Source organism: Phocoena phocoena, chromosome 1 (genome assembly GCF_963924675.1).
Source record: "Phocoena phocoena chromosome 1, mPhoPho1.1, whole genome shotgun sequence".
Lineage (NCBI taxonomy): Eukaryota > Metazoa > Chordata > Mammalia > Artiodactyla > Phocoenidae > Phocoena > Phocoena phocoena.
In genome coordinates this window covers 91,559,443-91,631,531 of record NC_089219.1, presented here as the reverse complement: position 1 = coordinate 91,631,531, position 72,089 = coordinate 91,559,443, and the positions used below count along the sequence as shown (strand labels likewise).

The 72,089-nt window shown below is 34.8% G+C and overlaps 1 protein-coding gene across 2 annotated transcripts; it reads right to left on the bottom strand.

Moving 5' to 3' along the window:
• Nucleotides 1-19,119: 19,119 nt before the first annotated feature.
• Nucleotides 19,120-53,539, bottom strand: RNPC3 (RNA binding region (RNP1, RRM) containing 3). Of its 2 annotated transcripts, XM_065885195.1 has the most exons (15): nt 53,278-53,539; nt 52,113-52,160; nt 47,627-47,745; nt 46,674-46,757; nt 46,146-46,257; nt 44,974-45,042; nt 41,781-41,923; nt 38,832-38,957; nt 36,010-36,158; nt 33,896-34,057; nt 25,198-25,292; nt 25,051-25,109; nt 22,618-22,750; nt 21,844-21,915; nt 19,120-19,325 (listed from the first exon to the last, which is right to left on the bottom strand). In XM_065885195.1, the coding sequence occupies exons 1-14, from the start codon at nt 53,467-53,469 to the stop codon at nt 21,856-21,858; spliced, it is 1,551 nt and encodes a 516-aa protein (XP_065741267.1). In that variant the 5' UTR covers nt 53,470-53,539; the 3' UTR covers nt 19,120-19,325; nt 21,844-21,855. The 2 variants fall into 2 exon arrangements, with proteins under 2 accessions (XP_065741267.1, XP_065741258.1); XM_065885186.1 differs by lacking the exon at nt 19,120-19,325 and having other exon boundaries at nt 21,856-21,915; nt 36,010-36,161; nt 53,278-53,469.
• Between the last annotated feature and the right edge of the window lie 18,550 nt (nt 53,540-72,089).

The window sequence follows — 72,089 nt, the reverse complement described above, 5'->3', positions numbered from 1 at the left end:
AAAGTTTTCTAATTGCCAGCCTGATGAGCTGTAACAGCCAAAGCAAACAAATCCTTAACTAAGAAAAGTGCTTGCTACTTCAACTGCGAAAGTAGAGGCACATATCGTCAAACACTGTGAAAAATCAAGGGATATGGTATCACAAAAAGAAAATGATAATTCCCCAGGAACTCAAAGGCACAGTATACTGAGATCTGATAAAGAATTCAAAGTAGATGTTATGAAGAAATTCAATAAACTATAAGAAAACTCAGAAAGGCAAGTCAATGAACTCAGGAACAAAATTAATGACCATAAAGGATTCTTTACAAAAGAAACTGAATTTTTTAGGAACCAAACAGAAATTCTGAAGCTGAATAAATCAATGAATGAAATAAAGAATTCATCAGAGAGCAAAGGTAACAGAACAGATCAGATGGAAGAAAGAGTAAGTGACTGGGAGGATAAGAATTTAGAAATGATTCAGTTAGGAGAAAAGAACTAAGATTTTTTAAAAATGAAGAAGCCCTGTGAACCCTAAGAACTTGATCAGAAAAGCAAATATAAGAATAACTGGTGTACCAGATGGAGAAAAGAGGGAAAAGGGGAGTTTATTTAAAAAATTATAGCTGAGAACTTTCCAAACCTGGGGAAGGAATTAGACATAAAAGTCCATGAAGCTAATAGAACACCATGTTATCTCAATACAAAAAGTCTGTTTACAAGACACATTATAATGGAACTGTCAAAAAAATCAATGACAAAGAAAGAATCCAAAAGGCAGCCAGGGAAAACAATGAAAGTAATCTACAAAGGAATCCCCATTAGGCTATCAGGGGATTTCTCAGAAGAAACTCTACAGGGCAGGAGAGAGTGACATGACATATTCAAAGTGTTGAAAGATTGAAAATTACCAGCCAAGAATACTTTACCTGGCGAAGTTATCCTTCAGACATAAAGGAGATACAAACAAAAGGTGAAGGAGTTCACCACCACTAGACCTGACTTATAAGAAATGTTAAAAAAAACTCTTCAAGCTGACATGGAAGGATGCTAATTAGTGACACAAAAACGTATGAAAATACACAACAGTTTAGTAAAGGTGAAAAATAGACAATCACAATTAGAAAACTGTAACTCTATATTAGAATGGTGTGTTAGCCATTTAATTATAGTACAAATGTTAAAGGAAAGAATAATTTAAAATAACTATAACCACTACAATTTTGTAATGAATTCACAGTACAACAATAGGAAAATTTGGCATCAAAAATATAAAAGAAGTAAAAGGATGGAAACTTTATAGATGAAAAAAGAGAAGTTGTTATCAGGATAAAAGGGACTATTTTGTTCCTATGAGATGTTTTGTGTAAGCCTCATGGTAACCCAAAAGCAAAAATCTACCATAGGGACACAAAACATAAAAAGGAGGGATTGAAAAAATCACTAGGGAAAACCACCAATTTACAAAGGTAGGCAGAAACAGAAGAAAAAGAAAAATTGAGATGAAAAACAAGCAGAAGATGAATAATAAGATGACAGTAGTTAAGTCCTTACATACCAATAATCATTGTAAATGTAAACATACTGAATTCACCAATCAAAAGGCACAGAGAGGGATGGGAAAACCAAGACCCAACTATATGCTGCCTACAGGAGACTTATTTCGGGTCAAAGTGACATACATAGGCTCAAAGGATAGAAGAAAATATTCCAAATAAGTGAAAACCAAAAGAAAGTGGGGTTAGCTATACTTATATCAGACAAAATAGACTTAAAGCCCAAAACAGTAACAAGAGACAAAGAAGGTTATTAGATAATGACAAAGGGGTCAATACTTCAAGAAGATATAACAATTGTAAATATACGTGCACCCAACATGAGAGCACTAAAATATATTAAGCAAATACTAAAAGATCTAAAGTGAGAAACAGACAACACTACAATAATAGGAGACTTCAATATGCTACTGTCAGCAATGGATAGGTCATCCAGACAGAAAACCAATAAGAAAACATTGGATTGAACCATACTTTAGAACAAATGGACCTAACAGACATTTATAAAACATTCCACCCAACAGCAGCAGAATACACTTTCTTCTCAAATGTACATGGACAGTCTCCAGGATAGATCATATAATAGGACATAAAACAAATCTTAGCAAATTTAAAAACACTGAAATCATACCAACTATCTTTTTTGACCATGATGGTATGAAACTAGAAATCAACAAGAGAAAAGCTGTAAAGTCTACAAATATGTGGAAACTAAACAACACATTTCTGAACAACCAGTGAGCTGAAGAAGAAATCAAAAGGGAAATAAAAAATTATCTTGAAACAAATGAAAATGAAAATACAACATATCCAAATGTATGGTATGCAGCAAAAGCAGTTCTGAGAGCAAAGTTCATTGTGATAAATGCAGATATTAAGAAATTAGGAAAATCACAAATTAAAAAATCTAACTTTAATATCTCAAGGAACTAAGAAAAAAGAACAAAGTAAGCCCAAAGTTAGCATAAGGAAGGAAATAATAAGGCCAGCATTATCCTGACATCAAAGCCAGATAAGGACACACAAAAAAGAAAACTGTAGGCCAATATCCCTGGTGAATATAGATGTAAAAATTCTCAACAAAATATTAGCAAACTGAATTCAAGAACACATTAAAATGATTATACCTCATGACCAAGTGGGATTTATCCCTGGGATGCAAGAATGGTTCAACATATACAAATCAATAAATGTAACATATCACACTAATAAAATGAAAGATAAATATCACAGTCATCTCAATAGATGCAGAAAAAGCATTTGACAAAATACAACATCCTTTCACGATAAAAATACTCTACAGATTGGGCACAGAAGGAACATACCTCAACATAATAAAGGTCATACAGAAGAAACACACAACTAACATAATCAATGGAGAAAAATTGAAAGCTTTTCCTTTAAGATCAAGAACAAGACAAAGATGTCCACTCTTATCACTCTTATTCAAATAGTAGAAGTTCTAACTAGAGCAATTAGATAAGACAAAGAAATAAAAGACATAAAATCTGAAAAGAAAAAGCGAAACTGTAGCGATTAGCAAGTGATGTGACCTTGTATATTGAAAATCCCAGAGACTCAGCCAAAAAAAAATTGGAACTAGTCAATTTCAGTAAAGTTGCAGGATACAAAATTAACATACAGAAATCAGCTGTATTTCTATACACTAATGATGAACCATCTAACAAAGAAAGAAATCTATCCCATTCAAAATAGCATGAAAAACAACAAAATATTTAGGAGTAATTTTAACCAAGAAAGTGAAAGATCTGTACAACAAAAACTATAAGAATTTGCTGAAAGAAACTGAAGAAGACACAAACAAATGGAAAATATCCTGTGTTCATGGATCAAAATAATTAATAGTGTTAAAATATCCATACTACCCAAAGCCATCTATAGATTCATCACAATTCCCATCAAATACCAATGGCATTCTTCACAGAAATAGAAAAAAAAAAATCCTAAAATTTGTGTGGAACCACAAAAGACCCTAAATAGCAAAAACAATACTGAGGAAATAGAACAAAGCTAGAGATATCACACGTCCTGATTTTAAACTATACTATAAAGCTATAGTAATAAAAACAGTATGGGACTGGAACAAAAATAGACACTTGGACCAACGGAACAGAATAGAAAGCCCAGATTTAAACCCCCTAAATATACAGTCAACTACTATTTCAGAGGAGAGCAAAGAACACCCATGGGGAAAGGAGAGTCTCTTCAATAACTGGTGTTGGGAAAACTGGATAAACACATTCAGAACAATAAAATTATACCCCTATGTTACACCCCATGGGAGCTCAATAAAGATTTATTGAATTTTAAAAAAGATTACAATATGCAATATTTCTATCACATCTCAGAATCTCTTTGTAGTCAATTCATCTACCCAGACCTGGTCCCTTGGGCCTCATTCATCAGGTAGTTGTCTTATAGTTTTGTTTTTACATTACTTTATAAAAATGTAGTCACAAAGTATGTGACTTCCTGAGTCTGGCTTCTTTTATTGAACATGATACATCTGAGATAAAGCCATACTGTTCCATGTATCAGTCATCACTATTTTGTATACAGGTACTACAAAAGTTGAAGAACATTCGAGTTGTTTCCATTCTGGAGGATGATGTATAAAGCCACTGTAAATGTTTACATGCAGGGTTTTTTGTTCAAATTTTTGTACTGTTACACATACATCAAAATTTACCATCTTAATTTTCTAAGCATACAGTTCAATGGTATTAAATACAAACATAATATTGTACAACCATCACCACCATTGATCTCCATAGCTATTTTTGTCTTGCAAAAGTGAAATTCTGTTCCAGTTAAACTCCCCATTCCTCTCTCCACTCAGCCCCTGGCAATCACTGTTCTATTTTATGTCTCTATGATTTTTATTACTACAGGCACCTCATGTAAATGGAATCATATGGCACTTGCCTTTTTGTGACTGGCTTGTTTCATTTAGCATATTGTTTACCCTGCAAGGTTTATCTCTGTTGTAGTATATCACAGAATTTCCTCCCTTTTTAAGGCTGAATAATATTCCATGTATATACCATATGATTCTTATTCATTCATCTGTCAATTGACACTTGTGTTTCTTCCACCTTTTTTTTTTTTTTTTTTTTTTTTTGCAATATGCAGGCCTCTCACTGTTGTGGCCTCTCCCGTTGCAGAGCACAGGCTCTGGACATGCAGGCTCAGTGGCCATGGCTCACAGGCCCAGCCGCTTTGCAGCATGTGGGATCCTCCCGGACCGGGGCACGAACCCGTTTCCCCTGCATCGGCAGGTGGACTCTCAACCACTCCGCCACCAGGGAAGCCTTCTTCCACCTTTTGGCTGTTGTGAAGTTATATTGCTGCTATGAACATGGGTGTACAAATATCACTTTGAGATCCTGCTTTCAATTTTTTGGATATTCACACAGAAATGGAATTGCTGGATGGTATGATAATTCTACTTAAATTTTTTTTTAGGAACTGCCATACTGTTTTCCACAATGGCTATACCATTTTAGATTCCCACCAGCAGAGCACAAGGTTCAATTTCTCCACATCCTTATCGACACTTGCTGTTTTCTGTTTTTTTGATAGTAGCCGTCTTAGTGTGAGGTGGTATCTCATTCTTGTTTTGATTTGCATTTTCCTAATGATTAGTGATGTTAAGCATCATTCCACATGCATAAATTATGGGCTGTCTTCTTTGGAGAAAAGTCTATTTAATCCTTTACCCATCTTTCAATTGGGTTGCTGTTTGTTGTTGAGTTTTAGTAGTTCTCTATGTACTTTGGATATTAATCCTTTATTAGATACATGACTTGCAAATATTTTCTCCCATTATGTGGATGGATTTTTCCTCTATTGATAGTATCTTTTGATGTACAAATTTCAAACATTTTCATGAAGTCCAATTTGCCTGTTTTTTGTTACCTGTGCCTTTGGTGTCACATATAAGAAATCATTGCTAAAAAAAAACATTGTGAAGTTTTTGTCCTATATTTTCTTCTAAGGTTTCATTGTTTTAGCTCTTAAATTTAGGTCTTTGATCCATTTTGATATAATTTTTGTATATAGTGTTAGGTAGGTGTCCAAATTCATTCTTTTATGTGTGGCTATCCAGATTTTCCAGCATCATTTGTTAAAAAGAATATTTGCCCATTGAATGGTCTTGGCAACCTTGTCAAAAACCGTTTCACCATATATGTAACACGTTCATTTCTGGGCTCTCTATTTTATTTCATTGGTTTATATGTCTGTTTGTATGACATTACCACACTGTTTTGATTACTGTAGGTTTGTAGTAGGTTTTGAAATCAGGAAGTGTGGGTACTCCAGTTTTGTTCTTCTTTCAAAAGATTGTTTTGGCTATTTGAGGTCCCTTAAGATTCCATATGAATTTTAGGATGGGTTTTTCTATTTCTCAAAAAAAGTAATTGGGATTTTGATAGGAATTGCATTGAGTCTGTAGATCACTTTCCATAGAATTTACATTTCAACACCATTAAATCTTCCAATCCATGAACATGGGATGTGTTTCAATTTATTTATGTCTTTAATTTCTTTCAGCAACGTTTTGTAGTTATCATTGTACAAATCTCTCATCTCCTTTGTTAATTCCTAAGTATTTTATTCTTTTCATGCTACTTTAAATTAAATTGTTTTCATAATTTCCTTTTCAGATTGTTCGTTATTAGTGTATAGAAATGCAACTGAGCTGGTTCACTTTGTTGTATAGCAGAAACTAACACAACATTGTAAAGCAATTATACTCCAATAAAGATGTAAAAAAAAATGCAACTGATTTTTGTATGTTGATTATTTTATCCTGCTACTTTGCTAAATTTATTACTTCTGACAGTTTTGTGTGTGTGTGTGTGTGTGTGTGTGAAATCTTTAGGGTTTTCTAAGTAAGATCATATCTACAACTTAATAGAAAAAAACAGATAACCCAATTTCAAAATAGGCAAAAGACCTGAAGAGACATTTTTTCAAAGAAGACATACAAATGGGCAACAGGTACGTGAAAAGGCGCTCAATATCACTAATCACCAGAAAAATGCAAATCAAAACCACAATGAGATCACCCACTTTACACCTGTTAGAATGGCTATCATTAAAAAGACAAAAGATAATAAATGCTAGCAAGAATGTGAAGAAAAGAGAAGGCTCATACACTGTAGGTAGAAATGTAAACTGGTAGTCACTATGAAGAACAGTATGAAAGTTCCTCAAAAAATTAAATACATCTACTATATGGTCTACTAATCCCACTTCTGGCTATGTATTCAAAGTAAACAAAACCATTATCTAGAAGAGGTATCTCTACTCCTATGTTCATTGCAGTAGAACCAAAATGGCCATTAAAAAATTAATGGATCAAGAAAATGTGATATATGTATATATGTGCATAAACACACACACACATACATACACATACATAATATTCCATGGTGTGTGAATGAGCTTGGGGGTATTAAAGAAACCAGACAGAAAAAGACCAAATACTGCATGGTATCACCGTATATTTTCTATATCAAAAAAAAAAAAAAGTTGAACTCATATGCAGAAAGTAGGAAAAGTGGTTGCAGGGGCTGGATGGAGGGGGGGAAATAGAGAAACACTGGTAAGAAAAAGTACAGACTTTCAGTTATAAAATGAATAAGGACTGAGGACATAATGTATAACATGATGACTATAGTTGGTAACATCGTATTGTATAATTGAAATTTGCTAAGAGAGTAGTATGTAAATGTTCTCACCAAAACAAGATAAAACAAAAAAATGTGATATGATGGGTGTTAATTAAATCAATGTGGAAATTCCCTTCACAGTGTATATATATCAAATCACCATGTTGTATACATTATCTTAGAATTTTGTCAATTATATCTCAATAAAGCTGAAAAAAATCATATTATCTGTGAACAGAGATACTTTTACTTCTTCCTTTTCAATTTGAATGCTTTTTATTTTTTTCTTGCCTGATTGCTCTGGTTAGAACTTCCAGCACTGTGTTGAACAGAAGTGGCAAAAGTGGACATCCCTGAGTTGTTGCTGATCTTAGAGGAAATGCTTTCAGCCTTTCAGTATGGAGTATGATGTTCACTGTGAGTTTTTCATATAAGAATATTATATTGATGTAGTTTCCTTCTGTTCCCAATTTGTTGAATGTTTTTATCATGAAAGGATGTTGAATTATGTCAAGTGCTTTTCTGTGTCAATTAAGATGATTGTGTAGTCTTTGTCCTTCATTTAGATTTGATAGATTTTCATATGTTGAACCATCGTTGCATTCCAATATAGATCTCTCATGGTCGTGATGTATAATCCTTTTAATATGCTCCTGAATTTGGTTTGCTAGTGTTTTGTTGAGGAGTTTGGTATCAGTGTTGAACATAAGGGATATTGGCTTGTAGTCTTCTTTTCTTGCAGTGTCTTTGTCTGGCTTTGATATGAGGGTAATATTGGCCCCAAGGAATCAGTCAGGAAGTTTTCCTTCCTCTTCAACTTCTGTGAAAAGTTTAAGAAAAACTGGTTTTAATTCTTCCTTAAATGTTTGCTAGAAGTCAATAGTGAAGCTATCGGGTTCAGGACTTGTCTATTCTGATCACTGATTCAATCTCCTTACTAGTTACAGGTCTATTCAGAATTTCTATTTCTTTGTAGTTTAGTCTTTAGTAGGCTTGTGTTTCTAGGAATTTGTCCATTTTATCTCGTTATACAATTTGTTAATGGAGAACTGTTACAGTACTCTTATAATCCTTTTTATTTCTGTAGAGTCTGTAGTTTGTCCCCAACTTTATTTCTGATTTTAGTAATTTAAGTCTTTTTCTTAGTCCCTGTAGCTATAGGTTTGTCAGTTTTATTGGTCTTTCTGAGCAATCAACTTTTGATTTTACTGATTTTCTCTATTTTTTATTCTCTATTTCATTTATCTCTAATCTTTGTTATTTTCTTCCTCTGCTAGCTTTGGGTTTAGTTTGCTTTTCTTTTTTGAGTTCTTTAAAAGTTGTAAAGCTAGCTTGCTGGTTTGAAATCTTTGTTAATGTTAGTGATTGTAACTATAAATTCTCCTCTTAGACCACATTTGATGCATCCCATCATTTTGGTATGTTGTGTTTTTATTTTTTTTAAGTATTTTTTTTTTTCTAATTTCCCATGTAACTTCTTTGACCCACCGGTTGTTCAAGCGTGTCATTTAATTTCAACAATAGTGTGAATTTTCCACTTTTCCTTCTGTTATTCATTTCTAACTTAATCCCATTGTAGTTGGAGAAGATACTTTGTATATCTCTTTTCACTGAAACTTAATTTGTGGCCTGACATATGGTCCATTCTGGAAAATGTTTCTCGTGCACTTGAGATAAATATGTATGCCACTGTTGGCTACAGTGTTCTGCATATGTCTGTTAGATAGTTATTAAGTCCTCTATTTCCTTACTTCTGTTTGACTGAACTATCCATTATCGTTATTAGGGTCCTGAAGTTTCCAACTATTATTGTAGAATTGTCTATTTTTCCCTTGAACTCTGTCAGTTTTTGCTTCATATATTTTGATGATGTGTCATTAGGTTTGTAAATGTTTATAACTTTTATAACATTTTGCTCTATTGAAACTTTCATTAATATATTTTTCTTTGTCTCTTTTAACCTTTTTTTGATTTAGTGTATTATTTTATCTGATATTAGTATAGCCACCCCTGCTCTCTTTTGGTTATTATTTGCACTGAATATCTTTTTCAACACTTTCACTTTCAATCTGTTTGGTCTTTGGATCCAAAGTGACTCTTGCAGATAGCATACAGTTGGATCAAGTGTTTTAATGCATTTTCTCAATCTTGGTGTTTGGCCTGGAGGTTTAATTCATCTATACTCAAAGTAATTACTGAAAAGGAGGGACTTACTTCTGTCATTTTGCTTGTTTTTTATATCCCTTATAGGTTTTTGTTTTTGTTTTTTTTTTGGTCCCTCATTTCCACCTTAACTGTCTTTTATGTTTAGTTGATTTTTTTGGTAAAATGTTTAAAATACTTTCTCACTTTCTTTTGTGTATATTCTGTAGCTCTTTTCCTTGTGGTTACCATGGGGTTTACATTTACCATCCTAAAGTTATAACAGTCTAATTTGAATTCATACTAGCTTAACTTCAGTAACATATAAGAAGTGCCTTTACAGTTCTGTCTCCAGCCCTTTCTCCCCCAAATTACATCTTTATACATTGTATGCCCCTAAACGTAACTATTTTTAAATGCATTTGTCCCTTAAATTATGTTGAAAACAACATGTAGAATTAGACCACAGTTACAATAATATACTAGCTTATAGGCTAACAATTGTTTATTCAATGTATTAGTCTGTTAAATCATGTAGATAACAGTGTAGTAACAAACCACTGTTACAATAATATTAGCTTTTATAATTGTTCATGTATAAGATCTTTGTTAAGATCCGTATTTCTCCATATGGCTTCTAGTTATGGTCTAGTGTCCTTTCATTTGACTCTTCAAAGAGTCCCTTGAGTATTTCTCACAGGCAGGTCTAGTGGTAACAAACTCTACTGCTTTATTTAGGAATGTCAATTTCTCCCTCACTGTTGAAAAACGGTTTTGCCAGATACAGGATTCCTGGTTGAATTTTTCTTCCTTTAGCACTTTGTATATGTCAGTCCACTCCTTCTGGCCTCCAAAGATCCTAATGAAAAATCTGCTGATAATCTTATTGAGAATCCCTTGTATGTGAAAATTCACTTCTCTGTCTTTGTTTTTATAATAAGTTTTATTATGTCTTGATGTGGATCTTTGAGTCAATCTTACTTGGAATTCGTTGAACTTCTTGGATATTTATATTCACAACTTTCATCAGACATGGGAAGTTGTCAGCTATTATTTCTTCAAATATTCTGTCTCTTTCCTCCTCTCTTCTGGTACTCCCACAGTGTGTATGTTGGTCTGCTTGATGGTTTCCCATAGGACTCTTATGCTACGTTCATTTTTGTTCAGTCTTTTGTCTGTTCCTCAAACTTGATAATTTCCATTGTCCTATTTTCATTGTCCTATGTCCACTGATTCCTTCTGCATACTCAAGTCTTCCTTGGAATTCCTCTAGTGTATTTCTCATTTCAGTTATTGTACTTTCCCAGCTCCAGAAATTTTTGGTTTAATTTTAGATTTCCTATTAATTGATATTTCCATTTTATTCATAAGTTGTTTTGCTTTTACTTTCTCCACATCTTCTATTAGTCCCTCGAGCATCTTTAGAACAGTTATTTTAGTCTTTGTCTAAGTATAGCTTCCATCAGGTCTTCTTCAGGGATAGTTTCTGTCCATTTAGTTATTTCTCTTTGAACCACCCATATTTTCCTGTTCCTTTGTATGTCTTGTAAGTGTTTTCGTTGAAAACTAGACTTTTTTTTTTTTTTTTTCCAGCATGCAGGCCTCTCACTGTTGTGGCCTCTCCTGTTGCGGAGCACAGGCTCCGGACACGCAGGCTCAGCGGCCATGGCTCATGGGCCCAGCCGCTCCGCGGCATGTGGGATCCTCTTGGACTGGGGCATGAACCCGTGTCCCCTGCATCGGCAGGCTCTCAACCACTGCACCACCAGGGAAGCCCAGAAACTAGACATTTGAACTTAACATTACAGTAACTGAAATCCATATTCTCCCCCTTCCACATGGTTTGCTCTTTTTTTATTGTTTTTGGTTTTTTGATTATTGTATGGTGTATCTGTGTTAAGGACCAGCCTGAGGTGTAAAACCCAAGGTCTTCTCAGACTTTTGAGCCTTTCCCTGGGATTAGTGGGCAATTTCTAATTTTCCCCATATGTGCAGCTGTTTTTGAATATCCTAGTCTTTAAGCATGTCTGGCTCCCCAAAGGGGAAAAGGAAAAATAAAGAGGGAGGGGCAAAGGGGGTGCCTGCCTTACTATTCCCCTGTAAGTCACTTCAATGGGGCAGCAGATAGAAGGGATAGCTTACAAAAATGGGAGGAGGTACAACAACCATGGCTGCCAACCTCTTTGTACCTCTGTGATCAAAAGCAGCAATTAACAATTAGAGCATAGATTCCCCAGTATTTAGAGTTCAGGGTCCTTTTGCCTACCCTGACTCCTACCAGCTGCATGCAAGGTGTTCCAGGATACATACATGGCTGCTTGCCACATGGTTGGGGTTGGGGGATTGGTAGCTGCTACTATGGGCTGAAATTAACCTAAATTAACTACAATTTATTGTCCAAGGCTTCCCCTGGAAGTTGCAAGCTTTTAATAGACTCCAGAGTTCCAAAATAGTGACATCAGGCAGATTCTGCTGGTGTAGCTGTCTACGTGGGGAGATGGAATCCTGGTACTTCCCACTCCACCATCTTCCCAGAAACCTCTTAGGTATAGATTTTCATGTGAACACAGGTTTGGTTTTTTTTTTGTTCTTCTTGGATAAATACTTAGAAGTGTTGTGGATATGTCACATGTAAGTGTATGTTAACTTTATTACAAACTTCCCTAAACTGTTTTGCAAAGCAGGTGTACCATTTTGTACTTCCACCAGCAATGTATGAGAGCTGTAGTTGCTCCACATTCTTGACTGCTCTTAGTACTATCAGAATTTATCTTAAGCCTTTCTAATAGGTGCGTGGTCCCATCTTATTATGGTTGTATTTTGCATTTGTCTAATGGCTAATCATGTTTAGCATCATTTCATGTGCTTGCCATCTGCAAATCTTTGGTGAAGTGTCTTCAAATTTATTGTTCATTTTTGTTTTTGTTTTGTTCTTACTGAGCTTTTAAAGTTCTTTATATATTTTGGATACACTCCTTTGTCAAATATGTGTTTCCCAAAGACTTTTCCTAGTTTGTGCCTGCCTTTTCATTCTTCATAGTGTCTTCTAAACAAACAAGATTTTTATTGGACAAAGTCCTATTTAGTTTTTTAATGGATCAAATTTCTGGTGTTGTATTTAAGAACTCCTTGTGTAAGCAAAGTCACACAGATGATTTTGCTAGAAGTTTTATAGTTTTATATTTTGGTCTATGATTTATTTTGAATAAATTTTTGTGTGAAAGAAATGTATTAAGGTTCAACTTTTTTCGGGGTGGGGGCACATACAGGTGTCCAATTATTCTAGCACCTTATATTTAAATGACTACCTTTCTCCACTGAACTGCCTTCTCATTTTTGTCTAAAATTAATTTACTATACATGTGGGTCTACTTCTGGACTTTTCTGTTCCAGTGATCTATGTGTCTATCCTTCTGCCAAATACTATGTTACTTATTCTAGCTTTATAATAAGTCTTAGAAGTATGTAATCTAAGTCATACAACTGTTTTTCAAAATTGTGCTGGCTATTCTAGTTGTTGCTTTTCCAAAGAAATTTGAAAGTCAGCTTAGCCATATCAACACAAATATCCTGCTAGAATTTTCAATCTGAAATGAATCTATGTATCTGAGAAGAGGTGACAAAATAATCGTGAGTCTTACGAAACATGTACACAGTGTATCTCTCTGTTTATTTAGGTCTTCTTTATTTTTTTATCAAAATTTGGAGGAGGGTCTTCAGCATACAGGTCTTGTACACATTTTGGTAGATTTATACCTAATTATTTCATTCTGAAACTATTGCAAATGGTAATTGTAGAAAAAAATTTCAATGTCTAACTGCTCATTGCTAGTGTACAGAAGTATAACTGATTTCTACATAATTACTTTTAATCTTACAATCTTATTTAACTTGACTATAGGAGCTTTTTGATTCTTTGGGATTTTCTATATAAACAATCATATCATCTCTGTATAGGAATAATTTAATTTCCAATCTGCATAGCTCTTCTCTTTCTCATTTTAAGCACTGGCTGTCAGTGAGATTTTGAATAGGAGTAGTGAGGGTGCCCTTCCTTGCCTTGCTTCCCCTTTCCTTAGGGAAAAAACATTTAGGCTTTAACCATGGAGTATCAGGATAGCTGGAGGCTGTGCAAACACTTTTCAGCTTAAGGAAGCTCTTTTCCTAGTTTACTGAGTTTTTATTAAGAATGGATATTTAATTTTGTCAAATGCTTTTCTTTCACTTATTAAGATGATCATATGCTTTTTCTTCTTTAGTCTATTGATAGGATAAATTACATTTACTGATTTCCAAAGGTTCAATAGCCTGCATTTTCTAAGATAAACTTCTCTTGGTCATGATTTAAATCCTTTTAATGTATATCTTGATTCAACTTGCTCATATTTTGTTGAGGACTTGTGCATCTATATGAGAAATAGGAATATGTAGTTTTCCTGTAACTTTTTTTACCACCAGGATAATGCAGGCCTCTTAATATGAATTTGGAAGTGTTCTGTTGTATAGTATTGTTGGCTTTTTCATTTAATGTTTGGCAGAATTCACCAGTGAAGCTATTCAGCCCTCCAGGGAGATTTTTAACTACAAAGTAAATTTACTAGATATAGAATTGTTCAGGTTACCTACTTAAAAAAGGTTTGGTAGTTTAACACTTTCATTGGCCCATTTCATCAAAGTTGTCAAATTTATGGAAATAAATTTGTTAAAAATATTCCAATATCATCTTCTTACAATTTGAGGGCGAGGAGGGGTTGTTTTCCTTGGCAGTAAGGCTAGAACTTTTTCCACTTTATTCATCTTCTCAAGAACTAGTTCTGTTTCCAATGATATTTTCAACTGTTTTCTGTCTATAAGTTCATTGATTTATGATTATTTTTATTATTTCCTTGTTCTGCATGCTATGTTCTTACTCTTTTTTCTAGTTCCTTAAGGTAGAAGGTTAAACCTATTATTTTTCTTCTTTTCTAATATATCTAATATAGGCAAGTTCTCTTTAAACCCTCCTCTTAGCTGTATCCCCCAAATTCTGATGTTGTATTTTCATTTACATTCAAATATTTCCTAATTCCTCTTATAAAAAAGTCTGCTTTGATCCATATATAATTTAGAAATGTTATTTAATATCTAGGAACTTGAACATTTTTTCAGGTATTTCTTTTACCAATATCTGGTTTTACTCAGCTAAAATTAGAGAATGTACATTGTATGATTTAAAGTTCTGAACTTATTAATGTTTTGATATACTGAATCATTTGTCTTCTAAAGTATTCACTGTTGTTTAGTTCTTGGGGTTGGGTAGGAAGAAAAATCTTACTTTTTTTAAACAAAAGGATGGATACACACAGCTCAAAAAGAGACATAACATCATATTGTGGTATTACAATTTCATAAATGATGATTAGGAAAAAAAAAAGTCTAAAAATCCTCCTGGATGGGGGGAGGGCAAAAAATGGCTAAGAAACACTAGATTAGAGGTGTTTGACTATTTTATTTTTCATTTAAGATGTGATGTATTTATCATACAGAAAAGTAAAAAAATATAACAGACCCCATAGCCCAAGCCCCAGATTTAACAGATGTTAACATTTAGACAAAATAGTCTTCAGATATCTTTTTTAAAGAAAAATCCAATATATACAGAACTACCCAAACTTCAATCTCTTTCCCTTCCACCTTTTTCTTCCATAGCAAGATAGTCTTCATAAATAATATATAATATTTTGTGTATCTTATTAAGCTCTGAAAAGGTTTAAACAATAAAGAAATTAATCAGTTGCTCAAATTTTCTTCTGGAATTCTTAGATTTTCAAAGATCCTGGTATATAAGTAGTATAGAAGTGGTATACTGATACTATACCATAACTTAAAAAAATAAAATTTCCTGTGTAGTCAAATACCTTTTACTCATTTCTGATATGTATAAATATACACATATATTTTTAAAAGAATATAATCGCTTTAAATCTTTGTGTATTAAATCATAGATACCTCATTTGATCTCCCAGTTTTTCCCCATGGCATTAAAGCTTATGCTTAGTATGTAAAGGATCTCTCTTTCCTGGTACTTTTTCCGTATTCGGTGAGTCTTTGTTGTTTATTTTAGATTCCCTATACTGGCCTTTGTGTGACTGCTGTATCTCTACTACAGTTTGCTTTCAGGAAATGCCAGAGTAGAATATATAGTAGTTTAAGTTCTTGGGGTGGGAATTCTATTTCTGAGAATCATCAATTCTATCTTTTATGTGCCTAACACATGTAGTTAGCTCTCATCTACCGAAGAGTCCTACTGAAGTCTCTATTTTTCATTTTACATGCATTAGTAAAGGAAATTAAATGTAACAAAGTATCTTACTAATTTTATTAAACTTCTCCATTACTCACAAAGGCAAGTGTTCTCTTCTTATAGGGTAGTAAAGATCAAATTACTATACCTAAGCACTCAGTACTATGCTATTTGAATTTTGGATACTTAATAGGTATTGATTCCTTTCCCTTACTTCCTTTCAAAGACTTAATCTCTCGACATTGATTTTTGAAGGAGTCTCATTTGAACAGCAAATACATTCCAAATCATCTAAAACAGCAACTTGTATGCTACTACTTTTTATTTGGTGATTTACCTAATCAGGATTATGCTGATTCTGTTCATGACTAGGGTGAAGTTACTCTGAGAGCATATGCCTCCTTAAATTTTACACCCTAGGAGCCTCCCTCCCTATACACTAGTCCCTGCCCTTGTAAAAGGCATAAATGGAAAACAACCACATGGCAATAAGAGTTTTATATACTGTATATTGTAGTAAAACATTTGCTTTTGCCTGCCTAATACCTAAGTTTCTCTTTTGATTTCACAGTGCTTTGCTTTTCCTTTAGAGAGCAAGTCCATTCCCAAACTCTCCTTTCATGTGGTTTATATGAAACTTCACTTCTCACCTCAGAGGTGACATATTTGACCCACACTTGGCCAGTGTGCCAAATCCCTCCAGCAAAAAGAAAAAGGTACTTACTGTTTAAAGTAACTGAAAAATTCAATGACAGACTAGCTATTAGGGCTTTTGCTGTGGGATCAAATTATTAGTAATTCTCCATTTCCATGACGACTTTTTAAAAAACTCATGGGTTGGGGGCAGTTTCTGTACAAGTCCTAGAAATCTTTCTAATTTTACTTACTTGAGGCACATGCTCAGTTTATGAAGTAGTCATGGGGTTGGAATGTGCGTTATCCATAAAAAGGTTAATTCCTAGACGCCGAAGATCCTAAACTTATCAAAATAGTCTCATGCTCCCTAAGTGTGGCAAGGAAGAATCTGGGCATCTCAGTGATAATCATGGTGGAAAGATGACTAAAGTTTTATCTAAGACCTCGGAATTTTTACATCACCTTCAGGACCAGGTGAGTTGAAAACCACCACAACCACCACCATGACAGTTAATGTTTATTGAAAACTTGATTATATATATATAAAATATAAATACCAGATTTTATATATATATATATGAAATATAAATGCCAGATTTTATATATATATATAAATTATATATATAATACATATATATATAAATATATATATATATATATACCAGGTTTAAGTATTTTATATTCATCTGATCATCTTTACAACAACCCTGAGGTAGGTATTTTTACTATCCCCATGGAAACTGAAAAAAAGGTACAGAACTTGCCCAACGGCATAAAGCAATTAAGCTATACACACAAGATTTGAATTTAGAACCTATACCTGTAAAACCTGTAAAAACTATTTCTCAGTAAATTAGTTAGGCTGAAATTCCTGTCACTGTGAAAGGATAGGGACTCCAGAGTTTTATTTAGGTTGATTTTAAAAAATATTTTTTGGCATACCTGACAGATCTAAATGTCCTAAGGAATAATTTTTTTAGCTTTTGATTCACTACTCCTGTCGTAATTTTTGATAATTTCAAAATCCACTTAGGTGATCCTTTCAATACCTGAGTTTCTCAATTTCTTTATCTCTTTCCATGACCCCACTTGCATTCAACTACCATGTTCACGTTCTAGAATGTGAACTTAGTCACTAATTACTGTACTCTAATACTGTCAACTTCAGTCCCTTTCTCTTATTTCAAACTCCCAAATTTCCTACCTCTAGAAATTAACTACAACACATCCTCAACCACACTGCAATCTCAATGGATCATACCATTTCTCCACTGTGCTTCAAACTCCTTCCTTTTATTAATTTGCTCATTACCAGATTACTTTCCATGTCCCTCCTTCATCATCATTCTCTTGATTATAGCAACACCCTTCCCATTCTCCCTTTTTGTTGTATTCACCTGGGAAAATTCCAACTTTAATCATTTGACTCTGTGTCTACTCAATGATAGGACCAAGGCTAAACTTAACTGGAGAAAAACACAAAACCATGTTGACTGATCTCACTTAAATTAATAACCATGGACTTCAAGTATGCATTTTAAGTAACGTCTAGCAATTCTTCTTCTAACAGTCTATTCATTCTCTCACTTTCCTAAACATCTATTTTACATCTTCTTTTTTTTCCTCAATCCATTTTTCCCCAACACTTCTTCCCTCTACTTCATGACCTTGCTTCCTATTTCACTGACAAAATGTAACAAAACTTTTATATGCTCCCACTATATGTACTAAACTGCAAATACCTAGACATATATAATCTGTCCTTCCTTCTACTACTATTAATGAGCTGTTTACACACCCATCTTTAAAACTAACCCTTCTATTTGTACACCATATCTATGGCTCCAGCAATATTCCTCTCCTTCTTCCATCATGTTCTCTACTAGCTTAGTCCTATTAACACATAAATCTGCTATATCTTCAATCTTTATAAAATAAAATAAAAACAAAAACCTTGATACCATACCCCCCTATATTAACAGTCCCTTTCTCTACTTCCCTAGAGAGCAAGACTTAATAGAGTTGTCTTCAGAACTCATCTTTCTTGCATCATTAACAGACCTGACATGTTTAATCATTCCTTCCTAGTTGAGATTTTTTCTTCATTTGGCTCTACCTATTCTTAGTCATTCTTCTTTGATGTTTTCTTACCACTTGACATCTAAATAGTAATATGTTCCAGGGTTCACATTCTCATTCTTCTAATTCCTATCTTTAAGTTTCTCATTTGCCTTATTTCACAAAGCTTGAGTAAAAGGGAAGAAGCTATGATTCACAACATCATTCCAACAAAGACGTGACTCTAAGATAAAACTGTTATTACATACTCACAGGAGAGTATCAATCAGAGAAAATTAAATAAAACATATCAAAGTTTCATACTTAGCAGAGAGTTGAAATTAATTTCACTAAGGGAACAGAATAATTTTATATGAGAAACATTTACACCACTGAGTGACATTCTGATAGATTGGGGGACACAAAACTGGAAGACTAAGTTAGGGCAAGGATACAAATTCCCTAAACTGAAAAATCCCCCACAACTAAAAAAACACAAAAAAACAAAATCGACAACAACAAAAAAATCATCAAAACTCACAGCCAATCAAAACCACTCCTAGAATAATTACAAGAAATAAGATTACTATAAAAAAAATGTCAAGTGCATCAGTATCCTGGTAAGAATGAAAATGGGCAATATTTGTAATCATAAAAGAAAATTTATATTTAATATAAAGCCACTTAATAAAAAAGTTATGTAATTATCAAATTATACTTTCTTTGATGTATAAAACATAAAGAAAAATTAAGATCATTATTATATTGGAAAGAAAATAATTTATTATATATGAGGAAGATGATTAAAATACATGTGATATATCTCTAATAAACTGATTTAAATGCATATAGTTTTAATTTTTAAATACACTTTAAAAGCTGTTACGCACAGTTCCATAGTCCAGGTGGTCAATTTCATCTCCACAAAGTTGGAAAGCACTTGAGAGATATGAAAAATTCAAATGGAACCTAAAATACCATAGAAATTCATTAAAAATAATCATGATTATAAAACAGTTTAGTTTTAAAATAACTAAAAGCTAAAACATTTATATTTAGAAAATTAGTGAATCATGTCAGTACAAAATTTTAATTGTCTAAATAAACAGCTTACACAGAAACTGATTTATAACATTAAAAAATAAAACATTTTAACTGTGCCAGTAGAAAAAAGTAACAGCAATTTTAGTATCTCTTTTTGTACTCAGAATGACAATGATTAACAGAATTTTTCATTGGTTTCATAGTACTATTTATAGCAGGATTTGCAAGAAAGAAATGTAAAGACTCCAGTGCTTTATTTTCCTACTTATAAAAGTTTAGATGGTTAGGTTGGTATCTCGGATCCACCTTGCCATTTTAATCTAACAAGTAGAATCCAAACTGGTCAGTCCTTAGAACTACTAAGGGACCTTTTTAAATTAGATTCTTGGTCCCAATTCCAGAGATTCTGATTTATTAGCTCTAGGGCAGAGTCCAGGAATCTTTATGTGTAAAAATCCTTCCTCAGTAGTTCTCAACCTTGGTTGCACATTAGAACCAATACTTCGGGAAATCTGAAAATCCTAATATGTATGCTGCAATCCAGACCATTGAATCAAAACTCTGGGGGAGAGTTTCTTTTGTCAGTATTTTTTTAAAAAGTTCCACAAGTCATTCCAGTATGCAGCCAAAACTGAGAACCACTGTTCGGGTGGTTCTGGTTATCAACTAGTCTGGAAACCACTGCTCTTACATACCTACCAGAATTTTTCTTTCCACTTATTGAGCTACCCTGAGTCAACATTATGTATTCTCCTCTCTGTTACTCTTTTCTTATTCCTTTTGTTTTACTTTGCTTAGAAAAATAAAGAGGAAAAAAGATACTTCTACTTGCTATCTCGATAATAAAACCTCAGATGTAAGGTCTGCTACTCTTATTTGGAATTTACATTGAAATCCAGTTATTTAAATTTTTAACAAATGTACTTTTTAATAGGAAAAAAAACTCAATCAAATTTTACAACACATGATATATACAGAACACCTAAACCAGATACATCATAAAAAAGAAAACATATATGTTACTGAATTAGGTTTAGAAAATACAAAATAGAAGAAACAAGAATAAAATTTGTGTTAAAGCAAATGTATACATTGTCCAAGTAAAAAGCTGACCTGATTCACTAACTTTCCCTGGAAAAACTACATAACCTAAAGGACAGCACAGAAAATTAAGCAACAAATCTAAAAACCACATAAAAGATTTGTTCAATCAACACAGGTAATTTTTAAAATACTTCATTTCAATACATTGTAAAAAAATTACTGCTTAAACTGGATCAATGGGTTGGGGAGAGACAAAACACTTGCAGGAAAATCAAAAAAACACTGCCCCAAAAAGGATACGACAAGAAAGGATACACTTTGTATGACAGTATTACAGCAGTATTTACGCAGGAATGCTTCTAAAGAAGAACAGCAGAATGCAATTTAATTTTTTTCTTATTTTTCATGTTAGATTTACAAATAAAATGATTTTTTTAAACATACACTGAAAATGGTTTATTTTTATCTGTTCTTCTAAGGTATTTGTAAGACTTCTGGCTATACTAGTATAGACACTTTACAACAAAATTCAAATATTCAAGGTGCCTCCCAAAAGGAATAAACATTAGGCAAAATTTTCTTTATATAATTTTTTCAGCGTAACCATCAGTAATTCTGGCTCACTTACTTCATGTTCTTCCAGTATACTAAGGCAGAAAGATTTAAAATAATAAAAAACAAAAGGAATATATTTCTACTCATCTTTCTTAAATCAATGTAATATAAAATGCTTAATTCTACCATTTTTAATCATTAAATTACTTAAGTATGAATTAAAATTACTTATTTGAAAGATGAAATACTTCATTCCAAAAAAATATGTACATATTTCTGTGAGGTGTACAATTAGTAATTAGCAATGCAAATTGTCAGGTCCCACCAAGGGTAACCAACTTGTCCTGGTGTGGCAGACACTTTCCCAGTGTTAGCATTAAAAAGTCCAGTATCCTGGAAAACCCCTTACTCACAGGAAAACTAGGGATGATTGACTACCTAAGGCCCAAACCCCTTGCAGACCGACTGAATCAGAAACTCTGGGTGGGGGTGAGGGGAAACCCAGTAATCTGTGTTTTATCAGGCCCTCTAGGTGATTATAATACATGTTAAAATTTAAGAACTACTGCTTTACTTTATGAAGAAAAAGTAAATAAAGACTAATATACAATGCCCTTATGAAATTCATTCCCCAAATTTAATTTTTACATACAAATAAGTTTTATTCCATAGTTTTAATTGTGAAGTTTAATGGAAATTAACTGCATAGACAGAAAGAATCAGAGGGAGGATCCTTTAAAAACGTTAGAAGGTACACAAATTACTATTCTCTCAGGCTTTTATCCTTCCTTAATTTTAATCTCAAGAAAGTCTTGTCCTTTTATTACGTTATCTCCACACTTACCTTTAATAATTTTTAACACTTTCTTTTTCCTTCTTTAGAATCTTGTTTTGGTCTAGCAGATCGAGCAAACTGCTAATATTTAAAAATTAAGGTTTTGTTCACAAACATGAAAGTAATCTTTTCTAAAGAATTGTCAAGAACTTCCTAATGTAGGGTAGGAGTACAGTTTTTAATTTATCTCTATATTTGTCTTCCTACTCAGTCATTCATCAAATATTTGTTGACTGCCTCCTAGCTGTCCATGATCTGGGGAAGAAGTAAAAAATGTATCTTTTCTTTTAGTCATTTTTTACACCTAGACCTTTGCTCCTTCATTTATCCCACTGATTTCTAGTTTGAAACTGCATTAACTACTGAAAGCAGGATGGTAAGTCAATGATATAATTTGTTATTAAAATTCTCAAACATAAATATGAATTATAATACAATAAAATATAAGATAATAAAACTACAACGAATCATATCTTTAACGATTCCAAATGTACTTCTGGATACCATAGTATCTTAGGCTTAGCGTGAGTATGTATATTTTAAGCTGTATTAAGTAAAATGTTTAGACGGCTGGATTTTAATAACCTCACGATGCTTATTTTCCAATAAAAATTTAAATAACATTGTCATTTGACTCAACTAAGTATATTTATAACTGAGTATGCTCAAGCTAGAATGCCAGCTGTTGAGATGAAGGATTATATAAAAATTGGTTTCAATTATACCCTTACTCCTAAAAACTATTGATCCATAAGTCTTGGAACAGACAGATTTGAAGGATACAACCACCATAGGTTTTCCAAAAAGAATGTATCCATTAGCTTCCTTTAATGCTTTTGTTGCTGCTTTTTCATTTGGAAGTCCAATGAAAGCTTGTCCTTTCATGCGACCTTCTTTCATCAAGCGTATATCAAACCTAGAAGTCACAGAAGAAAAAATGGTTTTGACTCAAAGAATTGTCAAAGAATTCTGATGAAGTCAATGGGAATGCGTTGAACAATTTAAAAATTTGCTTTCAGAATAAAAATGACTATACTATCTGATTAGCACATTACTCAGGCTTTCTAAAATTATATTTTATATTCTGTTCTAAAATTGATTCTGTAAGTAGGTAATACTTACAGAATTATTTTGATGATGTGTTTATCTTTTTTTAGCTGTTATAAATATATGTGATTTAAAAATCGTATTACTAGCAACTATAAAAGCAAAGTTTTTCTTTCATATCTCTATTTTTAAACAGTTTTATTCAGCCAATTTAATGCTACTGATATTTACTCAAGTAAAAAAAACAACTATACGACCAAGAATAAAAGGGCTGACAGGAACTATGGAAAAGTAACCCGGAATTTCAGAGTAGGAAGGGACTTCACTGATCGTGTAGTCAAAACCCACCATTTAACAGATGATGTGTAGAGACGGAGTGACTTCTTCAAGGTCATACCGATCGCTAAAGTTAAAGCCAAAAACACAAACCAGAATTCGTATTCCAAGTGTAGTCTTCTATTCTCCTACTGTATTCATTTTTCAACATTTTGGGGGAGGAAACTATACTCAAACTACTTAAAAAAACAGACTAACTTATAACTAAAGTACTGCCTACCATTTAGTCTATGGGACTAGCAAAAGCATATAAAGAATGTTTAAAGTATCAAAAAATGCAGGTAAATTCTTTTTTAACAAATTCACATGACTAGTCCAACAGGAGACAATTATTAATTTATCATTTTGATGTGTACAGCTTTCTCAATATAGAATTTTCTTTTCCCTTCAAATTCTAATGGCAGGCAATACTGGAAATAGAAAGTATATACATGATATATATATATATATATATATATATATGTGTGCACGTATATATATATATATATATACAGACACGATACATATATATATCTATGTGACACATACATATATTTATATATATATACACACACACATTATCTATTTAAAAAATTTTTCCCCTTACAATCATGATTCAAAGGCGGCAACAAGAAAAACGGCCAGTATTTTGCATGGCCAGCAACATAAACTTTTGGTATCCTGATAAGATATATCTGTCACTAATGAATATAATATGGACATGGTTTTTAAGACATGGTGCTCACTGTGCATGCCTATATAAAAAGGTACATAGCCCAGATAAGACTTTAAAAATATTAGTTTCGGGCTTCCCTGGTGGCGCAGTGGTTGGGAGTCCGCCTGCTGATGCAGGGGACACGGGTTCGTGCCCCGGTCCAGGAGGATCCCACATGCCGCGGAGCGGCTGGGCCTGTGAGCCATGGACTCTGGGCCTGTGCGTCCGGAACCTGTGCTCCACGATGGGAGAGGCCATGGCAGTGAGAGGCCCACGTACCGCCAAGAAAAAAAAAAAAATTTAGTTTCACATGAAGATTAAAGCAAAATTAACTAGTCATTTCTCTAATTTACCTCCATTCAAAAGTCTCTCTCCTTACCTCTTCTAATTTTCTTTACTTCTAATTTATATGGCCATGGTCTTACATACTTTAGAGTTAACCAATTATAAAATTTTAAAGAATGAAATTCTAACTCCAAACATTAGCTTTTATATCATTTACAAATCATATCCTCTCTTTTGCACTCATAAAACTGGAAGCCTTCCCAACTGAACGAAGAGAAGTTATTGCCATGGTAAGAATCTAAAAAACTCTGCCTGACTGCTATATATTCCTGGATGAGTCATTAAAATGCTAGTTTTCAAAATGTATTCTTTGGACCAGCAGCTTAGTCATCATCCATACACATTTTAGAAACACAAATTCATGGGCCCTATCTCAACCTGGAATATCAGACTGTCTAGGGATATATCAAGGACATGGTTTTAATAAGCTCTTACACAGGTTAAAGTTTGAGAACCACTGCTTTAGAGCTAGGGATTGAGGCCTGTTTCTATAAATAATGCTTTACTGGAACACAGCCATTAATATTCATTTATGTATTGTTTACAGCCGCTTTAATGCAACAAAGACAAAACTGAGTAGCTGCAACAGACATCGTAATATTTTAGTATAAAAATATTAAATTTTTACTGTCAATTTAAAAAGAAGTTTGTTGACTCTTGCTCTAGATGTCTAAAAGATAAGAGCAATTTCTTCATATAATTTTAATCTCTAAAGGGAAAATGATGTTTAAAAAAGGGCTAATTTCTAACAGATTAAAAACAAAACACAATTTGAGAATATACATGACACTTACATTATGCGTTGTGTTTCTGACGAAAAGTCAACGTATCTTCCAAAAATAAATTTAAGGTCCTAGAATTTTAAAAAGGAAAAGACTAATAAGGAAAGCCAGGGGAAACACATGTAAAATAATAAAACCAATTTATAAATTTCAACTTACCTTTTCTTGAACTTGTTTAGCTAAATTCTTTACATAAATTCTACAGTTTGGTTCACCAGGTTCATAACTTCTAAAAACTGAAAGTGTTTCCATTTCTTATATAAAAACAAAACAAGGATATAAAATTAAGACAGTTTCATCAATTTTTCAAAGAAAAAGTAAAATGACATTCAAATATATCTGTTAAGTAGACAAAATAAGCATTAAGAAAATGTTAAAACCATACAAATTAATGGCAATGTTACTAATGGGATAAAATACCCATTGAAAATCTAAAGTGGTAATATGAAGAAAAGTTTAAAACTTTCAGGCATCTAGAATAACTAAAATTTATCCAATAAGATATTTCTGTTAAAACTCTGTAAAGCTTAACTTTAAGATGAGTTACTTTATTAAAAAAACTAAAGCAAATAAAGATGCTACCAAATATTTGTGTAATTATTTTGCTTAAAGTCAATCTCCCAAACTACTAGCACCAATATATTCAAATGTAAAAATAAAGTACTCAAATGTAATAATAAAGTATTTCAGGGAAACTGTGGCTTCTGAATTTCTATACAGCTACTCCTATTTAGTGACAATAACCATCTTTCCTGACAACTAGATGTTCTAGGCAAAAATATGTCAGTTGGAAGCCTGTTTCCATTATGGGAAAAATTATAATATGTTACATGTCAATCTAAAACCCCTAAATATTTTCCTAAAATATACTAAAACAAGAAAACTCCGTTAAGAAGTAAAAAACTATCACATTAGGATATAAAATTCATAAACACAGGCTTTTAATCACCAAATAATTAAAATTATTTTTTTTTTTTTTTGACAAATAATTGCTCTGCATACATCTCAGATACAGTACTGTGTTGGTCTGTCAACTGTAACCAGAATACAGAATTCCAGACTGTGGGCCACACTGATTTAACATGTCATATAAGTTTCAGGAATGAAAATATTCTTACAAACAAATATAGACTGGAAACATTATACTGAGAGATACTTTTCCTCCCTATAAAGTATGAGTACTAAAACCCAAAAGTGGTGATTAAAAACATTAACTGGAGGGTGTTCTGAAGATGGCAGAAGAGTAAGACATGGTGATCATCTTCCTCCCCACAGATACACCAGAAATACATCTACACGTGGAACACTCCTACAGAACACCTACTGAATGCTGGCAGAAGACCTCAGACCTCCCAAAAGGCAAGAAACTCCCCACGTACCTGGGTAGGGCAAAAGAAAAAACAGAGACAAAAGAATAGGGACGGGACCTGCACCAGTGGGAGGGAGCTGTGAAGGAGGAAAGGTTTCCACACACTAGGAAGCCCCTTCACGGGCGGAGACTGTGGGTGGCGGACGGGAGAGGAGAGCACAGCAACAGAGGTGCGGAGGGCAAAGCGGGGAGATTCCCGCACAGAGGATCGGTGCCGACCAGCACTCACCAGCCTGAGAGGCTTGTCTGCTCACCCGCCGGGGCGGACGGGGCTGCGAGCTGAGGCTCGGGCTTTGGTCAGAGCACCAGGGGAGGACTGGGGTTGGCTGTGTGAACACAGCTTGAAGGAATTAGTGCACCACGGCTAGCTGGGGCTAGCTGGGAGGGAGTCCGGGAAAAGGTCTGGAGCTGCCGAAGAGGCAAGAAACTTTTTCTTCCTTCTTTGTTTCCTGGTGCACGAGGAGAGGGGATTACGAGTGCTGCTTAAAGGAACGCCACAGAGCCACGGCTAAAAGCACGGACTCCAGAGACGGGCGGGAGACGCTAAGGCTGCTGCTGCCGCCACCAAGGGGCCTGTGTGTGAGCACAGGTCACTATCCACACCCCTCTTCCAGGGAGCCTGTGCAGCCCGCCATGGCCAGGTTCCCAGGATCCAGGGACAACTTCCCCGGAAGAATGCACAGCAGGCCTCAGGTTGGTGCAACGTCATGCCGGCCTCTGGCGCCGCAGGTTCACCCCGCAATCCGCGCCCCTCCTTCCCCCTGGCCTGAGTGAGCCAGAGCCCCCGAATCAGCGGCTCCTTTAACCCCGTCATGTCTGAGCGAAGAACAGACGCCCTCCGGCGACCTACATGCAGGGGCGGGGCCAAATCCAAAGCTGAGCCCCTGGGAGCTGTGAGAACAAAGAAGAGAAAGGGAAATCTCTCCCAGCAGCCTCAGAAGCAGCGGATTAAAGCTCCACAATCAACTTGATGTACCCTGCATCTGTGGGATACATGAATAGACAGCGAATCATCCCAAATTGAGGAGGTGGACTTTGAGATTTATGATTTTTTCCCCTTTTCCTCTTTTTGTGAGTGTGTATCTGTATGCTTCTGTGTGAGATTTTTTCTGTATAGCTTTGCTTCCACCATTTGTCCTAGGGTTCTATCCATCTGTTGTTTTTTTTAAATTTTTTTCTTAATAATTAATTTTTATAACTTTATTTTAGTTTACTTTATCCTCTTTCTTTCCCTTCCTCCCTCCCTCCCTTCCTTCCTTCCGACAACGAATCATCCCAAATTGAGGAGGTGGACTTTAAGAGCAAGATTTATGATTCTTTCCTTTTCCTCTTTTTGTGAGTGTGTATGTGTATGCTTCTGTGTGAGATTTTGTCTGTATAGCTTTGCTTCCACCATTTGTCCTAAGGTTCTAGCCGTCCGTTTTTTTTTTTTTTACTTAATATTTTCTACTTTAATAACTATTATATTTTACTTTAATTTTATCTTCTTCCTTTTTTGCTTCCTTCCCTCCTTCCTTCCTTCCTCCCACTGTCCCTCCCTCCCTCCCTTTCTTTCTTTCCTTCCTCCCTCCCTACCTCTCTTTCTTTCCTTCCTCCCTCCCTCCCTCCCTCGCTCTCTCTCTCTTTTTCTTTCTTTCTTCCTACTACTACTAATTCTTTCTCTCTACTTTTTCTCCCTTTTATTCTGAGCCGTGTGGATAAAAGGCTCTTGGTGCTGCAGCCAGGAGTCAGTGCTGTGCCTCTGAGGTGGGAGAGCCAACTTGAGGACACTGGTCAACAAGAGACCTCCCAGCTCCACATAATATCAAAAGGCGAAAATCTCCCAGAGATCTCCATCTCAACACCAGCACCCAGCTTCACTCAACGACCAGCAAGCTACAGTGCTGGACACCCTATGCCAAACAACTAGCAAAACAGGAACACAACCCCACCCATTAGCAGAGAGGCTGCCTAAAATCATAATAAGTCCAAAGACACCCCAAAACACACCACCAGACATGGACCTGCCCACCAGAGAGACATGATCCAGCCTCATCCACCAGAACACAGGCACTAGTCCCCTCTTCCAGGAAGCCTACACAACCCACTGAACCAACCTTAGCCACTGGGGACAGACATCAAAAACAACGGGAACTACGAACATGCAGCCTGCAAAAAGTAGACCCCAAACACAGTAAGATAAGCAAAATGAGAAGTCAGAAGAACACACAGCAGATGAAGGAACAAGATTAAAAATGCACCAGACCTAACAAATGAAGAGGCAATAGGCAGTCTACCTGAAAAAAAGAATTCAGAAAAATGATAGTAAAGATGATCCAAAATCTTGGAAATAGAATAGACAAAATGCAAGAAACATTTAACAAGGACCTAGAAGAACTAAAGATGAAACAAACAATGATGAACACCACAATAAATGAAATGAAAAATACTCTAGATGGGATCAATAGCAGAATAACTGAGGCAGAAGAACGGATAAGTGACCTGGAAGATAAAATAGTGGAAATAACTACTGCAGAGCAGAAAAAAGAATGAAAAGAACTGAGGACAGTCTCAGAGACCTCTGGGACAACATTAAACGCACCAACATTCGAATTATAGGGGTTCCAGAAGAAGAAGAGAAAAAGAAAGGGACTGAGAAAATACTTGAAGAGATTATAGTTGAAAACTTCCCTAATATAGGAAAGGAAATAGTTAGTCAAGTCCAGGAAGCACACAGAGTCCCATACAGGATAAATCCAAGGAGAAATACGCCAAGACACATATTAATCAAACTGTCAAAAATTAAATATAAAGAAAGCATATTAAAAGCAGCAAGGGAAGAACAACAAATAACACACAAGGGAATCCCCATAAGGTTAACAGCTGATCTCTCAGCAGAAACTGCAAGCCAGAAGGGAGTGGCACGACATACTGAAAGTGATGAAGGAGAAAAACCTGTGACCAAGATTACTCTACCCAGCAAGGATCTCATTCAGATTTGATGGAGAAATTAACAGCATTACAGACAAGCAAAAGCTGAGAGAGTTCAGCACCACCAAACCAGATTTACAACAAATGCTAAAAGAACTTCTCTAGACAAGAAACACAAGAGAAGGAAAACACCTACAATAACGAACTCAAAACAATTTAGAAAATGGGAATAGAAACAAACATATCGATAATTACCTTAAATGTAAAGGGACTAAATGCTCCCACCAAAAGACACAGATTGGCTGAATGGATACAAAAACAAGACCCATATATATGCTGTCTACAAGAGACCCACTTCAGACCTAGAGACACATACAGACTGAAAGTAAGGGGATGGAAAAAGATATTCCATGCAAATGGAAACCAAAAGAAAGCTGGAGTAGCAATTCTCATACCAGAAAAAACAGACTTTAAAATAAAGATTATTAGAAGAGACAAAGAAGGACACTACATAATGATCAAGGGATCGATCCAAGAAGAAGATATAACAATTGTAAATACTTATGCACCCAACATAGGAGCACCTCAATACATAAGGCAAATACTAACAGCCATAAAACGGGAAATCGACAGTAACACATTTACAGTAGGGGACTTTCACACCCCACTTTCACCAATGGACAGATCATCCAAAATGAAAATAAATAAGGAAACACAAGCTTTAAATGATACAATAAACAAAATGGACTTAATTGATATTTATAGGACACTCCATCCAAAAACAACAGAATACACATTTTTCTCAAGTGCTCATGGAACATTCTCCAGGATAGATCATATCTTGGGTCACAAATCAAGCCTTGGCAAATTTAAGAAATCTGAAATTGTATCAAGTATCTTTCCCGACCACAATGCCATTAAACTAGATATCAATTACAGGAAAAGATCTGTAAAAAATACAAACACATGGAGGCTAAACAATACACTACTTAATAATGAAGTGATCACTTCATTATTCATATTATATTCATATTCATATTATATAAAAAGTACCTAGAAACAAATGACAATGGAGACACGATGACCCAAAACCTATGGGATGCAGCAAAAGCAGTTCTAAGAGGGAAGTTTATAGCAATACAAGCCCACCTTAAGAAACAGGAACCATCTCGAAAAAAACAACCTAGCCTTGCACCTAAAGCAATTAGAGAAAGAAGAACAAAAAAAACCCAAAGATAGCAGAAGGAGAAATCATAAAAATCAGATCAGAAATAAATGAAAAAGAAATGAAGGAAACAATAGCAAAGATCAATAAAACTAAAAGCTGGTTCTTTGAGAAGGTAAACAAAATAGATAAATCATTAGCCAGACTCATCAAGAAAAAAAGGGAGAAGAGTCAAATCAATAGAATTAGAAATGAAAAAGGAGAAGAAACAACAGACACTGCAGAAATACAAAAGGTCATGAGAGATTACTACAAGCAACTCCATGCCAATAAAATGGACAACCTGGAAGAAATGGACAAATTCTTAGAAATACACAACCTGCCAAGACTGAATCAGGAAGAAATAGAAAATATGAACAGATCAATCACAAGCACTGAAATTGAAACTGTGGTTAAAAATCTTCCAACAAACAAAAGCCCACGACCAGATGGCTTCACAGGCGAATTCTATCAAACATTTAGAGAAGAGCTAACACCTATCCTTCTCAAACTCTTGCAAAATATAGCAGAGGGAGGGACACTCCCAAATTCATTCTACGAGGTCACCATCACCTTGATGTCACAAAGAAAGAAAACTACAGGCCAATATCACTGATGAACATAGATGCAAAAATCCTCAACAAAATACTAGCAAACAGAATCCAACAGCACATTAAAAGGATCATACACCACGATCAAGTGGGGTTTATTCCAGGAATGCAAGGATTCTTCAATATACGCAAATCAATCAATGTGATAAACCATATTAACAAACTGAAGAATAAAAACCATATGATCATCTCAATAGATACAGAGAAAGCTTATGACAAAATTCAACACCCATTTATGATAAAAACCCTGCAGAAAGTAGGCATAGAGGGAACTTTCCTCAACATAATAAAGGCCATATATGACAAACCCACAGCCAACATCATCCTCAATGGTGAAAAACTGAAAGCATTTCCACTAAGATCAGGAACAAGACAATGTTGCCCAGTTTCACCACTCTTATTCAATATAGTTTTGGAAGTTTTAGCCACAGCAATCAGAGAAGAAAAGGAAATAAAAGGAATCCAAATCAGAAAAGAAGAAGTAAAGCTGTCACTGTTTGCAGATGACATGACAGTATACATAGAGAATCCTAAAGATGCTACCAGAAAACTACTAGACCCAATCAATGAATTTGGTAAAGTTGCAGGATACAAAATTAATGCATAGAAATCTCTTGCGTTCCTATACACTAATGATGAAAAATCTGAAAGTGAAACCAAGAAAACAGTCCCATTTACCATTGCAACAAAAAGAATAAAATATCTAGGAATAAACCTACCTAAGGAGACAAAAGACCTCTATGCAGAAAATTATACGACACTGATGAAAGAAATTAAAGATGATATAAATAGATGGAGAGATATACCATGTTCTTGGATTGGAAGAATCAACACTGTGAAAATGACTCTACTACCCACAGCAATCTACAGATTCAATGCAATCCCTATCAAACTACCACTGGCATTTTCCACAGAAGTAGAACAAAAACTTTCACAATTTGTATGGAAACACAAAAGACCCCGAATAGCCAAAGGAATCTTGAGAACGAAAAACGGAGCTGGAGGAATCAGGGTCCCTGACTTCAGACTATACTACAAAGCTACAATAATCAAGACAGTATGGTACTGGCACAAAAACAGAAAGATAGATCAATGGAACAGGATAGAAAGTCCAGAGATAAACCCATGTACATATGGTCACCTTATCTTTGATAAAGGAGGCAGGAATGTACACTGGAGAAAGGACAGCCTCTTTAATTAGTGGTGCTGGGAAAACTGGACAGGTACATGTAAAAGTATGAGATTAGATCACTCCCTAACACCATACACAAAAATAAGCTCAAAATGGATTAAAGACCTAAATATAAGGCCAGAAACTATCAAACTCTTAGAGGAAAACATAGGCAGAACACTCTATGACATAAATCACAGCAAGATCCTTTTTGACCCACCTCCTAGAGAAATGGAAATTAAAACAAAAATAAACAAATGGGACCTAATGAAACTTCAAAGCTTTTGCACAGCAAAGGAAACCATAAACAAGACCAAAAGACAACACTCAGAATGGGAGAAAATATTTGCAAATGAAGCAACTGACAAAGGATTTATTTCCAAAATTTACAAGCAGCTCATGCAGCTCAATAACAAACAAACAAACAACCCAATGCAAAAATGGGCAGAAGACCTACATAGACATTTCTCCAAAGAAGATATACAGACTTCCATCAAACACATGAAACAATGCTCAACATCATTAATCATTAGGGAAATGCAAATCAAAACTACCATGAGATATTATCTCACACCAGTCAGAATGGCCATCATCAAAAAATCTAGAAACAATAAATGCTGGAGAGGGTGTGGAGAAAAGGCAACACTCCTGCACTGCTGGTGGGAGTGTGAATTGGTACAGCCACTATGGAGAACAATATGGAGGTTCCTTAAAATACTACAAATAGAACTACCATATGACCCAGCAATCCCACTACTGGGTACATACCCTGAGAAAACCATAATTCAAAAAGAGTCATGTACCAAAATGTTCACTGCAGCTCTATTTACAATAGCCCAGAGATGGAAACAACCTAAGTGCCCATCATCGGATGAATGGATAAAGAAGATGTGGCACATATATACAATGGAATATTACTCAGCCATAAAAAGAAATGAAATTGAGCTATTTGTAATGAGGTGGATAGACCTAGAGTCTGTCATACAGAGTGAAGTAAGTCAGAAAGAGAAAGACAAATACCGTATGCTAACACATATATATGGAATTTAAGAAAAAAAGTGTCATGAAGAAGCTAGGGTAAAACAGGAATAAAGACACAGACCTACTGGAGAACGGACTTGAGGATATGGGGAGGGGGAAGGGTGAGCTGTGACAAAGCGAGAGAGAGGCATGGACATATATACACTACAAAACATAAGGTAGATGGCTAGTGGGAAGCAGCCGCATAGCACAGTGATATCAGCTCGGTGCTTTGTGACCATCTGGAGGGGTGGGATAGGGAAGGTGGGAGGGAGGAATATGCAAGAGGGAAGAGATATGGGAACATATGTATATGTATAACTGATGCACTTTGTTATAAAGCAGAAACTAACACACCATTGTAAAGCAATTATACCCCAATAAAGATGTTAAAAAAAAATAAAAAATACATGTATAGACAAAAAAACAAACAGAAAAAAATCATTAACTGGAGAGATGTTTTGAAGCATGTGCTTTGAATAAAGTAAACAACATGAAGAGATTTGTTTTGCTTCTGAAGGGCCAAATAAATGTAAAATGGAATAAATGCTCATTTATTTCATGAAAATTACCTTCTCTAGAAATTCTGCCCTTTTCCAACTCCCTTCTAGAAATACATTCTGATGGCATTTCATCAGAGTCTTCTTTAATCTCCTCTGCGATGCTCAAATTTGGTTTTGGGAAGATTTTTCCAAATCCTATATTGGATGCATCAACTTCAGAAGCAGGTAAGTCTAAGAGTTAACATTGACATCAGCCATTAAAAATCCCTCCCTTCAAAACAGTTTTTCTTTTCCATTTTTAATTTTTAAGATATATTCTAGCACTAAAACTCTTTGGTGTTTTTCTCAATACTCTGAAACAAGGATAAGCAAACTTTTTCTATAAAGGTTCAAACAGTAAATACTTTAGGCTTTGCAGGCCATATGGTTTCTATCATGACTACTCAACTCTGCCACTAGAACATGAAAATCATAAAAGAAGACACTTCCATTTGAGGGTACTAAAAAACATCCATTATACTTCCCACCAAAAAAAAAAAAAAAGAGCCAATCGTAATCAAAGTCAGGAAAAAGAATATTTGCACACCTAATTATTCAATTAGGAAAATTAAAAACCATTATACATTTTAAATTTACAACACAGCAACATAATGGATTGCATTCAGAAAACATGAATCTTAGCTTCAGCAAAAATTAAACTGACTTGGGGAGAAGGTTGGGAAGGACAGGATTAAACATTCAGTAGAAAAAATCTAGTTATACTACCTAAAAAAACAAACAAAACCCTAAAAAAGCTGTGAAAATGATGCAAATAACATGCCATATTTAGGATTATAAAAGTCTCCTCATAACATAGGAAAGCCATCGTACCAACAGACCTCCTGTGGCCTGAAGGCATTAGTAAGAAAAAAAACTTTTAAAACTGTTTTTACTGTTAATTCAGCATTACTCTACGTTGATGCAGAATGGGACAATTGTCCCCCCCTCACAAAGGTCTAAGTCCTTAAGTAAATTAAACTTAAAAAAATAAAAATTTGTGTCAAGGGGTGATTAGTCATGAGATAAGATAGAAAACCTTACAAAAATACAAATATAAATACTGAAACAAACAAAAAAGGAGCTATCTGAAAAGGCAATGCATTCTCACTAACCATCAGAGACAGGAATTAAAACCAGTTACAGTTTATCACTCAGTACATTTGCAATACTTACTAGAACTCTATCCTATATTCACACAAGTGCTCAAAGATATATGTACAAGAATGTATATTCCAGAATTTGCTGTAATAATAAAGAAAACGGAAACAACCTCAACTTCTATCAATAGAGTATAATTAAATAAAGATTGTTATAACTATACTATGGAGTGCTATGCAGCCATAAAAAAGTAATCCATGATGGCTACTTAAAAAAAGAAGTAAGGGAAAATAAAATGTTTATACACAAGTATAGGATACGATCTGGAAGGACTATTTTCATACCGAATTAACAATGGTTATCTCTAAGTATTGGGATAGGGAACAGTGCGGTTTGAGGTGTTAACTTTTTAAAACTTTATATGCTCCTGTTTTGATTATATTTTCTATAAGCTGGTATTATTCCTGAAATTTAAAAATTAAAGAACAAGGAAATGCCACTGTAGTATAACATCAAATTAATGTTTAAAATAAGCAGAAAAAAATCTGTAATTTCAATACATTATCTTCAAACTTAACAAATAGTATCTTGTAAACAATCTTCCATGTCTTTTGGATTAAAAAAAATTTTACATGAAATCTACAACTCAAAAAACAATCACACTGCTTGTTTTCCTAACCAATAATACAACTGTACTAATAAAACCAGAGCATCACATATAACAAGCAATGAAAAAACAGATCAATAAAAGAAACTCTTTTATCACATTTTTAGTGTAAACATCAGCAAAAATGAGACTAAACCTCACCCTAGAGTTCATTACTAGCAAAAGGTAACTGTGACAATCTTACCACTAAGCTCCAATTTTAGTTATATAAAAAAGCTTAAAATGGATTGTATTCTAAGACACTAACAAAGACCTAATTGCATATTTTAAATATATTCACAAATACTAAAAAAACAGAAACATATAAAATTTAATTCTAATACAAAAAAAACTGAGAAGAATTTTTACATAGCATGTTAAAGAACTAGAATACGCTTACCACAATTTTGTTCTTCATAATTTTGTTCTTTCTCTAAATCTTTCTTAAATGCAGTTGACATGTCGGTAGATATATGGAATTCAATTTTTTTATTACCTACAGGTTGTGGTTGGTCAAATACATCCGAAGGTAACAACACTGGATGTAAACTGCTGTTTACAAACAATCACAGCATTACTTTGTAATTGCAAATAAAATTTTGAGTAAAACATTTCATATTTACTTTAAAATTAAAAAGCTAACACTGATAAAACACACTATAGGCATTGAACAAAGTAACTTACATTTAACTTCAATAAATCCTAACAAATGTTCTCATATAGGTATTATTAAATTCCTAGTTTAGACAGATAAGGAGTTTGAGGCTAAAGGGTATTAAGAAATTGCATAAAGTCACTCAGTAAATGACAGAAATAGGACTTTAGGACTATTGATTCTAAACTTCAGGATATTTACCAATAAGCAAAAAAGTTCATTCTATGTTTAATGTAAGCATTTTATGCACTGTATTCTATATACTATATATAATAAACCTATGCAGGTCAATGCAGTAGCCACAAGCCACATGTGGCTAATAAGCATTTGAAATGTTGCTGTACTTATGCTCTAAGTACAAAATATACACCAGAGTTTAACAACTTTGTGTGAAAAAAGAAATATAAAACGTTTTAATAACGTTTTATATTAATTATATGTTAACATTTCAGATATAATCAGTTGGATAAAATATATTATTAAAATTAATTTTATCTTTTAATGTGGCTATTGGAAAATTTAATTGGTTCACATTACAGTTGACCCTTGAACAACTTAGGGGTTAAGGGCCCCAACCCTGCAGCAGTTGAAAAGCTGTATATAACTTCATCAGCCTTCCATATCCATGGTTCCTCTATATCTGTGGATACATATCTAGGGATTCAACCAACCTCAAATCATGTAGTACTGTAGTATTTATTGAGAAAAAGTCTGCATATAAGTGGACCCACACAGTTCAAACCCGTGCTGTTGAAGGGTCAACTGTATTAATTTTTAATTGTTTGGTGCTGCTACAGATCAAAAGCATGGGACTGTGGTGTCAAAACATACATAGGTGGGAAATATGCATCATATTATGTATACTTAACATGAAATAATAATTTTAAAAAACCCAAAGACCCATTCCTTTAAAAATGTAAAAAGATAATTTTAACAAACTTCTTCCTCATTTATAAAGTTACTTACAAGTTCAAGGGAAATTTACATTGTAGAAAAGCTGAATAAAATTAAAACTGCAATTAATGGTAATTTTCATCTGATTAAGATATTAAAATACATAGAATTCCATGGCAAAAAGGCAAGTAAAATTTCTGCCATAATTTCAAAGAAAATTTGTTAAGCAAAATGTCAGATAATCGGTGAAAAAGGAAAAAAAGGACAATATATTTCAAATGAAATACACAGTAATAAGTACTATTTCACTGGCAATTTCTCTACTCTAACTGAAAGTTTAAGACATAGTCGGAAGTTAATTTATACCTAATAAAATTCTTTCGTACCCACAGCCCTGACCATCACCCAACATCTACATAATTTTCCTGGAAAGTTTATTACAAGGTGACAAAGTCTGACAGAAATTCTTAATTGTTTTTAATATCAGTGGCGTTACAATGGCTCCCTCAATGTATTCAAACACCATAACTTAACATTTAAGGCAGATCTCTCCACATCCTTCCAGCTTTCCCTTTCATCATTTCTATTCCTACGCACCAAATTTTCCTACCTCTGGAAACTCACTTTTTCATTCACACTGGATATCTCTTCCCTGCCTAAGTTTTGCCTCTCATCCTTCAAGCCCAGCTCAAATGTCTCCTCTCTCTTAAAGTCTTTCCAATTTCTTGACTGGCTGTGACCTCTCCTTCCTCATAACACTTCATTCTTAATTACATCTTCTTCTTATGTCATTTATTATAACTGCTAATGCAACAGTCATCTGTGCATATGGCTTACTTACCTATAAGACTATTAACTCACTGTTTGAAAAGATAGCATTGAGCTTTGGAAGAATGATCCAAACCACATAATATTTAGCAGAGAACTTATCACATATTTGATAAATATTTAAAGGTGGGTCCTGTGTGCTAAGCCATGTGAACTTTTACCAGGTAGGGTACTTTGCAGTAAAAAAATGTTTGGTATCAGGTAGTGGAGTTAGGAGAAATTAACAAAATTTCATATAAACACACTGGTGATGGATGCCATCATCAAAACTGTGAATGCAGGAGGAGAAAGAGATAATGAAAGGAAAGTAAATGAATTTTGTGTTGGATAATGTCTTAAGTGCCTACAAGACACTCTGAGTATGCAAATAGGAAGCTGGAAATGAAGACTTTAGATCTCAGGAGGTTAAATCTAGAGATGGAGATTTGGAATCTATTAGCTGCAACAGGTGAACCATAAAAAAATTAATGATATTAACAAGGAGTATAAATATATGAACAGAAAATGACAATGGACAGGAGTATATGGAATCCAGTATTTTAAAAAAAAGCAAGTGAGTCAGAGAAAGTCACAAAAGAAAAAAGTAGGAAGGAAGAGAGAAAGTAAGATGAGAAATAAAAGAGAATGTAAAATTAAGGGTGGACAATTTTGAAACCTGGGGTAGTCAATAGTATCAAATGCTGGTCAACTTTGAGAATTAAGGATACTTGTGAATTTGGCAAATAATCAGTCACTGGTAAACCAGTGGACTGATGAAATAAAAGTCAGAGTGAGGTATGATTTGAGTTAAGCAATCAGACAAAGTACATACAAAACCCTTATCTTATAATCCAAAACAAAATTACCCGTGTGAAGCAGATGATGGTATATTCAACATATCCTTTATTTTTCTCTTTTTTCTCACATGGTGCTGCTTTATTGTTTTTGGTCTTTTGGGGTGAAGATTTGCTAGTTCCATTAGTTTGGTCATTCTACATTGGAGGAAAGAAAAGTAGAAAAGATTTCTTTGTGTAGAAGCATAGCTATCTACAACTGCTTTTGTTAAACAAATTTGTATTGAGCTTATAAATTATAAAATGATTTATATGGCATAAGTATAATCTCTAAGCCATCAAATAAGATATAATCAATCTGACAAAAGCTCGAGTTACAAATCTCCTTGCTCAACTTTCACCTTTGTTTGAAGGAATTTGGAATTTACTTAATTGCAATTTTTAAAGATATGTTTTACTAAAAAAATTATTAGTTGCCCAAATGACTGAACTTTGATTCCAAGTTAAACAAAATACACTAAATATAATCTTTGTAACTTTATTGCTCTTTTCTTGACTAATATTCAAAAGACCTTACGAATGTAGTAAAATTATTTTGATTCATATTCTAATTATTAAAGAGAACCTGGACTTAAGTACTTTTACTTAAAAATATTTTGTGCATGATTGTTGGAAAGCATCATTATATAAAAAAGATACTTGAGAACAGTTTTCAAATACTATACTCTGAAGTAGCTTAAACAATCAAGGGGTGACAACTGATACCTTATACATAGCTTATCTCCATTATGATTATGAATAATATTTAGAATAGATCTTGTCTAGGCTTTCTTGGATCTTCCACAGGATCAGATATAGTGCTTCCACAGAGCAAGTTCAAACACCACTAGTCACAGCTCTACTTCTCCAGAGTTAAGTTTGTGAAATTTGAAAGCAAAACAAGCACAGTAAAATGTAGTAAAGAAGAATTTGGTTAAAATAAATTTTAAACATTTTTCCTTAAGCGAGGAAAAATGAAAACATGTTATAAATTTTTAAAGCCTCTTAACAATCACAGTTTACCAAAAATTTTATGAATAAATCCAGTTATACAAAATATATGTCTATATTCATAGATTGCTCACCCAAAGTATACTAAGGCTCTACACAGTGCAAGGCATATGTTAAGTAAGTAATCAATAGACATCTGCTGACAAATACATAGTGGCATATTTTATATTTCCAGAAGATAACAGAGAAGCATGAAACCAGAGGTTAGTTCATGCAAAGGCTTTGTTCTCATGACTTAAGATGAATTAGCAGAATTCCTCACTACATCCCTAAATGGAAACATAAATAAACAAAAACAAAAATGGTTTTAGCTAGCCTATTAAAGCATTTCTCATTACTATCATTATTTTTATAAAGAAAATAAAATTTACAGTTTAAGTAATTAGCCCACTGCAATGTTCTACATTCTTTATTTAACAAGTTAGTCTATGAAGAACTGCCAGCCTTCCTTATTGTCTCTATTCAAGACAGATACTCTATTCACTCCTATTTTAGTAGTTCCAACATAACTCCTTCCTTAAGAAAGAGAAAATACATGGAGCCACTACTCAAGTGGATGTTGCCTCAGTAATAGTCAAATTGCTGCTGATTACGTGTATATGTTGCTTAGATTCTCTGCTTGGATTTTGACTCCTGTCAACCACTCCTTCTGTATCTGGTTGCTTCTGTGCATATCTGCCTAAGATTCCCATCATTGGCCTACACAGGTCTTTTAGGCTAGGGGTTGACAAATTACAGCCAAAGGAACAAATCTAGTCAGTGTCTGTTTTTCTTAAACAAAAAGTTTTATTGGAAGACAGCAACATCCAATTATTTAGGTATCATCTGTGGCTGCTTTCCACTATAACAGAACTCTTTGGCTCTATATAGAAAATGTTTAGCAATTCCTGTTTTAGGCTATGCTGTGGATTATATACCTGAACATTATTAACAATTTACTGCTCTTTGCCAGAAGCTTTAAACAAAATATATGTAGATCATCAAGAACAACCAATAAAAGAATAATCCCTTTGCAGTAATTTTTGTGAATGTTTTTGTATAAAATCCTATAGAATTGCTCTAGAAATTATTCTGAGGTGAATAAAGTCCAGGGGAATAAGCTGACAAAAACAGAAATACAACTTAATTTTGTTCTGTAAAGTCTCCACAAACACTGAAATAATAAATAATGGATCACTGCCCCTAGGGCAGTGATGTTCCTGCAAGCACGTGCTCAATCAGTTGATCAATACATATCTAGTTTTATGCGTGTTTCTGTTTAAGAACACCTTATTTAATATATATTGTTGATTCATTAACATTGAACTCACAGTCAATAGTGCTATAACTCAGGCCTGAACAAAGTTTATCTAACACACAGCATTTTCTCCATAAAGCACATCACAACCTTCTTGATCTTGGAAACACTAGACAGCACGTCAACACTATGCTTGGAGACCATTTTAAACAGCAAAATCAACAACAAACAGCACAAAAATGTGCAAAACATGGTACAAGTAGACAGTGAAAAAGACACTTGTTTACGGTATGAGAGCTGAAGCAAGAAGGCAGAATGTCACCTTGTTCTACCTTATCTAGGAATGTGCATGTCAAGAGACTCAAATTTTTCACCATTCTGCACATGCTGTCTTCAGAAGACCATAAAAGCACTGTAATTATTGACACTGAAATCATAAATAAATTGTAACAAGTAGGCAAATTTGCAAATACAGAATCAACAAATAATGAGGATCAACCGTATACCATAATCATCAATCCAAAAAATTACTCACAATACAAAAATGTTCCCTTAAGTCTTGATATCTAGTTTCAGGTCTTAATCTATAGCATGATGGGAAGTTGGGGATGGACAAATTCTAAAGACCCCGAATTATGAAGAAGTGTATTCAAAACTTAAGAAGAGCAAGAGAATCTCTCTCCCATATTCTATGTTTCTTAGAATCTAAACAAATATTATTTGACATTGCAAACCTTTGACGGTCTTCATCATCACTGCTTTCATATTCTGATTCTTTACTAGATAATTCCTCATCCTCATCTGGCAAAGGAGGTTCCTCCGGTGGCTGAGGAGATGCAGGTGGAAGAGGAGCATGTAGTGGCATATAGTCCTCATACTAATTAAAAGAACAAAGCAAAAATACTATGGTAATCTATGATGTTTAGAAAACCATTTCCAATCAGATACATGATTCTCACATCTCTCTACCTCATGATTTTCTTCTACACATTCGACATATATTGATGAAACACTTGTCTTAGCAGCCTTTAGCTAATCACAAAACTTGTTTCTTCTTTCTTGGCACTTAGCTGGACTAAATTTCCAAACCTCCTTTGCAGTTAGATTTCCCCTGAATTTTAGTCAATGAAATGTTAGCATAAAAAACTCCCACACATATAATTCTCTCTTTCTTCTTGATCTGCAGGCTGCATGGTGATGTCCTCACCAACTTGGGAATGCAAATAATGAAGATAACTTATCTTTTAAGTGACTCAGTAAAGGAGAACACCATTCTGCCCTACTTTTGGAATGAACTTGGCATGAGCAAAAAATAACTTGTATTGTGTTAAATTACTAAGATTTGAGTTTTATTTGTTAATAGTAGCTAGCATAATCTTTGCAATGTGCCAGGAATTGAGGTGTTGGGGTTATAAAGAAAAATTATGCAGTTAATAGTATACACATTAGAAAAGCAACCAATACACAATACAAAAGCAAATTTTCTATTTAAATGTTAGCTCTCGGGCTTCCCTGGTGGCGCAGTGGTTGAGAGTCCGCCTGCCGATGCAGGGGACGCGGGTTCGTGCCCCGGTCCAGGAAGATCCCACATGCCACAGAGCAGCTAGGCCCGTGAGCCATGGCCGCTGAGCCTGCACGTCAGGAGCCTGTGCTCCGCAACGAGAGAGGCCACAGCAGTGAGAGGCCTGCGTACCACAAAAAAAAAAAAAAAAGTACTAAGGGTACATATATATATATAATGGAATATTACTCAGCCGTTAAAAAAGAACGGTGTAATGCCATTTGCAGCAACATGGATGGACCCAGAGACTGTCATACTGAGTGAAAGTAAGTCAGAGAAAGATAAATATCATATGGTATCACTTATAAGTGGAATCTAAAAAAATGGTAGAAATGAATTTATTTACAAAACAGAAAGAGTCACAGATGTAGAAAACAAATTTATGATCACCAACGGGGGGAAGTGATAAATTGGGAGATTGGGGTTGACATATACACACTACTATATATAAAATTGATAACTAATAAGAACCTACTGTATAGCACAGGAAACTTAATACTCTGTAATGGCCTATATGGGAAAAGAATCTAAAGAAGAGTAGATATATGCATATGTATAACTGATTCACTTTGTTGTATACACCTGAAACTAACACAACGTTGTAAATCAACTATATTCCAATTAATAAAAAATAAATAAAGAAAAATAAATAAATAAAAAAGTACTAAGAGCACTATAGCAAAATATTGGGTTGGCCAAAAGATTCGTTCGTTTTTTTCCATAAGATGGCTCTATTAGCGGTTAGCTGTCTTTAACTTCATTCGAAACAATTTTGTTTGTGACAGCTTGTCATACCAACGTGCATTAAAAGAAAAAAACTATCAAAACTGGTGAATTTTTTGTGTGGCCATTTTAATATCGATGGAAGAAAACAGCAACATTTTCAGCATATTATGTTTTATTATTTCAAGAAAGGTAAAAACGCAACTGAAATGCAAAAAAAGATTTGTGCAATGTACGGAGAAGGTGCTGTGACTGGTCAAACATGTCAAAAGTGGTTCGCAAAGTTTTGCTGGACGATGCTCCATAGTCGGATAGACCAGTTGAAGTTGACAGCAATCAAATCGAGACATTAATTGAGAACAATCAATGTCACAGCATGCGGGAAATAGCCGACATACCCCAAACATCCAAATCGAGCAATGAAAATCATCTGCACCAGCTTGGTTATGTTAATCGCATTGATGTTTGGGTTCCACCTAAGTTCAGTGGACAAAATCCTTCTTGATCATATCTCCGCATGCGATTCTCTACTTAAACGTAATAAAATCGTTCCGTTTTTAAAACAAATTGTGATGGGCAATGAAAAGTGGATACTGTACCATAATGTGGAACAAAAGAGATCGTGGGGCAAGCAAAATGAAGCACCACCAACCATACCAAAGGCCGGTTTTCAACCAAAGAAGGTGATGCTGTATATATGGTGGGACTGGAAGGGAGTCCTCTATCATGAGCTCCTTCCAGAAAACCAAATGGTTAATTCCAACAAGTACTGCTCCCAGTTAGACCAACTGAAAGCAGCACTTGACAAAAAGCACCCGAAATTAGTCAACAGAAAATGCATAACCTTCTATCAGGATAATGCAAGACCACATGTTTCTTTGATGACCAGGCAAAAACTATTACAGCTTGGCTGGGAAGTTCTGATTCATCTGCCGTATTCACCAGACATTGCACCTTCAATTTCCATTTATTTTGGTCTTTACAAAATTCTCTTAATGGAAAAAATTTCAATCCCCTGGAAGACTGTAAAAGGCATCTGGAACAAACAGTTCTCTGCTTAAAAAGATAAAAAGTTTTGGGAAGATGGATTATGAAGTTGCCTGAAATATGGCAGAAGGTAGTGGAACAAAAGGGTAAATACACTGTTCAATAAAGTTCTTGGTGAAAATGAAAAATGTGTCTTTTATTTTACTTAAAAATTGAAGGCACTTTTTGGCCAACCCAATAATAACTAAAATTATTCAAGAGCAGACATAGCCTACCATTGAAATTATTGATAGATCTGAACAGTAAATTCTAATAAAAAATTATCAACCTTTTAAATAAAACCAGAAAAATGGAAATTTTAGACAATTCAGTATGTTAAATGTAACTATCCTATAGGATAGCACAACGTCCTAGGTCAAAGGCCTGAACAACAACACTGGCAGAAATGATGGCCTCTATTACCAAAGCATCTCTTTAATGTTCTGGCTTTCTCCCACTTTCAATTCTCCACTGGACTATTATTATGTTAACTTTACACTTGTTCATTTTCAATACACATTAGAGGTCACTGGCACAACATTTGTAAAATTTAGCCTCAATAATTTCACCTCAAGAAGAGAAATTTTGAATCTTGAAAATTCTAAGAGCTTTCTTACCATGGGAGGCCTTGCAGTAATTGGTCCAAAAGGTGTGGGCAAATTCATTTTATTCATAAGATGAAGCACCTTAATAAAAGTGGTAAAACATTTAAAATAAAATAGAAAAATGATGATTCAACGCATATCTGATATTTTATGTACTTAAAAACTTTGCAATAACACTATTCATTACTTTAGTGCAAAGGAAGGACCACCTCTTGCCTTTATAATCCCAGGACAGGGCTAAACTAGTATATCTCAGGCACTGGTGTATCTCAGAAGACTGGCCTTCCTAAAATATTTGTCAATTCTACAAATACAATTATTCTCATTATTAAAAATGTCATGTTCTTCCAACGTAAAAATTTACTGAACTGTTTTTTTCCCTTGATTATTGTGAAATCATGAAACACAGAGAAGTACAACAAAGAAGATAAGTATCATCTATATTTTGTACTTAAAAGTACGTTTTATTGTCAGTACTTTCAAGCATTTGCTGAGGGGTCCTCTATGTCCTTTCCTTTAAGAAAGGAAAAGGTGTATGCTAAAGTAACAAAGAATTACCAGAAATTATATTTCCCAAATTAGCTTATGTTTATTAGTATTATTAATACTAAACATGTTAGTATTTTTAAGCTATAGTTTATCAAAGCCTTTACTTGAATGTAGTAATTTTTCATTACCTTTTGCAATGGACTGAATGTTTGTGTCCCCCTCCAAAATTCTTATGTTGAATCCTAATCCACAATGGGATGGCATTAGGACATAAGGCCTTTGGGAAGTAATTAGGTCATAAAGGTAGAACCCCCATAAATGGGATTAGCATCCCTTATAAAAAGCACAAGAGAGAGCTCTCTCACCCTCTTTCAGCTACATGAGGATACAAAGAGAAAACGGCCGTCTGTAACCCAGAAGAGGGCCCTCACCAGAACCTAACCGTGCTGGCACACTGATCTCCAACTTCTAGCCTCTAGACTGTGAAAAATAATTTTTTATTATTTAAAAGCCACCCAGGCTATGGTACTTAGTTATAGCAGCACAAACTAAGACACCTTTAAAATACTGAAACATCATTGTCCCTACAGGAATTAGTGTAATACTATTATAAAAAAAAGTTTGAGAATTAGCATGAAAAGTAACATATAAGGTTGTACAAGTACTTACTTTGAGGAACGTTTTATTCTACTTACCTGTACATAGAACTTAGGCACACTTGCCAAAGCATTTACTATGTTTGCTAGAATTGTGCTTGAAGGTGGTGGGTACATATACTTGAGGCATGAATTTAGAGGAAAAGTCAGCCTAAAAAACATATTTAAAAATGCTTATTGTGTTTTAGTAAGTTTCATATCAATAACTCATTTTAGGTAACCTAATAACATACAAATTGCTCAAATGATTCAGTAAGAGTACTCTGTTCCTAACAGATCCAACTGATTACATTTTAAAAGAAACTTGCCTTCTGATTGCATTATAGAAGAATACGGCATTTCTTATCAGAGAATATCTTACAACTTTGAACATTTTAATGGAACCAAATTCAGTGACAAACTCTTAGAGCTCAGTATGTTTAATCAACACATTAAAAATATGCACGATATATAATAAAATGTTCTTTAAAAAATTATCTTATTTGCAATAGACACACATCCACCACATACACCACCTATCCAAAACAAAACCAAAAGAACAATGAAATACAAACAAAAAATGCTAACCCATGGTTTGGTGCAATTCCATTTTCTATGGTTAAACAATCAAGTTCTTTCTTTTCTTTATCATCTTCCACAGTATCATCAGACCTAAGAAATACAGAATCAAAGTTGATCTTACCTTTAGAAATAGAATGAAAAATTGCATACAAAAATTACATATTATCTTTTCAAACAGGGCATTATGAAAACAGTTCCATAAGTAAAACTTTCAACTATTTCTTAAGTAAACACCAATAAAAAAGAGTATCTATTCCAGATATTATAGAAGGCATGGCACATTTTCATTTACTCTTCACAGCAACCCTATGAAGAAGGTATGATAAATCTCACTGACAAACCCGCCCCACCAAAACTGAAATTCACATGGTATAAATCAGTGGCACACAAATTTCCTCAATGTACATCAATGAGGGTCTGTTAAAACTCAGACTGCTGGGGCCTGTCCTCCTCCCCACCCCCAATACCCCAAATTTCTGATTCAGTAGGACTAGGTTAAGGCCTAAGAATCTTTCTTTCAGTCAAGATCCTAGACGATGCAGCTGGTACAGGGATTATACTTTGAGAGCCACTGGTGTAAAGCAAATTTATAAAGGTTATATAACTACAAAGAATTACAGCTGGGACCCGAATACGAGGCCACGCCTATTCATGACACCTTGCTATATCTAACACAAGGACTTTATACTAGTTACCTTCCCTCCACTTAAAGTTGAATGCTTTTCCCCCTACTCTTTTCCCACTTCACATTGATTAATTCCTAATATTAAATCAATACTCAGGTTCCTAATGCACAATTAGGAATGAACAAATATATTGCTTTAATGTACTAGATTCAGTAGAAAGATATAACCATTTACTGTTTCAAATTATTTACCTGCTAGTCTGAAAACAATCCAAGAGCAATACAATGGGTTAAAAAAAACACTTTTAAAATGTACGAAAACCTATCTACATACCTTTTCTTTTTTTCAGTGCTTGAAGAAGGACATGGTGAATGAACCTGATCTTGCTCTTTTGCAAATTCAACAACTAAAGTATGACCTAAAAGCTTCAGCTGATGAAGTCTTGTCAATGCCTTCAGTTGGAAGAGTAAAAAAAAATTAATAGCTGTACCAAAATTATTTGTTAGAGACCATATATAATTTATACATGTTTTTTGTTAACGCTCTTAACATTTCCTTGGCTATTTCTTACCCATTTCTCATCTCAGGCTGCCAAGGCTTCATTACTTATTAAGCAACTGCTTCCAATCACTTAGGAAAACTAAGATCTGGTTAAATACAATGCTGCCTATACCCAGGCAGCTGAAAATGGTTAGAAAAACAAACATAATGAATTGGGCTAGTCTCACTTTAAATTCACAACCACAAATCTGAGGGTGACCCTTAAAGAAGCAACAGTCAAATATATTAGTTCATTTTTTCTACTAATCTCTAAGACAATATTTTGTACTCTTTCCTTCTTCCTCAACCTCACAATACTCCTGTCCCATTCTTTTAGCCTAGGATACTGCTTCCTACTTTGAGAAAACTGAAGCAACAAGATGAGAACTTCAGATTTCCCACCATAAGTTCCCATCTACCAGCTTCTGCATCCACATATTCTATCTTCTATCTGTTATCACATGTTAACAATCCATGTTTTTATTTAAATCTAGTTGTTTTACTTGTATACTAAATCCCAGCCTCTCTTCTGCTCTCTGGAACTGTACAGGGTGTGTTCCTACCTACATTGCTAATTTTCTGTCCTCTACTGGATCATCGACATCAGCATACAAACATAGTCTGATTTCTCCCATCCTAAAAAATATTTTTTCTTCATCTGTTGATCCAACTTATCACTCTTGCCCACCCGCCCCCACCCTCACTCCGCTTTAAATTACTCTTGCAGTAAAACTCAAGAATTATCTATGCCCTCTATCTAAAATTCCTCTCTGCCCATCCAGTCTCAAACTCACTCCAATCAGGTTCATGCCTTAATCAGTCCACTGACACTGCTTGTCATAAACAACAAATTCTGTACTGCCACAACAATGGTCAATTCTCAATCTTCATTTTACTGCATTTAACGCAATCGCTCCACTCCCTCCTTCATACATGTTCTTCACTTGGTGTCTAGACACTATAATTTCCTACAGGTTTCTTCCCAGCTCATTTGTTTCTACTCCTCAATCACGGTGGCTTATGCCGTCTCAAACTCTTAATGCTGTCATGCTCCAGAGGTCTATTATTGGTCCTCTGTATCTAATCCAGCACCTTAATTTTAAAAACCATCTCTATGCTGATGATTTCCCAACTTATAATTTCAGCCCAAACCTCTGTCCTTAAATCCAGGAACATATATCCAAACTACTGGAAAGCTTCTCTTAATTTTAAATATTTTAAAATTAAGACTTCAGGAATTGAATCTTCTCTCCCCATCCCCCCTCAAATGGTCTCCATCTGGAACCTTCCGATGGTAACCCCCTTCTTTCATTTACTCATGTCAAAAATCTTGGAACCATCCTTAACACCTCTTTCCCACATTGCATATCCAAGCCACTGAGAAATCCTGTTTGCTTCTACCTACAAAATATATCCAGAATCTATTTCCTACCATTTCCATTGCTACCATCATGGTCCAAGCAACCATCATCTCTGGACCGAATTAACAGTGTAACCTTTTAAGAGATTTCCCTGTTTCTACTCTTCCCTGCCTTCCATCTACTCTCAACACAAAGTGATACTTTTAAATATAAGGTGAATTATGTTACTGCTTTGCTCACAATACTACAATGGCTCCCAGTTTTACTCAGGGTAACATCTATGGTCCTTACAGTACCTACATGATATGGCCCTCTTACTTCTCTGATCTCAAATTCAATATCTCCCCTCATTTTTTTTTTTGCTTTAGCCACAAGCTAGCGCATGCCAGCTATTCCTCTTACTAGAATGCACTTCCCCAAAATTCCCTTAGCTAATTTCCTTCACTTCCTTTAAAGTGTTGCTCAAATATGACCATAACTACCTTAACTGTAGCTTAATCCTCCCAACCCAGCACTCCTGATCCTACTGTTCTTTTTTTATAGTATTTATCACTTTCTAAAATATTAAACTCATTAAGTTTATTATTTATGGTCTGTCTCCCCTTTGAGAATGTGAGCTCCGATGAGGGCATAAATCTGTGTTTTATTCATTGATATATCCCAAGACCTAAAGCAGTATCTAGCACATAGCAGGCACTCAATATTTTTTGAACAAATGGAACGTTAGGCCTTAACAGGGACTATAATTTTTTTTTTTTTTTTTTGCGGTACGCAGGCGTTTCACTGTTGTGGCCTCTCCCGTTGTGGAGCACAGGCTCCCGACGCGCAGGCTCAGCGGACATGGCTCACAGGCCTAGCCGCTCCCCGGCATGTGGGACCTTCCCAGACCGGGGCACGAATCCGTGTCCCCTGCATCGGCAGGCGGACTCTCAACCACTGCTCCACCAGGGAAGCCCAACAGGGGCTATAATTTTATTCTACCATCTTTATGCATCCTTATTCAACTTCATTATACAAAGCAAGTTTCTATACGTTTCAATAATTTTCAAGTCCTTAAATCAGCCTAGACCTCTTACTATCCATGAGCCTTTGATTATCTGAAATACAGCTGAATTGCTTTAAGTTTCTTCCTCTCAAAATCTACGTCACACATTCTTTTCAAAGTTATGGCTTTTAAGTTTTAATGTTAGACAATGACTGGTTCCATGCCCTCTCCTCCAAGTTAATCTTGACTCTAAAACAAGGTGGTTTTCATTACCATATTTTACTAAACACTTTTTATGCTATATTTCAAAAGGTCTTTTCTGAAAAAATTTTTTCCTATACTTTAATACATATAATGTGAAAGTCCTCTGTAATCCCATCCTTGGAGAAAGACATTTATTATTCAATTTGGTGTATAGCTCTGCTACATTTTGTTCTATGCATAAACTAACATACACAGTATTGATACTAGTTTTCCAAAATTCCAAGGTTACATATTATATAATGTTTTGCAACTTTATTCATGTACTCTATCTGGGCTACATTCCTTATTAATACATATTCATTTGAGCTCATTCTCTGAGAGTTGTAGTCCAGTGTATGGATATACTACAATTTAAAGTATCCTTCCCTCTTATTGATAAGAATTTGGGTCATTTCTATAGTTTCACAATAAAAATACTTTACTAATAGACTGTGTTCGTTCTTCACCTTGTGTCATCACAGGATCTTATCTTCTTAAAACTCTCTTCTTCTTGCATCCATGAGAATTTATTTTCTAGTTCTACTTCCTTTTTAACTTCTCCCTCCCAGTCTTCTTTGCTGGCTCTTCTCCCTTTGGGCAACCATATCCATTTACCTTGTTGAGGAAACTCCATTTTTAACCCTGCCTCAGCTCTAGGTCCATATTTTTAATTGTTTTTAAAATATTTCCACAGAAGTAGCCCACAGACTCCACAAAATTAATAGATAATATGTGAATTCATTACCTACCTTTGCAAACATCCTCTGAATCCTGCCCCTGTCAACTAATGTTAATAACCCAATAACTCAGTCCAAAAATTTCCAAGTATTCCCTCTCTCTTAACCACTACATCTACAAGGATCACAGGACCAAAAAACACAATCTCTACCAAATGTGTATCTACTTCTTCCTTTGTCTTCTTACTGCCTTATTCAGATCCTTTCTCTTGCCTTAGCCATTATAACATTTCTCTTGTCTTTGCTTTCCATTTGGTCTTTCTAACTCTAATCTTTTTCCATATCCAATCCATTACATGAACTCTACTGGACGTCTTTCACAGATCTGACCATATTACTGGTCAGCTCAAATATATCAAGTGCCTTAAGAATAACTACTAAACAAAATTCAATCCCTCCCTCCCTTCCACCCAAATTTAGACTCAACCTATCTTCCAAGTCCTATTTCAATTTCAACCCTTAGTTTTTGCTCCACTTAGAACTTTCCATGCCCCACAGCTTTATTTAGTGTTCTCTAAACCTAGAAGGTCCAACTCCCTTTGTTTTCTTCTCAAAATCTAACTAATCATTAAAGGTCTACCTCAAAGGTCACCTCCTTTGCAAATGATCCCCTAGGATTTTTTTAAATATATATATTTTCCATTTAATGCTTAAAACATCTTGTCTTGCAACAGTTACAGAGATAGTTATCAATGTTTGCATCCTTTTGAATTTGTCACTTTTAATTACATATGAGATTACAATTCAATTTTAATTCATGTTCCAGTTAATCTACTAGTCTTATGTCCAAAGATTGGGCAAAATCTGCCAAATGACAAACCAAATGTAGCCTATGGAGCAAACTCTGAAAATACAAACCCTTTCGCTTTTAAAAACTATAGTTTAACATTATGCTGCATTTTTTAAAACTGGATAACAGAAAATTGTTAATAATAGAAAAGAAAAAGTCATACCTTTATAGCTGCTTTTTCATTAGGAAAAGTAGCAAAAGCTGTATGTTTCTGAAAAAGAAGGTACAAATTATTTCAAATATAATTTCTCATAAGGAAGTCTGATATTTTACCAGCTGACAGTGATTTGACACATTAATAAAATCACAGAAAAGGACAGAAAATCCAGATCATTTAACTGATTACTAAATTCAGTACACTGCTTTTGAATCAGTTTAGGATCAAACTTCTTTGAGATGAAAGACTTTCTCATATAAAGGGGCACACACACACAGCATGTTTTACATATATTTTCAAGTAGTTTGACAGTCCATAAGTTTAAAAACCCCTACTATACACAGAGGACCACCCTTAAGCCATCCAAAAATATAAAATATCTTCCATGCATAACGCATCTATATAGCCAAATGCAAAGTTTAAATTGGTCTTTCTCCTAACTCACTACTTCTCAACCCTGGCTGCATTATTAGAAACACCTGGGGAGACTGTAACCACTGATGTTTGCCCCATCACAGGCCATCTGGCAGAAACTTAACATCACCACTGCTATTTTAATGGAGAGAACTCATCTAAAACATCTTCAGGTATAAAGGAAAATAAAGTAATTGTGTACATCCCAGTGTTGGACTTTGAACAGTCTTAAAATATTGCTCCCTGAAGGATTCCGTTGGAAATTTTTTATGAATAACATCCTCGTCAAAAACTTAGAAATCCTGTAACTAGTTTACTCAAGTTACCGACTACTGTAGCTTCTCCTCTATTTTGATGAATGTCTTAACGCTGGTTTATAAGTACCAAGATTTTTAAACAGTCCTTCGTTACATATTTCTGAGAGTACTCTTGAGCCTAAGAGAAATACCTCCAAATTCAGCGGAATTTCGAGATTCCCAGGATGGGAAAATGGAACATAACTAAGCTTCTCTTTTCATTTTTTCTTCTTTGCCTTTCTCACTTGCCCTTTTCCGCAGCGCGGCGACTAACCTAGGCTGGAGCCAATTAAAATCTGACTTGGGACTATTTTGATATGAAGGAGGAAAGACTGGGAAGCCCCCACTACACAAGCGCATCTCCCTCACTCTTTTCTGTCTTCTTCCTTCTGTCAGAACTCCCCTCCCCAGGTCAACAGCCAAGGGCCTTCCCCGGAGGCTCGGGACTGGCGCGCCCTTACCAGTCGCCCCTTATCGGACAGGACGCGCACGGACTGCGCCCCGAAATACTTCAGTAAGTCCTCTTTCTCCTCAGCGGTCAGCTCGGCTGGCAGGTGCCTCACTAGAAGGGTTCGGTCGCCCCGCGGCGGAGAAAGCGAAGCAGAGCTCTGACATCCTCTCGACATTGGCAGAGGCTGTTCTGAAGCCGCCATTTCTCACGGAGAACCAACAGAAAAGCCACTGAAGAAACCGCAGTGATCATAAAAAGCTAAGCTAAATGAGTGTTTTCCCACTTCGCGCTAAGGATTCTGGAAACAAGGAAGTAACGCGAGAGACGTCGCCTTCTCGCGAGACCTGCACCACGGACGGGGGCCAGCTCTTCGGAGACACGTTCCTCAGAGTGAAGGGCAAGGTTCCACGGTGATGGGAAAGCGAAATGATTCAAATTCCAGGTAGTTGATGACGGCATTAAAAACAAAAATTCCCCCGAGATAGGTGTAAGGATTTAAAAAAAACTGTCAACGCGTGAGAGACTTAAGCCGCGTTCACGAAAGAGGAAGTAACCCCAAGGACAGAAGGAGTCACTGCTGCGCATGTGCTAGCTGGGAGCGGGTCTGGGCGTGGCGCCAGGGAGGTCTGGAGTTGCTATAGCCGGGTTTCTAATCCTGGCAGATTGCAAAGTGCGTCTGATTGGCTGGCTGGGACTTGGTGTGGGAATACCGGGTCTGTGTCTACATTCGGGATGATAATGCCTAAAGATTGCACATTCTTTCTTTGGCTCAGTAGCCTTCACGTAGGCAGGCGAGCTCAGTTTTAAGGAACAAAAAGTTGAGACAGACACTTGTTTTCTTGAATCATCGGACACGTAGCAGCAGCGTGATAACGGTCTGGCCGTGGTTCCTTTTCACGGAATTAGCGGCCTCTAGGAAGAGATGCCCTAATATAAACCCCATCAACAACTCTAAGGTGTAGGTACTCCTCCCCATTTTACAGTTGAGCACGCTGATGTACAATACAGGGAGGTGTAAGTCACACAGCTATTAAATGACCGAACTGGGATTTGACCTTGCTAGTGTGACTGGCCTTTACACTATTCTAACCCGTTTCTGAATGGAGCGAGGCAGAGAAGTCTTCCTTATTCCATACAAAGAGGGCATTGAGGATTCTGGATAGAGGTATTATTTTAGGTGCAGCTACTACAGTCTGGAGGCCCAAGGTGCCTCTTAACTGCTCTTTTTATTTGCTACTTGATTAGATGGTAACTGTGTCGCAGTAAACAACATATCGAAGTTTGGCTCCCATGGAAGACGGGTTGGGGAACAAGGGAGGGACAGACATTAATAAAAACTTGAAAAACTATGGAGAACCCCTCCACAAAATGTCATGTATATAGAGCCAGACCATGAGTGCTCTGTGGGTTAGTCTGAAGTCTTGATTAAACCAAAGAGCAATTGGAAACTGACAGAATTTTTAGTAGAGGTCTGTGTGTATGTGTATATGTATGTAATGATTAAATTTTAGGTATGAAAATTTCTCTGGTTGCAGTATGAAAAATGGAGTAGAAGCAGGAAGACCAGTTGGGCTATTGCAGTAGCCCAGGCAAGACACTGCTAGAAATAGTTAGGTAACAGTAGACATGGAGAAAAGGAACAGGAATTGAGATGTATTTTGGAAGTGGAATTGAGATGTATTTTGGAAGTGGAATTGAGATGTATTTTGGAAGTGGAATTGAGATGTATTTTGGAAGTAGAATTGATAGACTTGCAGATGAAGAAGAGTAATTAAGGATAAATTTTGAGGTTTTGGCTTGAACCCCAACTGTCCACCATCTAGGTGGATGATGATGCTATTTACTGAGCATGAGAAGAGTTAACTAAAGTGTAGCTAGATTAGAGACTGTAGGGGAGGAAGGAACACATTAAATTTAAAGTATCTATTCAGTATCCAATGTTTCAAGTAAGCAGTTGGATGTGTAATTATGGCATTTTGGAGAAACATCAACACTAGATACATATGTAACATCAACACATATAATATTTATATCCAAGGTACAAGAGTGTAGGTAGAGAGAGAGGGGACCAGTATTGATCCATGGGGCATGCCAGTGTTGAGAAATTGAGAGGAGGAAGAACAAGGTAATACTTTTTCTCTTGGCACTTACACTGTAGTAATAAAGACAGACTAAAACATGTAGATAAGTAAGTAAATGAGTTCCTTTCGGAGAGTAAATAAGTGCTTTGAGGGAAAAAAGACAAAAATAGACCCAGGGTAGAGGGATAAACTGATTGGAGAGGGCATGCTACTTTAAACACTCCTTTACAGGCTTTTCCCTGCATCTCTTATAGTTATTATTATGTATGATTAGCATATAGTAGACATATATAAATATTTGTTCAATGAATGAATGCATGAATGGATTAACTTTAATATTACCACTGCCACCTATGGTCAAGAATTGCTACATGGGTCATCAAGATAAGTTTAGTGGTCTTCACTGTAATTGAGATATCACAGCTCAGTGAAATAGGAACATGAGAGAATTTTATTTTCTCTTAATTACTTTTAGTTGTACTCAATTAAATCCGCCTTATCCTTCTCTTGACAATAGCTCAGGCAGATTTCATAATGTCTTGGTCATTTTCAGTTACTAACAGTCTAAGTCGATTTGAAATGTCAACTTCAAACTCTAATAAGGTCACGCTTTTTACCCTCCCCTCATATAAGGCTTGACCTGAGGGATAGGAAGAAGACGTAATTTGCTTTCATCTCTGCCATGTTTAAGTGGAATTGGGTGTGGTCTGCTTTGAGTTGCATTTTTCTCATTTCCTTTTCTTGGTATAGCCCAGAGGTTCCCAAACTTTCTCAGCTCCTGGTGCCCTTATTGTCTCAGTAATTTTTTTCATAGCATCCCTAGGTGCCACCTTGTTTCCTGTTACCCCTTGATTTTTAAGAGGCACTACCACCTAGGCTGACTCAGTAAGGTTCAGCAATTATTCCATATATTCCTCTACTTTTTCCAACTCCCATGTGAGGTGCAGCCGTGAGATTCATTCTGGTCAGTGGGCTGTTATGAAGACAACATGTGTCTATTCCAGACTATAGTACAGAAGAGGGAGTGTGAAAGCAGTGATCCTGGAGGCCACATATTGAGGTCAAAGAGCTGTGAGGTAAACACTGCATAGAATACCTGGTCACCACATCAATGACAACTTCCCTACAAAAGTGCTTGACCCCCTCCAAACCTTGCATAAGTAAGAAATAACTTTTATTAACGTCTATTATGTAAATACACTGATAGTTTAGGGTTAATTCTTTTTATTTTTTTAATTTTATTTTTTTACCATAGCAAAGCCCATTCTTTCACCAGTAAAAATACACTCTGATGGTTCATTTTATGTGTCAATTTGACTGGCCACAAGGTACCCAGATTAAACATTATTTCTGAGTGTGTCTCTGAGAGTGTTTCTGGATGAGATTAGCATTTGAACTGTTGAACTCAGTAAAGTAAATTGCCCTTTCCTATGTGGGTGGGCATCATATATCCATTGAGGGCCAGAATGCTACAAAAGGTAGAGAAAGGAAGAATCACCCTTCTTTTCCTGCATCACTGATTAGACTGAGACATCTCATCTCATCTTCCACAATCAGACTGGGTTCTACACCATGAATTCCCCTTGGTTCTCAGGCTTTCAAACTTAGGCTGAATTACACAACCAGCTTTCCTGGATCTCCAGCTTGCAGATGGCAGATCATGGGACTTTTCAGGCTCCATAATCACATGAGCCAATTCCTCATGATAAATATCCTTTTATTTATATATATATATTTATACTTTATAAGTATATAAATAAATATAATATATACATGTATAAATAAATATATGATATTTTAACATATAAGTATATAATATTTTATATTTTGTTTTTATAAAATATAAATATACATATTAAATATACTTTTATTTTTATTTATTCATGTATAAAAATTATATACATAAATTAAAATGTAATTGTTATTTATTTTTATTTATAAATTTTTAGTTTATTATACATGTGTAATACTATATATAATATATTCCTCAATATGTTTTTATTATCACAGCCAGAGTGATTCTATTATACCCTCAGAACTCTCCAGTGGCTTTTCCTCTCACTTAGACTAAAAGCTAAAATTCTTCCTTTGATTTCTAAGAGCTTATATGATCTGGCTCCGCCAATGTATTACTTTTTTGGCTTCATTTATTCTTTCCCCCTCCTTCACACTTCACTATAGACATACTAATCTAGCTATTCTTGAACTCTTCAGACACATGACTCAGATCTTTGTAGTACTTGCTAAAACTTTGAAAAAATGCTTTTCCCACAGATATCTGCGTTCTGGCTCCCTTTCTTCAGGTGCTCAAATGTTACCTTTTAACTAAATTGTTCGTTGTCAGTCAACACCATCTCTGCCTCTTCTGTTCTGTTCTCTGTGTTGCAGCAGCTGAAACATAGGAAACTAGATTTTTCATTATTTTTGTTGTCTATTGCTGTGTAACAAATCACTCCAAAACTTTGTAGTTTAATACAACCACTATCAAAGACTTTTCCTTTTCTCAAGGCAGAATTTATGTCTTCGTTACATTTATTTTTATACTAGAAATCATCATATATAAATTTGAGTGTGTATATAGTTTCCTTATTACTGGTAAGCTCCTTGGAGATAGGAATTGCTGTATTCATCTCTGTATCCTCCAAGGATTAACATAGTGCCTTAGAAGTAGATTAGTAGTCACTGAATGTTAAAACATGTAAATTAATATTACTCACAAAAAACTAAAATATATCCTGCTGGCAACTAGCGATTGCATACTCATTGATTTGCATGATGACTTTAAGAAACCAGGCTAAAGAGTTCACTGAAAAATTATCATACTGGTCAAAGGCAAAATGTCAGTATTATTCTCTGTTACTTATTGAGTGATGATTATGTGTGGATCTCATGGATAGTCATTTGTAGATTTACTCCCTGTATAAAATAAACAATTTACATAGCCATGAAATTTTTGTCATCAGCTTTCAGAAAAATAATCCTTAATATTTGTTTAGGGCTTCCCTGGTGGCGCAGTGGTTGAGAGTCCACCTGCCGATGCAGGGGACACGGGTTCGTGCCCCAGTCCTGGAGGATCCCACATGCCGCAGAGCGGCTTGGTCCATGAGCCATGGCCGCTGAGCCTGCGTATCGGGAGCCTGTGCTCCGCAACGGGAGAGGCCACAACAGTGAGAGGCCCGCGTACCGCAAAACAAAAAACAAACAAACAAAAAATGATCTATTTTTGCAAAACCTTTGGCTGATATAATCATCTATCTTTGTATTATGAATACGTGGGTACTGACATCTGCTCATAACATGTAAATCTACCGTAATCCCAGTTCAGTGACATAACACAGTTCTAAATAAATTTTACCTTCAATTTCTTCAAAATATAAATCACAGCAACAAGTATATGTATATTTTACAGCTTCAAACATGTTTTATTGGATCTCCCTTCCCTGACCTGTTCCTTAACTTTCCTACTCATTTTGATTTTAAAAATAAACCATTATTTATCATCATTCAGTCCAATTAAAATACTAATCTCACTTCTAAGCTTATACCCTTCTCTAAGGAAATCTGTAGTGGATTCACTACAGATTTCCTCAGAGAGGACTTTGCCACTGCTCTGGAAATAGCATGCCTCTTCACCTACCCATCACTAATCACTTACTTGCCTTATTAATTTCTTGGCATATAACAGCCTAGAAATTATATATTAATTCTTATGTTTGTGTGTGCATGCCTGTATGTGTTTATAATATAAGCTCCATGACATTAGAGTATCTATCTTGTCTTTGTTTTATTTGCTTCTTTATCTACAGGCCAAACATAGTATCTGGTACATTGTAGGAGTTTGGTAAATATTTGTTGAATGATTGAATGTTGTCCAGTCCTAATATTATCTTGCTTGCATATATCACAGTTTCAGTTTTACATTCAGAGGCAATTAAAAGCACAGATTTGGGAGTGAAACAGTCTTAAGTTTTATAATCCTGCTCTATTCTCACACCTAGGGGAAGTTACTTAACCTCTCTTCTTCAGTTTTCTGATATGTAAAATGAAGATAATGTCTTTATCATAGAATTGTTATAAGTATTAAATGAATTATTCTGCACAGAGTCGGTGCTATAGAAGTGGTTATATTTGTTATTTTTATATTTAATTGGTGATTATTTGAATAATTTCTATCTTTCCCACTACAGTTTTAGGAACCACATTAATTTTTTCCAATCATTGTATCTCCACATCCCAGCTCATAATAGGAGCTGTATAAATGTTTATTGGGGAGAAAAAAAGAATGGTTGAAGTTTTGAGGCAAAGCATGCATGTTTGTGTGCACTGTGTTCCCATATTCTGTAGTTACAAGTCATTGTCACTAGATGGCAAGCTTGTCCTAGGCAAGGCAAGTGTTTGCGTTAAACCATCAAACTGAAGAATGAGGGTGCAGGTAGGGGGAAATGTCACATATGTGTTTCTTAGGTTGGTGAGATGATATAGGAAGATGAAAGTTTAAGCATAAAATAAAAATTGCCTGTTTTTATTCTGCTTCATGACTAGCTAACCCTTCTGACTAGCTCATCTTTTGCATAATAATGCATTTTAGCATTTCTGTCATTCCACTGACCTCTTATTATATTCATAATTTCTGTTAAAAACAATGTTTAAAAAGGTCTCTTATACTATTCATTATTAACAAGAGTTCCCTAATTTTTTCAACCTCAAACCCTTTACCTGCTGTTTTCAAAATCGTATGATTTTGGCTGGGACATAAGTTTCTCTATATCTTATATCCTCTAGTCCTCATTCTTGAACAAGTCTTTCATTTATTTATTTTTTTTCTGATTATTGGTCACTCAACATTCATGGGAAGCACATGTCTTTTTTAAGTATATAAATTTATTATTTTTTTCTCCGAGTGTTGTTAAGATATAATTGACGTACAGTTCTGTATAAGTTTAAGGTATACAACATAATGAATTGAATTACATACTTCATGAAATCATTACCACAATAAGTTTAGTGACCATCCATCATCTCATATAGGTACAAAATAAAAGAAAAAGAAAAAAAACTTTTTTTCTTGTGATAAAAACTCTTAGAATTTACTCTCTTAGCAACTTTCATATATAACATACATCAGTGTTAATTATATTCATCATGTTGAACGTTACATCCCTAGTACACTTATTTATCTTATAACTGGAAGTTTGTATCTTTTAACCACCTTCATTCAATTCCCCCTTCCTCAACCCCCTGCTGTTGGTAACCAAAAGTCTGATCATTTTTCTATGAGTTTGTTCTTTTGTTGAAGTATAATTGACATCCGACACCATGTTAGTTCCTGGTGCACAGCACAGTGATTCGATATTTCTATACATTACGAAATGATCACCACAATAAGTCTAGTTGCCATCTGTCACCATACAAAGATGTTATATTATTATGACTATATTCCCCACAATGTTACCTTTCATCCCTGTGACTCATTTATTTTGTAACTGGAACTTTATACCTCTTAATTTTCCTCACCTATTTCATTCATCTCACCACCCCTCTCCCCTCTGGCACCTACCTATTTGTCCTCTGTATCTATGACTCTGTTTCTGTTTTGTTATGTTTGTTTATTTGTTTTGCTTTTTAGAATCCACAATAAGTAAAATTATACAGTGTTTGTCTTTCTCTGTCTGGCTTATTTCACTTAGCATAATGCCCTCTAGGTACATCCGTGTGTTGCAAATGGCAAGATTTCATTCTTTTATGACTCAGTAATATTCCATTTTGTGTGTGTGTGTGTGTGTGTGTGTGTGTGTGTGTGTGTATCACAGCTTCTTTATTCCTTCATCTGTTGATGGGACTTAGGTTGCTGCCATATATTGGCTATTGTGAATAATTATGCAGTAAACGTAGGCTTGCATATATCTTTTTGCATTAGTGTTTTCTTTTTCTTTGGGTAAATACCCAGAAGTAGAATTGCTGGATCGTATAATAGTTCTATTTTTAATTTTCTGAGGAAACTTCATACTGTTTTCCATAGTGCCTGCACCAATTTGCATTCCCACCATCAATTTCAAGGATTCCTTTTTCTCCACATTCTGGCCAACACTTGTTATTGGTAATAACCATTTTGACACGTGCAAAGTGATATCTCATTGTGGCTTTGATTTGCATTTCCCTGATGATTAGTGATGTTGAACATTTTTTCGTATGTCTTTTGGTCATCTCCATGTCTTCTCAGGTCCTCTGCCCATTTTTTAATTGGGTTTTTTTTTTTGATAAGTTTTTTTTATATCTTGTATATTAACCTCTTATCAGATATATTGTTTGCAAATATCTTCTCCCATTCAGTAGGTTACCTTTTCATTTTGTTGATAGTTTCCTTCGCTGTGCAAAAGATTTTTAGTTTGATGTATTTCCATTGTTTATTTTTGCTTGTGTTGCCCTTGCCTGAGAAGACATATCCAAAAAATATTGCTAAAACATGTCAAAGAACATACCACCTATGTTTTCTTCTAAGAGTTTTATGATTTCTGGTCTTACGTTTAAGTCTTTAATCTATTTTGAGTTTCTTTTTATACATGGTGCAAGAAAGTAGTCCAGTTTGATTCTTTTGCATGTAGCTGTCTAGTTTTCCCAATACCATTTTTGATCTCTTCCAGTTAGTGTACCATCTTGGGGAAAGAACAAGTTAGGTTCAATGCTATTATGCTTGTCTAACTTTACCTTTGTTGAGCAAAATTATCAATAAGGACCTGGTAGAAAAGAAAGTATTGAAAGCCTACAAATTAGATAGTCAACTTCTGAACGATCAATTTTGGGGGGAATTCTGGAAATTAATTTTATAAATATCAATTAATTAAATTGATTAAATGTATGCATATTCTTTGGTAAATTAAATTTATCAAAATAAATGAAAAATGTGGACATGTAAAAATGAATAATAGTACTTTGAGACAGTAGAAAAAGTTTTCATTATAGTAATATTTAGACAGTATATTATTTTCTTGTTTATTTTTTGAAAAAATTGACTACTGAAAAAAGTTGACTTTTGTAAAAACTTATAAATAATAATTATAAATAATAATTTATTTCTTTATAATATTTTCCCTTTGTGCCTTTATGTGACATATTATTGGCCAAAAGACAGAAATTTTGTTAATTTTCTTTCAACTGCTAAAGGAAAGATTTTTTCCTTCCTTCTCTCTACTTAGTAAGAAAGGTAATTATTGCTTAATTCTCTACTTGACTAGAATGACTTAAAATGAAAAGAATATAAATTATTTAATTGTTAACATTTTTTTCCAAGTTAACCCAGATCTTCATTAGCAACAATTAGCAATGTTGGTAGAGGTTCAGATATACTGATAGTCTTTCTCAGGTTAAATGGTTCAAAGTGGAAAAAAACATTCAGTGATGGTGATTTCCTATACCTTGGGAAGACTTAACAGTATAAATTCCAAGTTTTGCGTTGACTTAGACCTCCTCTCTATTCCCTCTACCCCATTCCCAACTTCTCTTGCAAACCAGACTCATAAAACTGTTTTACATTCAACTTAAGAGAGGATTTATGAGTTGACCTATTTTAGTGAGAAGGCATCCTCCAAGTAAATTTTCCAAATATATTATTGTCTTATAAATATCTTAGATTTAGTCAATCTAAGAACTTACATTTTAAAAACAACTATAACTTAGTTCAGATTAATATATTACTATTTTCAAAAAGTAGTATATATTTATTGTTGAAACTCTATACTGATTTGCAAATGAAAGAAAGAAAACGTGTAACCCCACCAACTATTAATAATTTATATTAGCATTTTTGTATAATTCCCTCTACTCCTTTATCTACCTATATTATACACATGTATTTGTAAAACTTGAATATTATGATTCATATGAGTTTGTAATTTTTAGTAATGTGTTGCAGACTTATTTTTGTGTGATTATACATTGTTCTTCAAATCATGTTTTATAGGATCCCAATGCATTGATTTTACCAATTTCTTTATTATTTGCCTTTATTGTATCTTAAAATACAGTATTAGATGGATATGAAAGAATATATGTGACATAAATGTTTTACAGCCTAATAATAATAAAATGAACACCCATGAACCTAACGCCTCACTCCCAAACTAAAACATTGTCTGACAATGATCATTCTACATTGTTAAGTTTCCCAGTGTGGAATAATAACATGTGAGGAAGTTACAGGTGAATTATCCAGGTTGGACTGCAGAACTCCTGGTCCTGCCCCATGTGCTTGAGGTCAATTTTTTCCTTCTTGCCTTTATCTAGTGTCTTGGTTTTATCTATCCCTTATGAGTAACTGTTTGAATAAGGATAGGCAGACACATGGATATCACATCTTCCCCAAATAGTTTTCAGAGAAACATTGTCTTAATCCAAGTTTAGCAAAGATCCATTTTCATGAAGGAAACAATAAACATTAATACAGCACCTCTTTTTAAACTTTTCATTCCGGAATAAAACCTTTGCTTTACATTTTTATAATCAAAAGTCCAGGTAATTTTTCTCCACTTATAGAAAAAAGGAAAGGCTAACTTAAAGATTTCTTCTGCTTCTATCCTATCAAGTTTTAAAAAGATTTATTTATTTTTATCAATAGATACTTTTAGATAGTTTTATCTAGATTGTTTATTACAGTTTATTAAGTCAGAGAAAATATATTTTTTTTAAGATCAAAACCAATATCTTATTCTCTTCTGGGTAATTTTGTGGTATACCTAACTAATAGAAGTCTGGCATTTAGTCAACATTTGCTAAATGAATGATTGTGGTCAGTAGAATTATTCAGTAATACCTCAACTGAAGCAAATTGGCAACCTATTCTATGTAAAATAAAGCTTAGCCACCCCTCAAAAAATATATGCAAAAGTCTCTTAACACTCATATGGGGAACTTGCATTTCTCAGACATGAGGTTTCAGTTGAGTTACCCCTCTCTGTTTCAGGGCTAAACTTATTGGCTTGAAGCAATCCTGATCTAGTCACTGAGCTTATTTCAGGGGTGAGCAGAAGTACTGGTCCAATTAAAGTACACTTCAAGACTTTTGCTGTGAATGCCAGAGCAGATCCTCTCTTCAACACTAGTTATGATTATGAGTGGCTTGGAAATAGTGAAGCATTTTTGTTAATTGGAGGGGCATGGCATAAGATCAGGGCCTCCAAAGGGAGTAAAGCCTGAGAATTGATCCTGGTGCAGTTTTGTTTCTGACCTGAAGATAGATCTAACACTGTATGTTTTTTCTGTATGTTAGCCAGTATCCCCTCCTTTTTTGCAGCTTCCAACTTTATTGCATTTCCTGTCACAATCAAAAGAATTCTAACTGATTGATTTAGTTTATTTATAGGTGATTTATTTAGTTCTTATTTCAGATACATATCTTTAGTTTATGAACAATTTGAAAAATCTCCATTTTGTGGTTTTCAGGCAAATAGTGGAGAAACCAAAATTTGAAGGGGAAAGATGGGCAGGCCCACTGTCATTAGTCAGCCATTCAGTCAGTGCATGTTTGTTAAACCTTTTAGACTAAAAGATTCATGAGGGTAATGGACTATATCATCCTTTTAATGTCTTTGTCCCCAATTCCTATGGTAATTTCTTGCACATTGTAACTGCTCAATTAACATCTAATGAATAAATGAATAAAATAATTAAGGGCATTATAATTTAGTAGGAAAAAATCTGGATTATTGTTGCCAAAAATATTTGATAATTAAAGAAAAGCAGATTTATGTTTAAGATATTAAACTACAGATAGGCATAAATGGGTAAGGAAAAACTTTTATTATTAGTTTTGTGATCGTGAGGAACTTCACTTCTCTGAACCTCATCTGTAAAATAATTGTAATATCAAGCTCAAGAATTTCTGTGAGCATTTAATGAATTAATGTATGTAAAGTGCCTGTAAGAGCTCAATGCATGCTAGCTGTTAATGGTCACTGTACTTCACTTTAATAAAGCCAATTTACAAAATTGAGTCCTAGAATACTATGTTTAACAAAATTTTAAAAAAAACACTATGAAAATTTGTCCTGAGAATTTAATAATTTTTTTTCTCACGGTATGCAGGCCTCTCACCATTGTGGCCTCTCCCGCACAGGCTCCAGACGCGCAGGCCCAGCAGCCGTGGCTCACGGGCCCAGATGCTCTGCGTCATGTGGGATCCTCCCGGACCGGGGCACGAACCCGTGTCCCCTGCATCGGCAGGCGGACTCTCAACAACTGCGCCATCTGGGAAGCCCTAATAAAAGTTTTAACTGATGTATCTATATATTTATCTTACAAATTAATTCTGTGAAAATATAGAAAAATGATATAAAAATTATAACTAAATATTAAATCAATGTTATCATTGTTATCATTATGGACCATGGAATCAATGAGAATTCCCAATGCTGTAGGAATTAGTGTGGTGCATATTAATAATAAATATTTATTAATGTCCAAACATATAGTGCCTATCACATCATATGGACTAAATCACATGATATGGACTAAATACCTATTTTTATGTATTTATGTCTTTTATATATTTATTTTTTTATTTATTGTAAGATAGCTAGCTAGCTAGGTCAGTATTTATAGGAAATTGGGTTTGGGGTGAGTTTTTTACTTGTCTGGTAGGTTGAATTATTTGCTTCAGTTCTTTCCCCCCTCCCTGTAATCATTTGCCCTGCAACCTCTCAATTTCTACCAGCACACACAAAAAAGGAGTACACTTCCTTCCCTACCCCTCGATGTTGAGCTCACTCATGTGACTTGCTTTCGACAATGGAATTTTAGAAGGTGGAACACCATGTGTTTATGCTGTCTCTCTAGCTCTTTGCCATCACCATGAGAAGAATATACCCTGGCTAGCTACTGGCTCCAAACGGAGAATGGAGACTACATAAGCAGAACCACCCCAGCAAACCCAAAGACGTGAGTAAAATTCCTCTGAGAGTTTTCTGGGAAGTTTTAATACATCAAAAGATAACTGATAGAATTTAATTCCCTTGTTTTCCCCAGGGCTTTTTAAAACATCTCTTCCAGGAAATCTTCTCAATACTCTTCCCTTTTCTCTAGGCTGAAAGAGATGCCTCTCCTCATGTTTGTGTATTATCCTCTCCATATCTTTATCACTGAACTTACCACATTATGCTATAATTCTGTTGATTTTGTTATAATATTTCACCAGACTGATTTTCTATAAAGCAGGAGATGTATCTTCAATTGTTTTTGAAAGAAGTCTGTGCCTCATATATAATAGCAGTCAAGTAAGGATTTAATAAACGAATTAGTTTATAGAAATAAGTCTAATACACAAAGTGAAATTACATCCACTTTGGAATGGTACAAAATAACATCTTATGGTAGATTGATTGAGTGGTCCCAATTTTTGCCTCCTATTAATAGTAATATATAGCCACACCCTTGCCATGTCTCAAGGTGGGCAGAATGTATTTCATCAGCCCTTAATTTTGGTCATGACCACTTGACTAGCAATGCCAATGAACTGTTAAGCACACATGACACAGTGAGGCCTAAAAAAATAATGCAGCAGTTGAGTTTGCCCTCTTGTGCTTCTGTTATTGTCACATGAAGAACATGTCCCAGGTAGCCCACTAGTCCCACTGATCCAAGAAAGACATATGGAGCGGACTTGGACCTAACTTATAGCTTGGAGCCAAGTTCAGTTTAAGTCAGCCAACTTCCAGCCAGCACACAGATGTGTGAGCAAGAATAAATGATTGTTATTTTGTAGATCAGGGTTGTGGGATGGTTTGTTACAAGCCCAATTGTGGCAATGGTTGGTACTTATTTATGAAGAGATTTTTTCATGTGAATAGTTAATGAATAAACCTCACAGTTTATTTTATACCCACAGAGAAATTTTCTAGTGCTTATAAATTTTCAAAATCAATCAAAATGAATCTAGTATGGCTCATGACATAAAGCAAATTCTTATTGACAGAGTTATATTATATCACCATAATAGCAGATGAGTATTTATAATTTTAATTAATTTCAAGCTATGAATCATACTATTTTTTCTTCTAGATACGTATATATGTATATATGCACAAATACACACATGCATATATATTTTTTTTTACTTGTATCTTTTGACCATTGTGAAAAGGATAATTAGGCTAAAGCAAAGCTCCTAATTATATATATATATAATTTATATTATATATTTATATATAATTTATATATAATATAAAATATATAATTATATATTATATATATATATAATATAAATAACATATATATAATTATATATATATATATATATACACATGTATATAATTAAGCTAATGTTTAGATATGTGGTCAACACTGCTGGTTATTTACGCCCTATTATCCATTTTCCTTCTTCTTATAGTACCGATAAGGTCATCTAGACTAAAGATTCCCAGTCTCCCTTCAAGCAAGGTATATTTGTGTACTGGGCAATGGCATGTAAACAGACATAATCTCTGCCTCCTGTAAGTAATACCCTTAGAGAAAAGGGAAATATCTTTCCTTCCCTCTTTCCTCTTTACTCTTGTATAGGTGGTAGTGAGTCATCTAGGAACCTATATGTGGGCAAACCACAAGATAGAAGGAAGCTGACCCTGTGATTAATCTGTATAGTACAACTGCCATACCAGCATGGGCCTTTAACTTGTGTGAGAATAAATTTCTGTCTTGTTTGTGCCATTGGTAATACTGTATTTGACATGTGTATCATAAATATGCATATCCTGTTCATCTGAGTTATTGCAATTAGATGGCCTACATTTTTACATATTTTTAAAAATTACAAAATATATGTATGTTAATGTGCTTGTGCATTGAGTAAGAAATCAGAAATTTTACCCTCTGCACTCTCCTGTCTAGGAATGACCATCTTAAGAGTTTGGTGCTATTATTGCCCTTGCCTGACTGGGCCAGTTGTCATGTCTGCATTCCTTTCTGTGTAAGGTATTACATGTCAAACATATCTCTCCAGAGCCAGTGATCCCAAGTCCCTGGGCTTAGAGGCTGCCAAAGAGAAGAGGGGAGAGGAGGGAAGCAGAGGAAAGGAGACGGGGAGTGAGAGGAGGGGAGAAACAGAACAGGCTACTTACTGCCTCCTTGCGTTTTGAATAAGCCTGATGTAAGACTAACATTGGTGTCTCTTCCAGTAGGTGTAGGGGTTGGGAAGCAGGGGTGGAGATCAAAGACAGTCAATTTACTGTGGACAATTTATTTATCTGGAATAGCAGAAGTGATTGAGGTGAGTATGGGCATCTGACAGCTTTCTCCCTGGTAGTGATTTATTACACTCAACTCTATTTCTGACAGGCATGTATCCTCTAGTTCATTTTTAAAAGTTGCATTAAACTTGACTACAATTAAGAATGGGCAAAGTGACTCATTTTATGTGTCAATTTGGCTGGGCTATGGTGCCTAAATATGTGGTCAAATATTATTTTAGATGTTTCTGTGAGGGTGTTTTTAGATGAGATTAATATTTAAATTGGTGAACTTTGAGTAAAACAGATTACCCTTCATAATGTGGATGGGTCTTATCCAGTCAGCTGAAGGCTTGAATAGAACAAAAGACAGACCTCCCCCAAGTAAGAGGGAATTCTGCCTTCGACTTGAACTGCAGCATTGACTCTTCCCTGAGTCTCCAGCCTCCTGGCCCACCCTGCATATTTTGGACTTGTTAACCTCCATAATTAGGTAAGCCGATTTCTTAAAACAAATCTCTTCATATATTCAGGGAAAACCCTGGACAATACAAAGGCATAACCAAAATAGTTACTAAATATGAATTATGTTCATATTCATTGTCTAGGAGAAACTTCAGCTCCACATGAAAGTAAGATGATGGTGATGATAATTGCAATATAGCTATACAAATTATATTATCATTCACTTTATTTAAAACCTCACAGTGTTATATTGTCCTTAACATATTACCAGCCATCTATCTTGGCCCCTATATTTTATTTATTAATTTATCAAACAAAACTATTGTGTATAGCAAACTAGTTCAACCATAAATAAAATAATTTACCATGACAAGTAAACAGGAATGTTTACCCAGTAAAGCTTTACCTTAGGTTTGGTCTGTAACTAGTGGAAAATGCTCCCTTGTACTAATGAATAGATTCAGTGAAGCTAGCCAAAGCACCTGCCAAAAATACCTTAAAAACATTCCTTTTACAGAACCCCCAAAATTAAGTGTTCAAGCTGTTAATTCAGGGTACTAAGGGAACAAGCACGTACCTTGTGTTAACCAGTGTGTATATGAAGTGGGAATTCAAATTACTGAGGCTTAATTGTATAAAGATATCTGGGACCTAGCAATAATTTTTGGGTAAGGTGTTTATATAAGGCACTACTCAAGTAAGTCAATATATTTCTCTCAATTTTTTTATTCAATAAAATACCTTTCTAAATTTCCCTTTTTTTGTGGGGGAAGGGATGCTTTTATAATACACCAAGGAAAACAAGGAAATTATTATTTTTGTTATTGTTTTCAAACTTGTGGGGTCAAAAATGAATATTCTCCAAGCTTCAGGTGGAAGCCCACTCATGCTGGGACACACCAAAAAAATATTTTCCTAGATTCCTAGGTTCTCCATATTGATACCTATCCTTACATTTTGTGTCACAGAAAAGATCACTGAGATAAATGCCTTTCCCATGCTTTAGAGCCCATCCAGTCCCATTTCTTCAAAAATATTGTTTTACAAATTAATCATCAGTTCTTTTTTCATAGCTTCATCTTACCACTCTTCACTATTTCCTTCTCTTCTGAAAATAAATGTATATACTTAATTTCTCCTATCTTGAAACACTCTCCCTTAGCTCTGTGTACCTTGATCACAATCACTCCTTTATTTCATAGCCAGACTTCCTGCAAGGGTTGTTACAGGCTTGCTCTCTCCACCTCTTTATTCAGTAATTCAGAAATATTTCTAAGCCAAAGCTTAGAGCTTGAACTTTGCACATGTTATCAAATTCTTAACTGTCTGAGGAAATATATGTAGATATCCCTATTTTCAATTTATAGATGAGGAAACTGAGATTAAAAGAGGCCAAAGGATTTACTGAAGGTAACCTATATCCAAAACATGTCCACCATGATATAGGTATTGTCATCCTTCCCTAAAATTGTTAACTGGTGTTCACTGATGGGGTGCTTACTCTGTTAATATGTTTAAGGCACTGGGCAAGCTCTTTACCCACTTTTTCTTGTTTATTGCTTATGATATCTCTGGGAAGTGGATGCTCCCATTCATTCCTCAACCTCCATTCATCTTCCAAATTCAAATGAAATGTTTTTTTTACTTAAAAAAATTTTTTTTCTTCCTATTTTTATTTTTAATTTTTACTGAAGTGTAGTGGATTTACAATGTTGTATTAGTTTCAGGTGATTCAGCAAAGTGAATCAGTTATACATATATGTATACAACCAATCTTTTTCAGATTTTTTTCGCATATAGGCCATTACAAAGTATTGAGTAGAGTTCCCTGTGCTATACAGGAGGTCCTTATTAGTTATCTATTTTATATATAGTAGTGTGTATATGTCAATCCCAATCTCGCAATTTGTCCTTCCTCTCCCTTACCCCCTGGTAACCATAAGATTGTTTTCTACATCTGTAGCTCTATTTCTCTTTTGTAGATAAGTTCATTTGTACCTGTTTTTTAGATTCCACGTATAAGCAATATCATATGATATTTATCATTCTGACTTAACTCAGTGTGACAATCTCTAGGTCCATCCATGTTGCTGCAAATGGCATTATTTCATTCTTTTTTATGGCTAATGTTCCATTGTATATATGTACCACATCTTCTTTATCCATTCCTCTGTTGATAAATGAAATGGTTTTTAAATTGTGAAAAATCTATTAATAGCCAGATCAAGTGAACACTTCTTTTTCCTTTTTATTTATTTCTCTGTGGAATTTTAGTATTTCTGAGCACTCTTTGTAGAGGAAGATACCTTCATTAATGTTAAAGTGAAAAAAAAGAAAACCCTTGGCTTACACATATTTTTAATAGGAAAATTAGAAAATGTTAATTAAAAGGAGAAAAAAATCAATAGTAATTCTATTATTCAAAGATGATTACCATTACCATTTCACTGTATATACTTATAGATTTTTTTTCTGATACACACGCACACATTAATATACACAAACAATTTTCTGGCCCCTCCATCATTATCAGTTTGCTTGAATCACTCTTTTCTGGTCCTCTGCCTATTTCCTCAAACACTACTTGTCAATCTCCTTTACTGATAGCCTCTTTTTCTCCGAATCCCTGAAGTGTTTCTGTTTCCCAGGGATCTAACTATGCTCTTCTCACTATCCATACTCTTACTGTAATATATTATCAGGCACCTGATTTCTACTTCTAGCTTCCTGTTGCAGTTTCATCACCATATATTCAGCCTTTACTAACAATTTACTCTCTACTTTTCAAGGCTCCACCCTTCACCCAGTCTCCAAGTCAATGCCATTTGCTTTGACTTTTAATACAGCAGTACTTATTTCTATATGAATTATTTACTACCTAACAAATCATCCGAAAATTTGGTGGGTTAAAACATCAAACAGTTGTGTGGATCAGCAATTGAGCTAGGCTCAGCTGTGATTCTTATGTGTCTGTAGTCATCTGAATGCTCAACTGGGTACAGATGATCTAAGATAGTATATTAGTTTTCTATTGCTACCATAATAAATTACTACAGACTTAGAGG

Coding starts and splice junctions, on each gene's coding strand:
- RNPC3 (XM_065885186.1), bottom strand. CDS start 53,469: ATGGCGGCTTCAGAACAGCCTCTGCCAATGTCGAGAGGATGTCAGAGC. Junction 47,746..52,112: donor ATGAAAAAGCAGCTATAAAG/GTATGACTTTTT, acceptor TTCCAACTGAAG/GCATTGACAAGACTTCATCA. Junction 25,293..33,895: donor GGGCAGAATTTCTAGAGAAG/GTAATTTTCATG, acceptor TTTTTATATAAG/AAATGGAAACACTTTCAGTT.